The sequence below is a fragment of the Ornithorhynchus anatinus genome, chromosome 11 (assembly GCF_004115215.2).
Source record: "Ornithorhynchus anatinus isolate Pmale09 chromosome 11, mOrnAna1.pri.v4, whole genome shotgun sequence".
NCBI classification, from domain to species: Eukaryota; Metazoa; Chordata; class Mammalia; order Monotremata; family Ornithorhynchidae; genus Ornithorhynchus; species Ornithorhynchus anatinus.
In genome coordinates, this window is record NC_041738.1 from 51164533 (window position 1) to 51218400 (window position 53868).

The following is a 53868-nucleotide window of genomic DNA, read 5'->3' on the forward strand; positions in this document are numbered from 1 at the left end:
TGCCACGATCACGATCCCCAAAGTGATTGTAGCAGAGGTACCAATTGCCCATGCAGTGAGTTCCAAGCCAGCTTTACTCATGGTCTGAATAGAGAGAAACTGGACTAAGGTGAGAGTAGCGGATGGACAGGCAGCCCCGATCCAGAGGTCCTGGTGGGAAAGTCATTCTGCCAGCCCAACCAGAGCGCAGGAACTAGAACCGTTCTGTGGAGAAATATCGGGCTGAGAGCTGCCTTTGCATCACAGAAAAAGCAACTGAGGAAATGGGGATCCTGGTTGGAGAAATCCTGAATGAACTGCTCGACGAAAAAGTGTTCACTGGAAGCCTGGAGACTGCTAAGAAATGCCAGTTTAGAGGTCCCTGGACTTACTGAGCCAGGAACCAAACTGAAGCCCCAAAGAAAGAGGCACCAACCTCTTTGGCCGGGCATAGCCCTGTATGGGTACCTGTGTTGTAGATTGGAAGGTCATGTGATCAGAACCACGTTAAGACTCCCAAGGGCTTTGGGGCTATTTTATTTTGAGGGGTGACACGCATGACATATGACAGTATTATGTCACGCTGCACCCAGTGCAATGAAATGACATCATTGCTCCATGCCCCGCCTCTCTAATCCAAAACTGGAGCCTGAGTCCCTCAAGTCCCTATTCGGTACCACACTCATCCCTGCCATGAAATGTGAGGGGGCATCCGGCTCCAGCACTAGGGAGGTTACCCTGTCCAACAGGATCACTAATCTGCCGATCCTCGCTTGGGCCCCAGAAAGATGCCTCCCCTTCCCCCGGGGAGCAAGGTGAGCTCTCCCACTGCCCCCATCATCAAAATAATAACCACTGAGGTACGTGTGGCCATTGCAGGGAGAAAACCACCAGAGCAGAAATGCAAGAGCCTTTATGCACGATGCAGGATGTGAGTAGGAGTGTCTGTCAGATAAGTGATGGCCTGGCCGGATGCTGTGAGTAGCTCGAGGACTAAGCCCAGGGCCAAGATTTACCATATCTCAGAGCCTGTCCATAGAGCTCTACCCACCCATCTACGACTTACCCGCTAAATAGTCATTTCCAACAGTAAACAGAAAACATCTGGGAAACACCAAGGGGCGGCGATATTCCTAGGGCGTCTGGTGACAAAATGATCAATCTGCTGAAGGTGAAGGGAGCCTGGGAATGGCCCTTGAGCAAGTCAGAAAGAGCCACTCACCATTTTGGCTCCCAGATAAGATGTTCCCGCTGCCACAGAAACTGGAGCTACCATTTCCCCGTTCTACTCCTCTTTGTCACTCTGGGAGAAGAAGTGCAAAGTTATTCCTTCACGGACAGAAGCCAGGCCTTCTCCACTCACCCTGTTCTCAGAACGCCTGTATTCAAGTCATCCCCAGACGCGGCCTTTAGGTCCCAGCTCTCCATCTCGCCCCCAAACATCTGGACCGCTTGCTCCCCAATCCAGGCCCCTCTGCTCTGTGGTTGTTCCCAACCTGAGACCCAGGCATTTCCTCTCCCAGCTTTGCTACTTCCTCCTTCTGTTACCCACTCCCCTCCCTTCTCCCCTTGCCCTAGACTTGTTCTCTCCAGGGGCCAACTTTTCATTTTGGGTAAGGGGAGAAACAAGACTTTTAGGGGAGCTGGCAGGTTGGAGAAGAGGGGTTTTATTTTTGGCACTAGAGAGTGGGAAGGGCAGAGCTATCATTTTTAGACTGTGAGCTCCCTGAGGGAGAGGAACCATCTCCAATTCCTACCTGTGCATTCTTTCCTAGCACTTAGTACAGTGCTCTGCCCAAAGTAAGTGCTTAATAAATACCACTACTTCTATTTTGAATCTTTTTTGCCCTGACTGGAAACTCACTTCCTGCAGGGAGCCTCGGAGTGCACTTCAGAAAACTGGGGGTGATTGCCCCCTCTCCCCCTTAGACTGGACCCCAAGGATTCTCTCCTTGCTCCTCCCTGGGTTATTCTCCTCCCCGGTCCCCCGCAGACCCCACAAACCGAACACTTGGCGGTGGCGGGCCGGTCCGTTCCTTGGCTTGGGTGCTGATGAAATGGGGAAGCAGGACAGGCAGGAAATAGTTTTTTCACTTTTGATATAAGGGCAACTGCCAAACAAACACTGCTGCTTTTTTTTAAAGGGCCCACATCCTCTGAGTACTGACTGAACCTGAGTAGAGGCAAACAGCAGTCAGGTTTTGTGAGGGCCGCCCATCTTCTAGCCCCCGACTTCCTCTCCCGGGCGGATGCTATTGGCTTGTGGTTGGGAAGCAGCAGCTGCAGAAATTGTCCCGGACACAAGGGGATCAACCTGTCAGCCTGCTCCCTCACTCTGCCCACCTCTCCTTTCCCCTCCCCCAACCCCGGTAGCCCTACAAATCAAGAGGACCCTCCCAACCCCCCAAAAAGCAGACTGGCCCCATGGAAAGAGCAGGGGCCTGGGAGTCAGAGGGCTTGGTTTCTAATCCGGGATCCACCATTTGCCTGCTCTGTGACCTTTCATGCATTCAGTCGTATTTACTAAGCACTTGTGTGCAAAGCACTATACTAAGGACTTGGAAAGTACAATTCGGCAACAAATAGAGACAATCCCTACCCAACAACGACTTTGGGCAAGTCACTTCACTTCTTGAGCCTCAGTTTCCTCCTCTGTCCGATGGGGATTCGATCTGCGTTTTCCCTCCTCCTTAGACCGTGAGCCCCTTGTGGTAGAGGAACTGTGTTCGACCTGATGATCTCTTCTCTACCCCACAGTGCTTAGTGCTGTGCTTGGCACATAGCAAATCGATCAGTAAATCAATGAATCATCTTTATTGAGTGCTTACTGTGTGCAGAGCGCTGCACTAAGTGACTGGTAGAATAACAGACACATTCCCTGGCCCCAACAAGATTACAGTCTAGAAGAGGAGACAGACATTCATACAGATAAATGTTACATGTATACATGAGTGCTGCGAGGCTGAGGGGCAGGGTGGTGAATAACGGGAGCAAGTCGGGGTGATGTAGAAGGGGGTGGGAAAAGAGAAAATGAAGCATTAGTCAAGGAAGACCTCTTGGAAGTGATGTGCCTTCAATAAAGCTTTGGAGGTGGGGAGATTAATTGTCTGTCAGATATGGAAAGGGAGGGCATTCCAGGGCAGAGGCAAGAAGTTGCCATTGTTTTTACGAAATGTTCTTCCCCTTGACTCTATTTATTGCCATTGTTCTCGTCTGTCCGTCTCCCCCGATTAGACTGTAAGCCTGTCAAACGGCAGGGACTGTCTCTATCTGTTGCCGACTTGTTCATTCCAAGCGCTTAGTACAGTGCTCTGCACATAGTAAGTGCTCAATAAATACTATTGAATGTTGATGAGAGATTGGCTTTGAGGTAGATGAGATCAAGGTACAGTGAATAGATTGGTATGAAAAGAGCGAAGTGTGAGGTCTGGGTTGCAGTAGGAGAGTAGTGAGGTGAAGTAGGAGGGGACAAGGTGATTGAGGGCTTTAAAACCGACGCTAAGGAGTTTCTGTTGATGCGGAGGGCAACCACTGGTGGTTCTCGAGGATTAGGGAAATGTGGACTGAACGTCTTTGTAGAAAAATGATCCGGGCAGCAGAGTAATGTATGGACTAGAGTGGGGAGAGACAGGAGGCTGGGAGGTCAGCAAGAAGGTTGATACAGTAATTAAGGTGGGGTAGAATAAGTCCTTGGATTAATGTAGTAGCGGTTTGGATGGAGAGGAGAGGGCAGATTTTAGCGATGTTGTGAAGGTGGAACCGACAAGATTTAGTGACATATTGAATATGTGGATTGAATGAGAGAGTGGAGTCAAGGATAACACCATGCCACAGTTATTATTGTGATCCAGCTGGAATGTCTCCCATGTCCTTCAGAGCCCACTTCCTCTCGTTCAGCCTCGGAGAACATGGAGAACACCTGAGCCTTCTCCTCCCCAGAGAAGCCTTTTCCCAGATGAAACAAGGGTGCTGAGTTCCGTTCCAGCCTTTCCATCTCCAGACTGAATGGCTCCAGGGCTTCCAACCTGTTCCATTTCCCCCAGGCCCTTTAATCCCTTTGGTTGCTCTCTTCTGGACTCTCTCCAGGGTAAATACCTGTAATCTGTAATTTTATTTATTTGTACCATTGTCTGTCTCCCCTACTAGATTTTAAACTTGTTTTGGGCAGGGAATGTGACTGTTATTGTTGAATTCTCTCGAGCACTAGGCTTCAAGGCTCTCCATCACCTTGCCCCCTCCTACCTCTCCTCCCTTATCTCTTTCCTCTGCCCACCCCGCACGCTCTGCTCCTCTGCCACCCACCTCCTCACCGTCCCCCGTTCTCGCCTATCTCGCCGTCGACCCCTGGGCCACGTCCTCCCGCGGTCCTGGAATGCCCTCCCTCCTCACCTCTGCCAAACTAATTCTCTTCCCCTCTTCAAAACCCCACTTAGAGCTCACCTCCTCCAAGAAACCTTCCCAGACTGAGCTCCCCTTTTCCCTCTGCTCCCTCTACCCCCCCTTCACCTCTCCGTAGCTAAACCCTCTTTTCCCCTCATTTCCCTCTGCTCCTCCCCCTCTCCCTTCCCATCCCCTCAGCACTGTACTTGTCCTCTCAACTGTATATATTTTCATTACCCTATTTATTTTGTTAATGAGATGTACTTCCCCTTGATTCTATTTATTTGCTGTTGTTTTAATGAGATGTTCATCCCCTTGATTCTATTTATTGCTATTGTTCTTGTCTGTCCATCTCCCCCGATTAGACTGTAAACCCGTCAAAGGGCAGGGACTGTCTTTATCTGTTACCGATTTGTACATTCCAAGGGCTTAGTACAGTGCTCTGCACATAATAATAATAATGTTGGTATTTGTTAAGCGCTTACTATGTGCCGAGCACTGTTCTAAGCGCTGGGGTAGACACAGGGGAATCAGGTTGTCCCACGTGGGGCTCACAGTCTTAATCCCCATTTTACAGATGAGGGAACTGAGGCACCGAGAAGTTAAGTGACTTGCCCAAAGTCACACAGCTGACAAGTGGCAGAGCTGGGGTTCAAACCCATGACCTCTGACGCCAAAGCCCGTGTTCTTTCCAGTGAGCCACGCTGCTTCTTATTAAGGGCTCAATAAATACTATTGAATGAATGAATTGAATGAACACAGTGCTCTGCACACAGTAAGCACTCAATAAATACGATTGAGTGAATGAATGAATGAATGAATGAATGAATGAATGAATGATCTCTTCTCCCTTCTTAAAGGATGGTGATCCAGGCTGAGTGCTGAACGCTGAGGAGGGGGTGCCCAGCGTGAGATATGGCGATGGCTTCTGGATCCTGCAAATTACTGTGATAATAATAGTGATAATGATAGTAAGATGAAGAAGACTAGTTTTTGTTAAGCTCTTTCTAGGTCTCAAGCACTGTACTTAAACACTTGGGTAAATATCAGATAATGATGTCAGCACAGTTCCCATCCCACATGGAATCTCACAGTCTAAAGGGTGAAAGTGAACAGGAATTTCATCCACTACATACAGATGAGGAAGTTGCGGCCCAGAGAGAGTAAGGGACTGCCCAAGGTCATGCAGCAGGCAAGTGGCAGAGTCAGGATTAGGACTCAGGTTCCCCGACTATTAGGCCTGGACTCTTTCCACTAGGCCACTCTGCTTCTCAGTGCTGCATCCCAGTGCCCCATTGACATGGGCAGAGCAGAATCAGTCGATCAATCATTCAAGCATATTTATTGAGTGTTTACTGTGTGCAGAGCACTGTTCTTAGCGCTTGGGAGAGTAAATAGTAATAATAATAATAATGTTGGTATTTGTTCAGTGCTTACTATGTGCCGAGCACTGTTCTAAGCGCTGGGGTAGATACAGGGTAATCAGGTTGTCCCATGTGAGGCTCACAGTCTTAATCCCCATTTTACAGATGGGGTAACTGAGGCACCGAGAAGTTAAGTGACTTGCCCAAAGTCACACAGCTGACAGCTGGCAGAGCTTTGATTAGAACCCATGACCTTTGACTCCTTAGCCCGTGCTCTTCCCATTGAGCCACGCTGCTTCTCTAAGTACCATATAATAGAGTTGGTAGTCATGTTCCTTGCCCACAACAAGATCACCCCACAGTCTGTAATTCTGCTGTGACTCCGGATGGCTTCTGTTCTGTCTGGACCCAGCCTTTCCCCATCCCTAAATGCACCCCCTCACCTTTGTCTCACTGAATTCCTTCCCGTTGCTCTAGTCCCATTTTCCAAAATATCTGAGTCCCTCTGAATGTCTTTCCTGGCCTGCTTATTGACATCGACTTCGTCGTCCCACACAGGCATCCCTGCCCTGGGCCCTGGGAACCCTAGGCCCTGACAGCTGCAGGCAGGACTCTGTTACTGCCCTGGGGCCCGGGCTAAGGACAGAGAAGAGGAGGAGCAAGGGGACTGTGGGTGTGAAGGTTGGGGATCGGGGGCAGGATAAAACTGGCCCCCCGTTTTCCTCCCTCTTCATCACCCTCCTCCCCAGCTGCTCCAATCCAACTGTCTGAGGTGTTTCAGCCCCCAGGTTCTCAACTGCCCCAGAGCAAATCCTGGCCGCTCTGAGACTTTCACCACTGAATGAGTTGGAGCAGTTGCTGGAAGCTCAGAACTTGCGGGCTCCCTTCCTATGGAGCAAAGCCAGGTCTATTGTTTCATATTATTGCCAACCCAGGGGAAGGCAGGAAGAGAACATCCATCTCAGCCCTTCTGAATCCTGTTCCTTACAAAAGCTTGAAGGGAACATAAATCCACCCTTTCCTCTCCAACCAAACTGCTACTACACTGATCCAAGCAATTTTCCTCTCCTCACCTTGACTACTGCACCTGCATCCTCACTGGTCTCCTTGCCTCTTGTCTCTCCCCACTTCGGTCCATATTTCCCTCTGCTGCCTGGGTAATTTTTCTAAAAAAAAGTTAAGACCACATCTTCCTACTCCTCAAGAGCCTCCAGTGATTGTTCACCCACCTTCTCATTCAACAGAAACTCCTTGCCAATGGCACTGAAGCACTCAATCAGCTCACTCCTTCCTACCTTATCTCACTGATCTCCTCCTCCAGCCCAAACGCTCCCCTCCTCTAGTTCCAGCTTGCTCACTTTGCCTCAGTTTTGTCTCTCTCCCTGCCAACCCCTTTCCCATGTCCTCCCTCTGGCCTGGAACTTCCTACCTCCCTTACCAGTTCACCACTACGCCCACCTTCAAAGCCTCTACCACGTTAGTACAATCGCTCATCCTATCCCAGCTGAATTACTGCATCAGCCTCCTTTCTGACCTCCTAACTTCCTGTCTCCAACTTCAGTCCATACTTCACTCTGCTCTCTGGATTATCTTTCTAAAGAAACATTCTGGGCATGTCACCCCCCTCCTCAAAAATCTCCAGTTCTTGCTTATCCACCTCCATATCAAGCAAAAACTCCTCACTATTGGCTTCAGAGCTCTCGATCACCTTGCCCCCTCTTACCCCACCTCCCTTCTCTTCTTCTACATCCCAGGCCACACACTCCGCTCCTCTGGTGCTAACCTTCTCACTGTACCTCGTTTTCACCTGTCCCGCCGTCGACCCCTGGCCCATGTCCTATCTCTGATCTGGAATGCCCTAATCTCCTCAAATCTGCCAATCACACTTCCCCCTTTCAAGCCCTGCTGAAGGCTGACCTCTTCCAAGAGGCCTTCCCAAACTAAGCCCCCCTTTCCCTCAGCTCCCCTTCCCCTCCCCATCACTCCGACTCATTCTCTTTGCTCTTCCCCCCGGCCCCACAGCACTTATGTGTATATGTACATATCTATAATTCTATTTATTTATATTGATGCCTGTTTACTTGTTTTGTTGTGTATATATCTATAATTCTATATATCTAAATTGATGCCTGTTTACTTGATTTGATGTCTGTTTCCCCCCTTCTAGACTATAAGCCCGGTGTGGGCAGGAATTGTCTCTATTGCTGAACTGTACTTTTCCAGTGCTTAGTACAGTGCTCTGCACAAAGTAAGTGCTCAATAATTACAATTGAATGAATGAATGAAAGTGACATCTCCTCCAAGAGACCTTCCCTAGTTAAATCCTCTTTTGCCCAAATCCCTCTCCTTTCCGCGTTATACTTGCCCTCGGATCTGTACCCTTTAGGCACTTGATATTCACAGCACTCTCCGCTCCACAGCACGTATTTTGTTTACTTCTAGCGATGTCTGTCTCCCCCTCTAGACTGTAATCTCACTGGACAGGGAACATGTCTACTAATTCTATTGTGTTGTACTCTTCCCAAGCTCTTCCTATAGTGCTCCGCATACACAGCATGGCCTAGTGGATAAGGCACGGGTCTTGGAGTCAGAAGGACCTGGATTCTAATCCCAGCTCTGCCACCTGTCTGCTGTGTGACCTCGGGCAAGTCACTTAACTTCTCTGTGCCACAGTTACCTCATCTGTAAAATGGGGATTAAAACCGTGAGACCCATGATGGACATGGACTGTGGACCCATTTGATTAGTTTGTATCTATTCCAGCAATTAGAATAGTGCTTCACACATAGTAAAAACTTAACAAATACCCCCAGTACTATTATTATTAAATGCCACTGACTGGTTGACTGAAGTAAAGGGCCCAGTGCATCTGAACCAATCTATTCCTTACACTTTCTGGGTAGTCTTGGAGCCAGTAGCTGGGGGCTGTCACAGACTCCATTAAGCTCAGGGGTCCAGGAAGCGGGAGAGGCCAGGGACCCTGATTTACAAAAACCTCAATTTGGGTGTCTGGGGAGGTTTTTAGATGGATGGGAGAAAAACAGACCTGACTAGGTGAGGTCAGCTGGGGCTTCCAGCCCCTCTGGAAGGGGTGAGAGTGTCCCACTGCTGATTTCTCAGGGCCAGGAGGCTTCATGTTCAATGCTGCCTAAGGTCCGGGCCAGACGAACACAGGAAGACTTTCCACCCAGCGATAAACCCCAACACAAATCCAGGAGGCGATAGTCAGAGATGGAGTTCTTTATTTGCCTCCTAGTAAGGTCCCAGGTTCCAGGGAGCTGCAGGCTTCACCATCAGTGAGGCCTGCCAAGACAGCAAGGTCCATACTTGCTGAGAGGATGGATACCTGAGATGTGTAGTCAGTTCATATTCTCAGGAGCACTTTGGACAATCAGTCTTGGATTTCTGGAAGAGAATAGACATATATGAGGGTTACCTAATGGGGGAAGAGAGGCTGGGGTCTGGGACTGTGCAAGCTGGGTGGTGAAAGAGAGGGGTTGGGTGAAGGGAGTGGGGCAGAACTAAGGAAACAGGGCTGGGGGGTAGGATTAGGGTAACAGAGCGGCAGTGGGAATTGCTTGGAGAGCAGGAACTGGGGTTCTAGGGAGGATGGGGGAGTGGGGGCAGAGCCACTGAGGGGAGCAGAAATGGGGAAGGCAATGGCCAGAGGTTCAGGGGGGGATCTTTGCCTCACTTTGTTATTATAGTGGTGATAGATCAAATATCCAGCCAAGGCTATGACTGCGAATGAGACAACGATGATCCCCAAAGTGAATATGGCGTGGTTACCAACTGCCAGTCCAATGAGTCCCAAGCCAGCTTGATCCACAGTCTGAATGGAGAGAAACTGGATTAAGTTGTGAGCAGTAGATGGACAGGCAGCCCCGCTGCCGGAGGTGTATGTGGGAAAGTTATTCTGTCAGTCTGGCCACAATGCAGGAACTTGAATTGTTCTGTGCAGAGTGGACAACCACAATAATATCAAGCACAGGGAGGATGTAGAAAAACAACTGAAAAAATGGGGATCCTGGTTGGAGAAATCCTGAATGAGCTGCTTGACAAAGAAGTGAGCTGCTAGAAGCCTGGAGGCTGCTAAGAAATGCCAATTTAGGGGTCCCCAGACTTATCAAGCTGGGGACCAAACTGAAGCCTCAAAAATAGAGGCCCCAACATCCATGTTCCCAGCCATGGCCCAGGTTGGGCTTCCATGTTCTAGATTCAAAGGCCATGTGATTAGAACCAGATTCAGACTCTCATAGGCTTTGGGGCTGGGAAGCAGCGTGGTTTAGTGGAAAGAGCACGGGCTTGGGAGTTAGAGTTTGTGGGTTCTAATCCCGGCTCTGCCACTTGTCAGCTCTGTGACTTTGGGCAAGTCACTTAACTTCCCTGTCCCTCAGTTCCCTCATCTGTAAAATGGGGATTAAGATTGTGAGCCTTACATGGGACAACCTGGGAATCATGTATCTACCCCAGCGCTTAGAACAGTGCTTGGCATATAGTAAGCACTTAACAAATACCATCATCATCATCATCATCATCATCATCATCATAATAATGTTGGTATTTGTTAAGCGCTTACTATGTGCAGAGCACTGTTCTAAGTGCTGGGGTAGATACAGGATAATCAGGTTATCCCACGTGAGGCTCACAGTCTTAATCCCCATTTTACAGATGAGAGAACTGAGACCCAGAGAAGTGAAGTGACTTGCCCACAGTCACACAGCTGAGAAGTGGCAGAGCTGGGATTCGAACCCATGACTTCTGACTCCCAAGCCAGTGCTCTTTCCACTGAGCCACGCTGTCGTGATCATCACTTAATTTTGAGGGCAGAGCCATGTGACATATGGCGTTATTATGTCATGCTGCACCCAGAGCAATGAAATGGCATTTCTCCATGCCCCTTCTCTCTAATCCAAAACCCGAGCTGGAGCCCCTCATAGACCTAGTCCATGCTACAATCGCCCCTTCCATGAAATGGCGGGGGGAGTGAGGTTTCCGGCCTCAGTGCCAGGGAGGGGGCTGGGCACCAGGTGGCCAACCCCATCCAACAGACTAAGCAATCTGCTGACCTCCGTCCTGATCCCAGTAAGACCCCTCCCTTCCCCAAGGGGCGAGGGGAGCTCTCCCACTCCCCATCATCTAAATAATAATAACTGTGGCATATGTGGCCATTATGGAGAGAAGCCTCAACCCGCAGGGGCAGAGCTGCAGGAGTCTGTAAACACCTTGCAGGATGGGGGTTGGGGTTGTCTGCCAGACGGGGGATGGCTCGGCTGGACGTGGTGAGAAGCTCGAGGACTAAGCCCAGGGCTGGGATGAATCATTTCTCAAAGCCAGTCCACAGAGCCCTACCCACCCATTCACCACTTAGCTGTTAAATAGTCATTTTCAACAGTAAGCAGAAAACATCTGGGAAACACCAAGGGGCGGCGATATTCCTAGGCCATCTGGTGACAAAATGATCAATCCGCTGAAGGTGAAGGGAGCCTGGGAATGGCCCGTGAGCAAGTTAGAAAGAGTCACTCACCATTTTGATTCCCAGATATGATGCTGCCCCTGCCACAGAAGCTGGACCTAACATTTCCTCGTTCTACTCCTCTTTGTCACTCTGGGAGAGAGAAGTGCAAAGTTATTCCTTCGCGGACAGGGGCCAGGCCTCCTCCACTCACCCTGTACTCAAAACGCCTGTATTCAAGTCATCCCCAGAGCCGGGCTTTAGGTCCCAGTTCTTCGTTTTTATGCCAAAGAGATTGGGAGGGGGCAGAGCTACCATTTTTTAGACTGTGAGCCTCCTGAGGGACAAGAACCATCTCTAATTCAATCAATCAATCAATCAATCAATCAACCAATCGTATTTATTGAGCACTTACTGAGTATTTGGGAAAGTACAGTATAACAGAGTTGGTCAACATGTTCCTTGACCACAAGTTTCTTTTCTAGGATTCAGTAGAGTGCTCTGCACACAGTAAGTGCTTAATAATTACCATTATGACTACTCTGAATCCTTTTCGCCCTGATTGGAAACTCTTAATTCCAGCATGGGACCTCAGAGTGCAGCTCAGAAAGCTGGGGGTGATCGCCCCCTCACTCCTTTAGACTGGGCCCCTATGGTTCTCTCCTTGCTCCTCCCTCGGTTTGCTCCCTTGTCACCTCTAGTCCCCACAAACCCGACACTTGGAAGCGTCTGGCCGATCCGTCTGTTCCTTGGCTTAGGCTCCGATGAAATGGCGGATCAGGGAGCGCAGGAAAAGTTTTTTTTCACTTTCGATATTGTCTAAGGGACTCAGACAAACACTGCTTCTATTAGATTTTTTTAAAGGGCTCAGATCCGCTAAGTAGTGATGGACCCTGAGGTTGAACGAACAGCAGCCAAGTATTGTGAGGCCCCCGCCCATGCCCCCCCTCCCTTTCCAGCCTCCACTTCCCTTCTCAGACAGATGCTACTGGCTCAGTGTGGGAAACAGCAACTACAGAAATGAGGGACTAAACTGCCTTGGACACAAGGGGGTCTGTTCTCCCCTCCTCCAGGCTGGGGCTCCACGGCCCTCTCTGGGTACCCTCCAAGTCAAGAGGTCCCTCTCAACTCCCAGGGAAGTAGAGTGACCTCGTGGAAAGAACATGGGCCTGGGATTCAGATGTTTTGGGTACTAATACCGGCTCTGCCATTTATTTGCTGTGTTACCTTGGGCAAGGCACTTCACTTCTCTGGGCCTCAGTTTCTTCATATGAGGGTTAAATGCCCATTCTCCCTCCTACTTAGATGGTGATCCCCATGTAGGACAGGAACTATGTCCAACCTGATGATCTTATCTCTACCCCAGGGTTTAGTACAGTGCTTGAGAAGGGAAGCAGCGCGGCTTAGTGGAAGAGCACAGGCTTGGGAGTCAGTGGTCGTAGGTTCTAATCCCACACCCACCACTTGTCTGCTGTGTGTCTCTGGGCAAGTCACTTCATTTCTCCAGGCCTCAGTTACCTCATCTGTAAAATGGGGATTGAGACTGTGGGCCCCACGTGGGACAGGAACTATGTCGAACCTAATATGCTTGTATCTACCCCAGTGCTTAGTACAGTGCTGGCACATAGTAAGCACTTAACAAATACCACAATTATTATTATTATTATTAATAATAATTACAAATGCCTCTAGACTTGAACTCATTGCTGGCAGGAAATATGTCTGTTTGTTGTTATACTCTCCCAGGCTCTTAGTACAATGCTTTTCCCACAGTAAGTCCTCAATAAATATGATTGAATGAATGAATGAAACATCATAATTATCATCGTTGTCCAGTTGGAATGTCTTCAATTCCCTTCTGAACCCACTTCCTCTCATTCAGACTCGGTGGACGTGGAGAACACCCAACCCTGCTCCTCCCCAGATGGAACAAGGGTCCTGAGTTCTATTCCAGCTTTTCCATCTCCATACCGAATGGCTCCAGGGCCTCCAACCTACCCCCTCCCCAAATCCAGTTGCTACCCCTTTAATCTCTCTGGTCGCTCTCCTCTGGACTCTGTCCAGGACCTCCTCTCCCTTCTTAAAGTGTGTGACCCAGGCTGGCTGTAGAACGCTGAGGAGGGGGTGCCCAGAATGGGCTGTAGCGATAGCTTCTGGCTTCTGCACGTTACTGAAGACTAGTATTTGTTAAGTTCATTTATTCATTCAGTTGTATTTATTAAGTGCTTACTGTATTCAAAACACTGCACTAAGCACTTGGGAGAATACAATATAACAACAGACACATTCCTGCCCACAACAAGCTCACAGAATAGAGGGGGACTGGGTAGGTAGAACCGGCTCCCCTATTCTACTCCCTCTTCACCTCCCTCCCCAACAGCTGCTCTAGTCCGGGCTGCCTCAGACATCTTGGCCTTCAGGTTCCCAACTGTCCATAGCTTATCCTGGCCCCTGTGTGACTTTTATTGCTGAGCGAGTAGGGTGGTTGCTCGGAGGTCAGAATTTGTGGGCTCCTTTCTGGCTCCCGAAGCCTCTGGCCTCACCAGGGCACTCGGTGGGGGACCTCTCGACCTCTACTTGGTCTCTGGCGAGAGGCAGTGGGTCTAAAAGCCCCCCCATTAGGCCAGGGAGGTGATGGGGCAGCCATTGCCCAGTGGAGGAGGGGAAAAGGCATTGGGACCTCTGAAAGGGGCTGGACTTGGATCTAGGAGTCCCTTGCTTCTCCCTTCCCGAGACCCTTCAGGACACAAAACACACGCTGCCTGTCACTCCTATCCCAGCCCCTATTCCCTTCTCAGGCCAAGGCAATCAGCACTTGCAGAAATGGGAATCTAAACCAACCCTGACAGAAGTGGGCCTGCTCTCCCCTCCTCCAGGGAAGTTGTAGGAGCTTCCAGCCTAAAGCCCATCTGGAAGGGGCGAGCTTGTCCCACAGCTGATCGCTAAGGAGTCGGGAGGCCCCGAGTTCGCTGGCTGCCCAAATCCTGGCCAAGACAAGTCCAGGATGACTGTGGGCATGAATTTCCTGCCCCAACATTGCAAGGATAGGCCCCACTCAAGTATCCACCATGATGGTGAGAGAGAAAAGGGACTTCTGGGAAGGCCACAGTGAGTGAGGGGAAGCAGAGAAAGGAGAAGCCTTCCTCAAAACCTTTGGAGCAGCCCCTTTAGTCATGGCGAAAACAGTATTTGGGCTGAGACCAAAAAGTCTCTGGAGAACTGAGCTGTGGCTACCAGGACTTCTAAATGGATGGTAGGGCATGAGCTCTGTCACTGGGAAGGTGAGGTGGACAGGCTTGATAATCTACTGAGTGTTGGCTGAAACTTGGCTCTGAAATGTTTGCCATTGGCTCTTTGGAGCCCTGGTGGGAATTGGACGGAGGGCAGAAGAGAAAGCAGTGTGGTCTAGTGACTTGAGCATGGTCCAGGGAGTAAGAAAGACTTGGGTTCTAATCCAGGCTCCACCGTTTATCTGCTATGTGACCTTGAGCAAGTCATTTAACTTATCAGCCCCCAGGACTTACGTACAAACCTGTAATTCATTTATTTTAATGTCTGCCCCTTTAGACTGTAAGCTCGTGGTGGGCAGGGAATGTGTCTACCAACTCTGTTCTATTGTATTCTCCCAAGTGATTAGTACAGTGCTCTGCAGCCAGTAAGCACTCAATAAATATGATTGATTGATTGATTGATTCTCTATGCCTTAATTACCTTACCTATGAAACGGGGATTAAGACTGTGAGCCCCATGTAGAATATGGACTGTGTCCAACCTGAATAGCTTGTATCTACCCCAGCACTTAGTACAGTGCCTGGCAAATAATAAGTGGTCAACAAATACCATAAAAAAAAAGAAAAGAAAAGAAAGGGGGGAATAATGTCCATCTTCTGTGGCCAGGGGTGGGGTGGGGTAGGAAGCAGGCTTGGGGAGAGGATTCAGTGTGCCTGAAGGGGTTTTGGAGGAACCAGAATTGGCTGGGGTAGACTTTGATGGGTTGTGGAGGGCATATGATCTAGAATAATAATGACAATATTTGTTAAGTGTTTACTAAGCAGCAAGCATTGTTCTAAGTGTTGGAGTAGAGAGAACTTAATCAGATTGGTCACAGTCCCTGTGCCACATGGGACATACCTTCTAAATAGGAGGGAGAACAAGTATTGAGTCCCCATTTTACAGATGAGGAAATTGAGGCAAAGAGAATTCAAGTGATTTTTTTTTGTTGGTATTTGTTAAGCGCTTACTATGTGCAGAACACTGTTCTAAGCACTGGGGTAGATACAGGGTAATCAGGTTGTCCCACGTGAGGTTCACAATCTTAATCCCCATTTTACAGATGAGGTAACTGAGTCACAGAGAAATTAAGTGACTTGCTCACAGTCAGCTGACAAGTGGTAGAGCTGGGATTCAAACCCATGACCTCTGACTCCCAAGCCCGGGCTCTTTCCACTGAGCCACGCTGATTTGTCCAAGTACACACAGCAGGTAAGTGGTGCAGTGCAGCTTAGTGAATAGAACACGACTTGGAAGTCAGAAAGGCCTGGGTTCTAATCTGCCTCTGCCACATGTCTGCTGTGTGACCTTGGGCAAGTTACTTAACTTCTCCTTGCTTCAGCTATCTCATCTGTTAAAATGAGATTGAGATTGTGAACTCCATGTTACTTGATTACCTGCATCTACCCCAATGTTTAGAATAGTGCTTGGCACATAGTAAGTGCTAGACCAATACTATTATTATTATTATTGTTATTAGAACCCAGGTCATGTGATTCCCAGGCCCATGCTCTATCCATTAGACTACACTGCTTCTCATCATAACTGTGGTATTTTTTATTGTTGTTGTTGTTGCTGTTTTTAAAATGGTGTTTGTTAAGTGCTTACTATGTGCCAAGTACTGTATTAAGCACAGGGAAGCAGTATGGCCTAGTGGATAGAGCATGGGCCTGGATGTCAGAAGGATCTGGTTTCCCATCCTGGCTCCACTACGTGTCTACCGTATAACGTTGGGCAAGGTACTTAATTTCTCTACCATTAGGTCACACTATTTAGATTCAAAGGGACTGCTTCCTCTAGTGTGTCTGTTTGACACTGGGCATGGCCTAGTGGTAAGAGCACAGGCTTGGGAGTCAAAGGATGTGGGTTCTAATCCTGGCTCCACCACTTATCTGCTACGTCACCTTGGGCAAGTCACTCTCTTCTCTGTGCCTCAGTTAACTTATCTGTAAAATGTGGATTACGATTTTGAGCCCCACAAGGGACAACCTGCTTACCTTGTATCTACTCCAGTAGGATGACAGGCAAATTTTTGAAGTGTTCCATATTTTTATCTTGATGGTACTGATGCCTGACTACTCGCTTTGTTTCGTTGTCCGTCTCCCCCTTTTAGACTGTGAGCCTGTTGTTGGGCTGGGATTGGCTCTATCCGTTGCCGAAATGTACATTCCAAACGCTTAGTACAGTGTTCTGCACACAGTGAGCGCTCAATAAATATGATGAATAAATGCTTAGAACAGTGCTTGGCACATAGTAAGTGCTTAACAAATACCACTGTTATAATTATTCTGACAAGGCGTGAACAGCAATTGAGTATTCTGAGAGCCTAAATCAGACTCTGCTTCATAGTCCTCCCTTCCCCTAATCTCTTCCCAGAAAAATTTATTTGGCTCCAGGGCAAGGAGTAGCAACTACTGAACAGAAAAGAAAGCAGGGAGGCAATGGACTCTTGGGAGGGAGAGCAACAACCAAATAGTCATTTATGCTATAGTGAGTGTTTTCATTAGACAATTTATATAGCAGGGAATTGAAGAACAGGGAAATATAGTTATCATATTGCAACTGTGAATCAGTTGTGAATTGTTAAGAGAAGTTGAGACCCAGAGAAGTTAAATGCTTGCCTAAGGTCACGCAGTAGGCAATTAATGTTGGTATTTGTTAAGCGCTTACTATGTGCAGAGCACTGTTCTAAGCGCTGGGGTAAACACAGGGGAATCAGGTTGTCCCATGTGGGGCTCACAGTCTTAATCCCCATTTTACAGATGAGGGAACTGAGGCACAAAGAAGTTAAGTGACTTGCCCACAGTCACACAGCTGACAAGTGGCAGAGCTGGGATTTGAACTCATGAGCCCTGACTCCAAAGCCCGTGCTCTTTCCACTGCGCCACGCTGCTTCTCTACCAGGCAATTGGTAGAGCCTGGTTTTGAACCCAAGTCCCATGGCTCCCAGGCCCCTGCTCTTTCCACTGGTCCCCCTCCTACCTCGCCTCACTTCGCTCCTTCTACAACCCAGCTTGCATATTTCACTCCTCTGTTGCTAACCTTCTCGCTGTGTCTCGATCTCACCTGTCTTCACTGCCAACCTCTGGTCCATGCTCTAGCTTTGGCCTGGAACGCCCTCCCTCCTCGAATCCGCCGGACAATTACCTTCCCCCCTTCAAAACCTTACTGAAGGCACATCTCCTCCTCCAAGAAGCCTTCCCAGACTAAGTCCAACTTTTTCTCATCTCCCGCTCCCTTCTCGGTTGCCCTGACTTTCTCCCTTTGCTCTTTCCCCCTCTCCCAGCCCCATAGGACTTCATTCATTCATTCAATAGTATTTATTGACCACTTACTATGTGTAGAGCACTATACTAAGCACTTGGAATGTACAAATCGGTAACAGATAGAGACAGTCCCTGCCCTTTGACGGGCTTGCAGTCTAATCGGGGGAGAATGTATGTATCTGGACTTATGTATGTATCTGTAATTTTATTTTTATTTGTATTGATGTCTGCCTAGTTGTATTGATGTCTATCTCCCCCGCTCTAGAATGTGAGCTTGTTGTGGGCAAGGACTGTCACTCTTTACTGTTGTATTATACTTTCCCAAGTGCTCAGTATAATGCTTAATACAGTAAATGCTCAGTAAATACGATTAAATGAATGGTTGTATGAATTGTTGCTTTCTCAAATGTATAGGATTGATTGATAGGGCTCTGCCAGGAATGTTGTTTCAAGTACTTGACAGGATCACAGTGAAGCCTTGCTATCACCCTTTGATAAGTATTATCACTCAATCAATCAATCAATCATTCATATTTATTGAGCACTTACTAAACACAGAGCACTGTACTAAGAGTTTGGGAAAATACAATGCAATAGAATTAGCAGACACATTCCCTGCCCATGATGAGCTTACAATCTGGATGGGGAGACAGACATTAATATGAATAAATAATTTATAGTATACAATTTAAAGTTATGCAAAAGTATTGCAAAATAACTAATTGTAAATACACTCAATCCTTCCATAATGCATCCTTTCACTAAGCACTTGAGAGAGAATGCCATAGCAGAATTAGGGATTGTTCTTCTGACACTGAATGTGATTCTGGAGACTGTATGTCTCCGCTCCTCCTACCTCGCCTTGCTGATCTACAATCCAGCCCACTCATTCCAGTCCTCTAATGCCAACCTAAACTCTGTAGCTCGATCTCGTGTGTCCTGCTACTCACCCTTTGCCCACATCCTACTTCTGGCCTGGAACCCCCTCCCTATTCATACAATAATAATAATAATAATAATGGTCATTGTTAAGCACTTACTATGTGCCAAGCCCTGTTCTAAGCACTGGGAGAGATATCAGGTAATCAGGTTGTCCCCCATGGGGCTCACAGTCTTAATCCCCATTTTACAGATGAGGTAACTGAGGCACAGAGAAGTTAAGTGACTTGCCCAAAGTCACACAGCTGACAAGTGGTGGAGTCATGATTAGAACCCATGACCTCTGACTCCAAAGCCCGGGCTTTTTCCACTGAGCCATGCATCCCACTCCCCACCCTCAAACCCTCTTAAAATCACATCTCTTCCAAGAGTCCTTCCCTGACCAAGCCCTCATTCCCTCTACAGGACCTCCCCTCTAAATTGCCTAGGCACATGGATGATAATAATAATAATAATAATAATAATGTTGGTATTTGTTAAGCACTTACTATGTGCAGAGCACTGTTCTAAGCTCTAGGGGAGATACAGGGTAATCAGGTTGTCCCACATGAGGCTCACAGTCTTAATCCCCATTTTACAGATGAGGTAACTGAGGCCCAGAGAAGTGAATTGACTTGCCCACAGTCACACAGCTGACAAGTGGCAGAGCTGGGATTTGAACCCATGACCTGTGACTCCCAAGCCCAGGCTCTTTCCACTGAGCCACTCTGCTTCTCTAAGGGGGATCGATACCCTTTAAGCACTTGATATTCACCCCAGCCCCAGCCCCATTTCACTTCTGTACATACCCTTATGCTCTGCTGTGAGATTCTAACCAAATAAGAAAGGCATCAGAAAACAACCGATGTGACGAGGCATCCTTTCCACACAGTGGAAGCAGCCTGGCCTAGTTGAAAGAGCCCAGGCCTGAGAATTAGAGGCCCGAGGTTCTGATCTCAGCTGTGCCACTTACCTGCTGTGTGACCATGGGCACTTCATTTCTCTGTTCCTCAGTTTCTTCATCTATAAAAAGGGGATTAAATAAGCGCTCTTCTTCCCACTTAGCCCGTGTGCCCCATGTGGGACAGGAACTGCGTCCAACCTGATTTCCTTGTATCTACCCCAACACTTAGCCCATAGTAAGTGCTTAGCAAATTATTTATTTTTAAAATGATTATTAATTTTTATTCATTTATTTGCTATTTGTTTTGGCCATAACGGTCCTTTGATGTAATATTGTCTTTATTACTTCCCGACTCTTTTCAATTCTGCTTCTTGATCTCAGAATCTTCCCAGAGGACTTGAAGAGTGTCATTGCATTCCTGACTGAGGCGCTCCAAGCTGGTCTGTCGTCATCTGTCGTCACTTCACAGTTTACAGTCTTTAGTCACGTGCCCCCTTTACTCTGCCTTTAAAAATGTTTAATCTGCCCTCCGTATCTGCTGACATCCCTTCCAACTGCTCCTATAATGTACTGTCTGAAATGGGAGAAAATGGAAGACTACATTCCGGACACTTCCTGTTGGCGATTCAATCAATTGTTTGTATTTATTGAGCGCTTACTATGTTCAGACCACTTTACTAAGTGCTTGGGAGAGAACAATATAACAGAGTAGGAGGACCTGTTCCCCACCCACAACGAGCTTACAGTCTAGAGGGGGAGACATACATTAATAAAAGTAAATAAATTGTGGATATGGACTTTAGTGCTGTGAGGATGAGGGAGGGATGAATAAAGGGTGCAAATCCAAGTGTGATTCTGCCTTGCCATCTGGCATTAAATAAGGCAAATTGCAGGGTGGGGATCACAGCTGAAACTACTTAAGGAGTTGGATGATATACACAGTTCCAGATGTACATTCTCTGTCACAGATGAAATACGAGCCCACTGATTCACCAGGCGCTTAGTACAGTGCTCTGCACCCAATAAGGCCTCAATAAATACCACTGACTGATTGATACACCTATATCAGCAGACATAGAAATAAATGTAGGCAGAAACACATGAACAAACAATGACCAGGGTGGCTATTTATTCATTCATCAGTTGGTCTGAATAATAATCATAATAATGACATTTGTTAAGCACTTACTATGTGCCAGGCATCATTCTAAGTGCTGGAGTGGATAAAAGCCAATCGGGCAGACCCAGTCCCTGTCCCACATGGGGCTCTCAGTCTCAATCACCATTTTTCAGATGAAGTAACTGAGACACAGAGAAGTGAAGTGACTTGATCAAGGTCACACAGCAGACAAGTGGTAGAGCCAGGATTAGAACCCTTGACTTTCTGACCCTCGGGCCTGTTCTCTATCCACTATGCCTTGTTGCTTCTCTAACCTTATCTGAACCCTGTCTGGTACCATTACAGAACTCAATGATTTTATTGTTTCCTTTTAAATTTTTATTGCTGAGTTCCCCTTTGCCATCGCTCTTGCTGTTGAGTTCTGCAGCTGAGACCCGTCGCCAGAGTTCACATGGACGTGAGAGATGAATGCAAAGGCCCTGGCACAAGTGGGGGTTTCTGGCCCCTCCCCTCCCTCCCAGAGACATGCTATGAATCACACAAAATTGGGATATGGGATGGTGCACGTGGCATTATCGCATCACGTTCAGTGCCGGCACAACACGCGTGATCTCAAGCGATCCCACATATTCGGTATTTGCGAGGGATATCAGTGGCCACCCTAGTAATTACACACGGAGACTAAAATACTGCACTCACAAGTTCACATATATGCAGGCAGCGTGGCTCAGTGGAAGGAGCATGGGCTTTGGAGTCAGGGCTCATGAGTTCGAATCCCAGCTCTGCCACTTGTCGGCTGTGTGACTGTGGGCAAGTCACTTAACTTCTCTGTGCCTCAGTTCCCTCATCTGTAAAATGGGGATTAAGACTGTGAGCCCCATGTGGGACAACCTGATTCCCTATGTCTACCCCAGCGCTTAGAACAGTGCTCGGCACATAGTAAGCGCTTAACAAATACCAACATTATTATTATTATTGAGAAGCAGCGTGGCTCACTGGAAAGAGCACGGGCTTTGGAGTCAGAGGTCATGGGTTCAAACCCCGGCTCTGCCACTTGCCAGCTGTGTGACTTTGGGCAAGTCACTTAACTTCTCGGTGCCTCAGTTCCCTCATCTGTAAAATGGGGATTAAGACTGTGAGCCCCACGTGGGACAACCTGATTCCCCTGTGTCTACCCCAGTGCTTAGAACAGTGCTCGGCACATAGTAAGCGCTTAACAAATACCAACATTATTATTATTAAAAATCAGGGCTCTAAACCGATTGCATTCAAGCATTCATCGCCATGTTTCCTCTAAATGCAGAATTCAAACATTGTGTCATATTACCTGGGATAACGGTTACTATGGTGGGAAAACAGCATAGCCTAGTGGATAGAGTTTGGGCATGGGTTCTAACCCCGGCTCCGCCACTTTTCTTCTGTGTGATGTTGGGCAAGTCACTTAACTTCTCTGTGCCTCAGTTACCTCACCTCTAAAATGGGGTTTGAGACAGAGAACTTTATGTGGGACAGGGACCGTGTTCAACCTGATTATTTTTTATCTACCCCATCACTTACTACAGTGCCTGGTACATGGTAAGCACTTAACAAATACCACAGAATATTATTATTATTATTAAAACACCAACCAAATAGAGAGGAAACATCAGGCAGTGAACCTTGATAGAAAAATCAAGAGACAAGGAGTCAGGAGATGCCCGTTCTAATTTCAGATTCCATCACTTGCCTACTGCAAGTCACTTAACCTTTCTTGGCCTGAGTTTCCTCATCTGTAAAATGAAGACAACTCCTGCTTTTCCTTCCTCTTAGACTGTGAGCCTTGTATGGAACAAGGACTGTCTCCTCTTTGATTATGTTGTATCAGTCAATCAATCCATCAGTCGTATTTATTGAGTGCTTACTCTGTGCAGAGCAGGAGAGTAAATGTCTGTTGAGATGAGGAGGGAGGGCGTACCAGGCCAGAAACAGGACATGGGCGAGAGGTCAGCTTTGAGATAGATGGGATTGAGGTGCTTCGGGGTGGTGGGGGGAGTAGCATAACTAGTTAGCATGGTCTCATAATAACGATGCATATAATCATAGTAATAGCAGTAGTTAATATATTTATTAAGTCCTTACTGTGTGCAAGGCACTGTACTAAGCACTGGGAGAGAATACACAATTGGGAATTAGACATGGACCCTATCCCTCTGGGGACTCGCAGTCTAAAATTATAAATGGAGAGAAAGGACTGGAGATAGACACATCAGGAATGATGAAACATTTAAATACGGCATAGAAAAGTGCACAAAATAAAAGCAAAATCAGTAGGATGCTGTGCCGAGAGGACAGATTTTCAGATTCTTAGGGTTCAAAGTTCAGGACATGCTGGCAGCGGTCTTCCCAGAGTTTTGTGGAGCCTCATGCTGTGGGTGTTTGTGGGTCAGTTTTTATCTTCAGCACACAAAGCTCGGAGCAAGATGGGTGCAAGCACGCTCAGTGGTGGGAGGGAAGGTAGTGGTTTTCGCTGATCCTTCTTTTCTCGGTGGCAACGGAGGGGTCCAAGAGTGGGTCGGAGTAGATTTTATCCCTGCCCCAGCAGTCACGGAACAAGCCTAGAGCAGAGGCCTTCGGTGGTGGCGGGGAAGGCATCAGTTACCATGAAGGTTTTCCTCTTTTTTTTTGTATGGTATTTGTTAAGCACTTACTGGGTGTCAAGCATTAAGCACCACAGTAGATACAAGTCGATCAAGAGGGACCCAATCCCTGGCCCACATGGGACTCACAGTCCACGTAGGAGGGAGAACAGGCATTAAATCCCCAGTTTACTGATGAGGCAATGGAGGCACTGAGAAAGTAAGTGACTTGCCCAAAGTCACACAGCAGGGAATTAAGGGAGCCAGGATTAGAACCCAGGTCCTTCTGACTCCCAGGCCTGTGCTTTTTCCACTAGGCCTCACTTCTTGTTTGGTGGTGATGGGAAGGTCCAAGAGCACACGGATCAGCTTTTATCTCCGACTGGACCAGCTCAGAGCATGATGAGAGCAGGGATAATTAGCAGGGAGCAGTGGTTGGAGATTGTATTTTGATTGGTTCATTCAATCCTATTTATTGAGCGCTTACCATGTACAGAACACTGTACTAAGCGTTTGGAATTTACAATTCGGCAACAGATAAGAGATAATCCCTGCTCAACAACGAGCTCGAAGTCTAAAAGGGGGGGGGATTGTTTTGATCTGATTATTTTATATCTATGCCAGCCTTTAATAGAAGGCTTGTCACGCACTAAGCACATACTACCACAGTTATTTCCCATTAAAAATACTCCAGGAACCACAGCCTGATTTCCTTCAGGCCTTGGTTTTATGAGCCTGCAGCAATTTTGTCCTTTTCAACAATGCTTATCTGGATTTATGAGAAATAGTGTTGGTATTTGTTAAGCACTTATTATGTGCAGACCACTGTCCTAAGCGCTGGGGTAGATACAAGGTCATCATGTTGTCCCAAGTGAGGCTCACGGTCTTAATCCCCATTTTACAGATGAGGTAACTGCGGCACAGAGAAAACCACCTACAATGTCATAATGCCTGCTTACGGTTGTAATACTTAATAATAATAATAATGTTGGTATTTGTTAAGCGCTTACTATGTGCCGAGCACTGTTCTAAGCGCCGGGGGAGACACAGGGGAATCAGGTTGTCCCACGTGGGGCTCACAGTCTTAATCCCCGTTTTACAGATGAGGTAACTGAGGCACCGAGAAGTTAAGTGACTTGCCCAAAGTCACACAGCCGACAAGTGGCCGAGCCGGGATTCGAACCCATGACCTCTGACTCCAAAGCCCGTGCTCTTGCCACTGAGCCACGCTACTTCGACTCTGGAGGTGTAATAACTCGCGCGGGGGGACTCGAGTTGTGTGACAAAAACCCCTGAGATGATAAAAATCGGATCCCCACGGGTGAGAACACTCCCCTGCGCCATGTGGGATTGGAAATGGGAGAGGGTTTGTTTCATGTAGCTACCGCCTCCCAAGATGGCGGAAGACAAAATGGCGGCTCCGCCCCCACCTTCTCCCCCCCCGGGACGACACTGACACAGGGTTCCGGTCCCTGCGGGGACTACAACTCCCAGAATTCACCGAGACACGCAGTATGGCGCCCGATGGGAACGCGGTGCCTGATGGGAGTTATATTTGGCGCGGGGCTTTTACCCCACCCCGTCCTCCTCAACGGACGGACGTTAGAATACATTTTCGGTCCCCCCCACCCCCGCAACCCTCGAGGTTCCCTCCGCCAGCCGCAGTTCAGCTGCGTTGGGTAAAACCGCCCAGATCTACTCTTTCCGGCCCGCCCCGGGAGGGCGGAGGGGAGAAAAGGGGACGTCGCCAGCGCGCAGGCGCCGTGTAGTCCGCGCGGGCGGAAGGCGTAACGCCGACTACGCCTCCCGGCGGCCCCCGCGGTTTACGTGTGGGCGGGCTGACGTGCTCGCTCCGTCGTGCTGACGTGCGGCGCGGCCCAGGCGGGGTGCGAGTGGCGCAGTCGGAGCCCGCTGCGGCCCCCGAGGAAACGAGGAGGCGGCGGCGGCGGCGGCGGCGATAGAAGGCAGGAAGGGAGGCAAGGCTAGGCGGCAGTTCCAGGCCCCGGGCGTTCGGGATTCCAAGAAGCGGTAGCGCAGATTCCCCCTCCCCCCATCCCACCCCGGATTCGGCGGGCTTCGTTGGGTGAGCGAGCAGGGTGGGGGGAGGGGCGGCCGCGCGGGGGCCCCCGGCGCGAGGCCAGGCGCGCGGGCAACGGTCGAGGCCGCAGGCGCGCACGCGCGCTCGCTCACCCTGCGCTCGCGCACATGCCCCCCCCCCCCCCCCAGCAGGCCTTGGCACGCGGGCGTCTTTCCACCCCGCGCGCGCGCGCGCGTCCTCCGCCCCTCCCCCCCTTCTCTGCGGCGCCAACCGTCCGCACGCACGGAGAAGGAGGCGGGGGGGGGGGGAGCGGAAGGGGAAGAAGGGCGCGCGCCTTTCCAGCCAAGCCCGTCCACGTGCCCGCCGACGGCCTCCCTTCCCCCTCCCGACCCGAGCCCGTTCCCCGAGCCCAACCACCGCCCTCCCCCTTTCTTTGCGGGCCCCCAATTCATCCCCTTCCCGCGGCCTTCCCCATTTCCCAGCCGTTTCCCCCCGGGGCAACGAATCCTTCCGCCCTGCCCTTTCCCCTCGACGGACGCTCCCCCCCCCCCCATTAGTCTTTCCCGATATCTTCGGGGCCATCTTACTTCGCTGCCTCTACCATCCCGCCGCCCGTTAAATCTCCCTCCGGACTCCCTAAATACCGAGGGTCCCCAGCGGGCCGGGCAGAGCCGTTCAAACTTCCCAAAAGAAAGTTGTTCCCCCAGGCTGTTGGAAAATATCGGCCGGGTGGGGGGGGGGGGGGAGGGCCGGAACGCAGATGTAAAGAGGAGAATTGGAACGGGTTTTTATAGATTATCTGCAGCTGATCCTCTGATCTCTATCGAAGTGGGGGGAGGGAGGGTTAGTGTTAATTGGGGCCCGGAGGGGATCTTCCCACCGAAGGTTAACTCGTCCGGTTTCAGGAGTTTCTCCGGGATCCTCCATTTTGGGCGAAGCCCGTCGTAGGTATTTTGGGGGTCTGTCAGGGCCTAGGTTGTGCCCCCTTTAGGGTCCTTTCGTTTAGCACCTTTTCTGGGGGTAGTGGGGTGCATGACAAAAAAGGGTGGGGGCGATTTGCAACACGTTTCGTTTTTTTTTTTTCTTTTAAACCTTGTACTCGAGGAGAGTCGTGGTGGAACCCGAGGCATCAAATGCCCGTCTCCAGCACGTTCCCCCTCTCCCCTTTCTTCCCCCTTCTCACCTCCTTGGCGGTATGGGGCCCGGGGAGGTGGAAAGGTTTCCATCTCCCCACGGGTGGCGAACTCTTCTGGGTCGCTCTGGGTCAGGGCGCCCTTCCCAGCAGTTCCCTGTCGTGAGTCTTCCCCAGGGTGTTCCTCGGAAAGTGTTGTATTCATTAGCCTGTAAGGAACTTTTTCAGAAGCGAGTTGGAAAGCACCCGTGCCTTTTGGAATTGCTGCCACCAGCTGCAACTCAGCAACCACATCAGACCTTGATTTGCAAGAGAGAAGGGGGTTATTATTAATGGTCTTTAGGTGCCTACTTTGCGCTTGGCACTCTGCTAAATAATGGGGAAGACTCATGTTAATCAGGCTGGACATAGTCCATGCCCCTCCCGGGTCTCAGAGGCTTAAACCTTAAACCCCATTTTACAGATGAGGTAACCGAGGCACAGAGAACTGAAGTGATTTGCCCAAAGTCACACGGCAGACAAGTGGCAGAGCCGGGATTAGAATACAGGTCCTCCTGACTCCCAGGCTCGTGATTTATCCACTAGCCCGTGCTGCCTCCGAGGGAAGAAATTTGTTAATCTATGGCTTTGGTAAAGGGCAGAGGGAAGACGGGGCAAAAAATATAACTGGGGATATAATATTATTATTCAAAAGCAGTCATGGTCTTTACAAAGCCAGGCCTTGAAAGGAAAACTACAAGTAAACATTTTTTCCCCCGGTTTTTCCTTTCACTACTTCACCTCCTCTCTCCCCGTCATAATTCCCATTGCTACCCTTTTGAACTATTTTACTAGTACTCTTATCTTCTCACTTGGGGGTTTTCCACATTCCCCCCCTCCCCAAGTATCTCTGGCCTCTTCTGGTCCTCACTGCTGTTTACCCCCCTTCTCTGCCCACCTTCACCCTTTAGCTCTGCTTTCTTGAGTTCCCCATCCCCAGATGTATTCCTTTGCTAGTACTTTAAAACAGCTCCATCAATTTTGTCGCCGCCCTCCCCATCCCAGCCAGGTCTTGGTATACTTCCCTATCTATCTCATCTGAGGTCCCTGTGGCACTTTCCTTCTGTCTCCTGCCACCTTAATCTTTGGGTGCCCAGTGCACTCCTTTGGTCTTTCTGTGGCTACACCTCGGAGGCAGCTCTTGACTAGTCTGGATGCCCTGGAACAAATTATTGGTGAAGACATCTTGGCTCTTCTTCCCAATTGTCTATCCTCCTTCTACCTTGACTCACCCCGAAGACTCCTTCCCCCCTTGCATGCACCTCTCTGAAGGGTTCCTCTTCTTTCCCCCTCATCCCTTCAGAGTCCCTTATATTCCTTCCTCTACAGCCCCTGGGTTATTTCTTCCCCTGCCACACACTCTCACGCCTTGGTTGGGGAATGGATTTGGGTGAGGGGTATGAAAGTGTGGGTGAGTGGATAATGCAAGAAGTTGTAGGATTTGGCAAGAGAGTACCTTGCGATACAAAAATAGGAAACTTGTGGTGCAGGATGACAGGCTTTTCAGGGGTTAAATAAAATGTGAGTGGAAGGGCTAGTAGAGAACCTATGGGTTTGGACCACGGGGGAAGTTTGGCAAGTTTAAATTGGTCTTCGTTTCCCATTCCTTGTCATATGTTCCCCAAGCACTTACTATAGGTGCTCAGTAAATACTGCTGATGATGTTTTCTGGTTCCCTTCCTCTGGCTCACTTTCCAGCATGGATGGTTTTCCAGACATTTCCCTATGTTTTGTTTTTCTCTCTTCCTTCAGTGGCCATGGCCTCTCCCTCTCCTGTATCCAGCATTATGAAATCTCTTTCACTTTCGGCTCCTTTCCCAGGCTCTGGGGTGCCAGGGAAACCCAGGCCGGAGAAACCCCCTAGAAATCTCCCTTCCCAGGACTTAACTTCTGAGTCAGAATGGTCCTTCTCTTTGGAATCTCCTCGCTATTCCTCCTCTGTTCTTCCCCCTTCCCTCGAGCATTCTCTGTAGTGGTCTGTTCTTTTTTCTCCTTGGGGGTCAGTGATTATTTCTGATCCACTCCCCTTTGAGTCTTAAGGCAGCAGTTAGTTGGAGGGGGTCTAAAGAGATGTGGAGGAAAGGAAATAAATGTGTTGGGGGTAGGGAAATTGGAAGTTCAGGCAGGGCAAGATGACAGGGGTAGGAGATACTTGGGGAGAGATAGTTGGTCAGAGCAGTTGGAGGGGAGAACTTGAGTGGAGGCGTTGGCAAGTTGGGTGAAAGGGAGCCTGGCCGTGAAAGGGAGCCTGGCCTAGGATGTAGGAATTGGAAGTTTTGAGGGGGGTGAGAGATTTGCGGTTGAGCAGCTGAGGTCGGTTTGAGACGGGGACTCGGAGAAGGGATAGGTCAGGAAGGTGCTGGGGAGGGGGTTGTGTGGAGGGGGGAGGTAGGGCTTTGGGAGGAGGCTGTCGGGGCTTAGGGAAAGTGAGTGGCTTAGGGGAGGGCAAACTGCTGAGGGGAGAGTTAAAGGAACAAGGAAAATAGATTAGTTGGTGGAAGAGCTAAGACCAGTGGGAGAGTCAGTTTAAGGGAGGAGAAGCCCCTGGAATGGCGTGTTTACCCACTCCAGGTGTAGGTCTCTGAGGTGTTTTGTGGGTGTCTTGGTTTGGGCTGGAGCATCTTCAGGGATGGTAGTCCGGTTTGCTCTTTTGGGCGCTCTCCCCCAGGGACAATTCAGACCGGCCCCTGAAATAGAGCCTGAATTTTCTCCAGGGCCTACCAGGGTGTGCCTCAAGGATCCATCCGTGGTGGTGATTCCCGCCCGAAGCCCCACTGTCAGTCTTGCAGGGCATTAGAGCAGCCTATGGCATGGATTATGGGGTTTAGGACCCAAGAAGGTTAGAGGGGCAGAATGACTCTTGAGTGGACTGGAGGAGAGCAGCTAGAGGAAGGTCATCGCCCGGGGATAGGGTCTAGGCGAAAAGGGTGATGGGGCAGTTCAGGCAGGGTAAGGAGGCTGAGAGGTTAGAGGCCGGGGGCAGTGTAGGGGGTAGAGATAGTCTGGAGGGGAGAAGGGGGACAGGGTTTTTTTGAGGTGGGGCGAATCAGGCGCCTGACCCGTGTCTCCCCGCTCGCCCCCAGGAGCGGCAGTGCCCCCCCGGGCACGGGGCCATGTACAACGGGATCGGGCTGCCGACGCCCCGGGGCAGCGGCACCAACGGCTACGTCCAGCGCAACCTGTCCCTGGTGCGGGGTCGGCGGGGCGAGCGGCCCGACTACAAGGGCGAGGAAGAGCTGCGGCGCCTGGAGGCTGCCCTGGTGAAGCGGCCTAACCCCGACATCCTGGACCACGAGCGCAAGCGGCGCGTCGAGCTGCGATGCCTCGAGCTGGAGGAGATGATGGAAGAGCAGGGGTGAGGGGAGGGCTGAGGGCTGGTCGATGGAGGAGCAGGAGGGAGCTGTGGGAAGATGACAGAGAAGGACAGGCGGTTGGTGACCAGTCGAAAGAGAAGCTGGGCAGATTGGAGAGCTGAGCCAGGGAAAGCTAAGAGCTAGGACAGGGAGGAGATGAAGGGTTAGTTGCTGGGGACGCAGTGGTTTGCTGGGGAGGTTATTGGAGAGCATTAGAGGTGATGGAGCGTTGGGCAAGTTGAGAAAAATGGAGAGGCGAGGACGAGCTGGGAACCTGGAGGAGAGGATGGGATCGTTGGGCACTGGAGGACATGGCAGGCTGGTGGATTGGTCTGGGAGGACTATGAAGACTAAGGAAGGCCTGGAGGAGGTGGGGTGGGGGAAGGAGAGAAGGCTGGAGGAGAAATTGGGGAAAGGATAAAAAATAGACTAGGGGAATGTGTTGAAGCAGCCAAAGGAAAGTGGGGAGGAAGTGCAGGATACAGGAGGAGCAGCTCAACTATTGGAGGACCTGAAAGATGAGGGCCATGAAGGGGAGGTCTAGGCTGTGGGGCCAGAGACTGGGCTCGTTGGTCAGAGGAAAAGGAGAGAGCATGATTCTTCTGGGATGTGATGGAGGGGAGGTCCTGACAAAGGATTAGAAAGATCATGGCCGTAGGGGCCTTGAGTGGTTGGTAGAGAGGAAGGCTCTATGTGGGGAGGGCGAGAAGACTCTGTGTGAATGTTGGTGAGCTGACTGTGATTAGCCCTGGGGGATGAAGAGTGAGAGGGTGACTTACAGGGATAAGAGGACAGTCCCCACTAGGGGCTAATTGCGGTGATCTTTACTGCAGGTACGAAGAGCAGCAGATTCAAGAGAAAGTGGCGACCTTCCGACTCATGTTGCTGGAGAAGGACGTGAACCCTGGGGGCAAGGAGGAGACCCCAGGGCAGCGGCCGGCGTGAGTCTCCGACCCTTTTTTTGGCTCCTTCTGGCCTCAAGACTAGCGAAGGCTGCTCCCCTCTCCTCCCTGAACATGGGTCTTGGCCTTCCTGCCCCGTTCTCGACCGTGGCTTTCCCTCAGGGTCCTGGTAGCCCGCGCTTCACGTCCTTGCAGATTCAATCCATACTTTCTCTCCAGACTTCCTGGAGCCCTTCGTAGGGGTGGTTAGTCCCTGCTTTTGTGTCTTGTATTATGGTCTGCCTCGGGGGCCCTTCCACTGACACTGTTGTTCCTGACTCCCTTCCTCCCTCGTTTCCTCCCTCTCTGCAGTGTGACCGAGACCCACCAGCTGGCCGAGCTGAACGAGAAGAAGAATGAGCGCCTTCGGGCTGCTTTTGGCATCAGTGATTCCTATGTGGATGGCAGCTCTTTTGACCCTCAGCGCCGTGCACGGGAGGCTAAGCAACCACCTCCAGAGCCTCCCAAACCCTACAGGTATCTCTCCCTCCTTCCTCTCACTCGCCACACAACTGTCTTCCACTCTCGGAGTCCAGAAGCCCTGGCTATTTGGGTCCTTAGGAATTTTGGTTGTCTCCCAGAATACTTGAATTATGTGCTAAATGTTGTTCTTCTTCTAGAACCCAAGGGCCCCAGGCAGTCTTAGGGAGCAGCAACCTCAGCTTCTTTCTGTTTCTTTCCCCTAGTCTTGTCCGGGAGTCCAGCAGCTCTCGCTCCCCCACCCCAAAGCAGAAGAAGAAGAAAAAGAAGAAAGATCGTGGCCGGTGAGTTTCCCCCAGAGGTGCTCTAGAGCAGAAAGGTTTTCCTGGGCTCTTTCTCTGAGGTGGACTGGGGGAGTCAGGGTTGGGGGGAGTCCTGAGCCAGCAAGGGGAAGTGGGTCGGTCAGGGGCTGTGGACCTCTGCCCAGCTAAGGTTGTTGGGCTCTGGGGTTGACTGTCGGAGCATGGTCCCGAGGAGCTGGGTTATTTCTTGGGTGTCTTTCCCCTCCGGCCACGAAAGGGGAACTGGTCCTGCTCAGAGAAAGAGCGCTGGAGTGGATTGCATCAGAAACTTCTATTGATTGATCAGGAGTAGGGCCCTCGGGTGTAGTCATTGACTCTGCTTTGTAATTGACATCTTTTTAGCAGGTCTGAGAGCAGTTCCCCACGCCGGGAGAGAAAGAAGAGTTCAAAGAAGAAGAAGCACAGGTATTTAGGGGCCACCGGGCACTGGAGGAGGGGAAGAGATGGAGGGCCCCTTTGGAGCCTGACATCTGTTCTCATTTTCCATTTGCAGGTCAGAGTCTGAGTCCAAGAAACGCAAGCATAGGTGAGAACTCTCCTAGGTTTTCTGGGCCGGGGAGGGGAGGAGGAGGAGGAGGGTTCTTTATCTGAACCTCGTGATTTTACCGGCCTGCATTTGTAAAGTTTCCTTCATTAACCGAGTGTCTCTTCTAATCTCTCTGCCTTTGAAGGCTTTTTCAGTAACTTTGGTCTCTACCCCTCTCACTCCCCCACATCCCAAGCCTGTTAACATTCATTACGCAGCTCTCTACTTGCATTAACTTCCCCATCTGTCTCCCCAGGTCTCCTTCCCCAAAGAGCAAACGTAAATCCAAGGACAAGAAGCGCAAACGGTGAGTGGAGAGTTAGGGCTAAATGGCTAGAGGAGAAATATTTGGCTGCCTTTAGGGGGTCTGGTTACTGGAAAGGGAAGCAGAGACTAGGGTAGGTGGACATGGTTCTGGACGGGAACTGCAGGCGGAGTAATGTGGAAGGAGAGTGAGATTAGGGGAGGTGACAGGGTGGGACAACATGGGTAACAGTCACCGTTAACTGTTTCTCTTCTTTCAGATCTCGGAGCACATCACCAGCTCCCAAGAGCCGTCGGGGCCATCGCTCGACATCGGCTGATTCCGCCTCATCTTCTGACACCTCCCGTAGTCGGTAAGGGATTGTTCAAGAGGAAGGGAGGGAGTGGGATGGATGGGTTAATTGATTTAATATTTATTGAGCGCCTACAATGTGCTAGGCGCTGCACAGACCATTCGGAAGACACGGTCCCTGCCCTCTAGGAGCTGACAGGCTAAAGCGACAGGATGGACAGACATAAACATACCCCCTTCTCTTTTCTTTTTGTTTTTCTTCTTTTTTTTTTGTTTTTTGTTTTTTGTTGTTCTGATGTATATGGACTGCCAGGGTAGGGGAGGGCCGGGGAGGGAATGGCTTGTCAGCAATGGCTGGGGGAAGGAAGGCATCCTTGCCCTGCCACACTTAATCGGGGAAGGCTTCCTGGTGGAGGTGGGCTCCCAGGTGAGTTGTGAATGAGGAGGGTGGGGAGATGGCCGGGTGGATGGTAACAGTGCGGGTGGAGGCTAAAGGGAGAAGAGAAAATTCCCGGGATGGATTCTGGGGGCCAAGAAAGGGACCAAAGATCAAGGTGAACTGTTGAAGGCCTTGAATCCTGGCATGAGTAGTCGGATTCTAAAGTGTAGAGTGATAATGGGAGTCAAGCGTAAATGGCTGCTGATGTTGCAGAGGTGGGTGGAAGGAAACCAGGTCAAGGGGAGCCAGGGGGCGGGGGTGTTTCCGTCTCCCTCTGTCTGACGCTTCCTCTCCAACCCCATACCCAGGTCTCGCAGTGCAGCAGCCAAGACCCGGGCAACTGCTGTAGCCCATCAAAGCCCTACCCCTGCTGCTCAGCGCCACGGAGAAGCTGAGGCTCCGCCCCGGGAGGCCCCCGTTACTACCACTGAGCAGCCTCAAAGTCCTCAGCCTAGCAGCCCCCAAGACAAGGACAAGGAGAAGGACAAGCGAGAGGTGAGTTCTAGACAAAGGGATTTTGGGAGGGGAGTCAGTGCAGAGGAGTCAGTGCAAGGGAGCGACGGGGGGCCGAGCTCAAGTGCTGAACAGTGAGACGGGGAGGAGCGTAGCAAACGAGGGAGGGGGCGTGCGGAGTAGAGAGAGTGGAAGGTTGGCGGACGTCTTGGGGTGATGGTTCTGGTTCCGAGTGCTGGTTCACATGGCTTCGTCTTGGTTTTCTGCTCCCAGAAATCTGCAACCCGGCCCAGCCCCTCCCCGGAGAGGAGCAGCACGGCCCCCGAGCGACCTGCTCCTACCCAGCTGCCCCCTGATGAGCGGCGCTGCAGCTCCCCGGATCCCCCTCCATTGGCTCCCCCGAGCCAGGAGCCAGCAAAGGCCCCGGCTGAGCCCTCCCCTCCTAGGGGTCGCTCACCCTCAAAATCTCCTGAAAAGGCCCCCCGGTCATCCTCCTCAGAGAGCTCCCCGGCCCCTCAGTCTACCAAGGCCCCTCGGCGAGCCAGTTCCAGCCCAGACAGCCCCCCTAAGCCCGCCCCTCCCCCTGTTACCCGCCGGGAGATCTCTCCCTCCCCCACAACTAAGAGTAGCCGCTCCCGTGGCCGAGCAAAGCGGGACAAGTCCCGCTCCCGCTCTCCTTCTCGCAGGGTGGGGAGGTCCCGTAGTCCTGCCACCACTCGGAGGGGGCGGTCTCGGTCCCGGACCCCTGCCAGGAAAGGGCGCTCTCGGTCTCGGACCCCTCAGTGGCGCCGATCCCGGTCCCCACAGAGATGGGGGCGGTCCAGGAGCCCCCAGCGGCGTGGCCGTTCCCGGTCTCCCCAGAGGCCGGGATGGTCCAGGAGCCGGAATGCCCAGCGGAGAGGCCGGTCTAGGTCCACGGCAAGACGAGGCAGGTCACGCTCGAAAACCCCGGCTACCAGGGGCCGATCCCGGTCCAGAACCCCAGCCAGGCGGGGTCGGTCTCGCTCCAGAACCCCCACCCGGCGGAGGTCTCGCTCCAGAACATCCACACGGCGGCGGTCCCGGTCTAGGACCCCCACCCGACGGGGTCGGTCTCGCTCCAGGACCCCAGCTCGGCGTAGGTCTCGTACCAGGTCGCCAGTACGTCGGAGGTCGCGCACCAGATCGCCAGTTAGACGAGGAAGGTCCCGCTCTAGGACCCCGGCTCGGCGAGGGGGCAGATCCCGTTCCAGGACCCCGGCCCGGCGGGGGGGCAGATCCCGCTCCAGGACCCCGGCCCGGCGAGGGGGTAGGTCTCGCTCCAGGACCCCGGCCCGGCGGGGGGGCAGGTCCCGCTCCAGGACCCCAGCCCGGCGAGGAGCCAGATCTCGCACCAGAAGTCCAGTGCGCCGGGGAAGGTCCCACTCGAGGACACCGCCCAGGAGGGGTAGGTCTGGCTCCTCTTCAGAGAGGAAGAACAAGTCAAGGGCTTCTCAGCGGAGCCGGTCCAATTCCAGCCCGGAAGTGAAGAAGTCTCGCACGTCCCTGAGACGCAGCCGATCTCTCTCTTCTCCACGGCCAAAAGCAAAATCTCGACCATCTCTAAGGCGTAGCCGCTCTGGATCATCTCCTCGCCCCAAAGCAAAATCTCGAACTCCACCTAGGCGAAGCAGGTCGAGCTCCTCCCCTCGTCCTAAACTGAAATCTAGAACCCCACCAAGGCGAAGCCGCTCTGGGTCCTCACCACGCCCCAAGGTGAAATCTAGAACCCCCCAGCCACGGAGCCGTTCTGGTTCGTCTCCCAGAGCCGCTGTGAAGTCTCGGACCCCACCAAGGAGCCGTTCTGGATCCTCTCCCAGCTCAGCTGTGAAAACCAGAACGCCGCCGAGGCGAAGTCGTTCCGGTTCTTCCCCACGCCCTACAGAGGCATCTAGAACGCCACCGAGGCCAAGTGCTGGGTCGAGCCCCTGCCCCAAAGCTAAGTCTAGAACGCCTCCGAGGCGAAGCAGCTCGGGGTCCCCTCGTCCCAAAGCGAAATCAGGAACCCCCGTAAGACGCAGCCGTTCCGGTTCTTCTCCACGCCCGAAAATGTCACCTAGAACGCCCCCCAGAGCAAAGTCTGGGTCACCACCAAGAAGCGGTTCTGGCTCTTCTTCTCCAAGCCCTGACAGAGCAGCGCCCGGAACACCACCCAAGAATGGTTCCGGGCCATCCTCTCCGTGTACCAAAGCAAAATCCAGAACCCCTTCTAGACGAAGTCACTCAGGGTCCCCTTCGCCTCATCCCAAAGCAAAATCTACCACCCCACCAAGACGAAGCCGTTCTGGATCAGGCTCACCGTGCCCCCTGGTTAAAGCTTCACCAAATCAAAGTCGTTCGCCATCCTCCTCCCCACCACATCCCAAAGTGAAACCTGGTACACCGCCACCACCTAGGCAGAATCAGTCCAGATCTCCTTCTCCACAGCCAGAAGCAAAATCTCAGTCGCCGCCAAGCCGTAGCGGATCTGGTGGTTCTTCTCCAAGCCCCGATGGGACGTCTACAACTCTGGCGAGAAGCGGCCACTCTGGGTCCTCTCCTCTCCCTAAAGCAGCATCTCAATCACCGCCCAGCCAATCCAGGTCATCTTCTCCATGTCCTGATGGGTTGCCCGGGATACCAGAAAGACAGAGCAGGTCACCGGTGAGGCAAAGTGCATCAGAGTCTTCCATGAGTCCGAAGAACAAATCCAAAACACCCTTGAAGCGGAGCCGGTCCAGGTCCGGATCTTCCCCGCGACCCAGTGTGGCTTCCAGGTCTCCCCCAAGATGTCATAGTTCTGGATCCTCCCCAGAGACAAAAGAAAAAAGGAGTTCATCACCCAAGCAGAATTTCTCCGGATCGTCACCAGGTCCAAATGAGAAGTCTGTGCCTCCTTCAGGAGGGAGTAGCTCTGGGTCCTCACCTGTACTCAAGGACCCGCCCAAGACTCCCCCAAGAGGAAGAGTTGGCTCCAGTTCGTCTCCAGACGTCAAAGCTGGAGAAACTGTGCTGCCTGGGCCCAGCCAGCCTGACTTGGCTGAAGCGATAGAAAAGCCAGAGGTATCTTCAACCCTGACCGTGCCCCTCTCGTCTCCGGAGAGCCAAGAGGCAGCTAGGCTGTCCCAGAGGGAAGGCAGCTCTGAGTTCTCCCCGGAAGTGGAAGAGAGCCCTGCTGGGCTTCTTAGGCCAACTCAAACTCAGACCGTCGTGGAAGTGACAGAGAAGTCGGAAATGCCTTCAGGCTGGAGTGGGCCTTGTTCGGCCCTGGAACACAAAGATGTACCCAGGAGCCCTCCCGGGCAGAGCGCCGCGGGGTCGCCGGCAGAGTTGAGAAATGAAGTTGGCGCCCCGATGATGGAAGGTCTAACTGGCCCAGTCCCTGAACAACTCCAAGAGGACTTGGAACTTCCCACGCAACAAGGATCTGCCATGCCTCTGGAAACTGCAGATCAGCCTAAAGTTCTCACCGGGCCTGGGAGTTGTGAGGAATCTGCTGAAGTGATGGAAACGATGGAAGTGCCCTCCAGCCAGGGTGGAGCTCTTTCTCCTAGTGCTGACGACCCTGCACCAGGATCTCCCCCGAAGGAAAGGAGGGCCTCTGGGTCATCTCCAGAGCTCAGAGATGCCCCAAGAACACCATCGAGGCGAAGCCGTTCTGGGTCCTCTCCGGGCCTCAAAGATGGATCCAGAACCCCCTCGAGGCGAAGCCGTTCGGGTTCCTCTCCGGGGCTCAAAGAGGCTCCCGGAACACCCTCAAGAAGAAGAAGCGGATCAGAGTCCTCCCCAGAACCAAAAGCTCAGACACCCTCAAGGCAAAGAGCTAATTCTGAATCCTCCCCAGAACTCAACAACAAATCGCAATCTCCCCAGAGAGAGAGGAGTGCGTCGGAGTCCTCGGTAGAGCAGAAAGCGGTGACCAGACCCTCCCCCGGGCAAAGAAGTCATTCTGGGTCCTCCCCAGAGGTCGATGGCAAGGCCAGAACTCCGCCTCAAGGAAGAAGCGAGTCGGAATCCTCACCGGAACATAAAGCAGCAACTCGGCCAAGGAGCCGCTCTGGATCTTCTCCAGAAGGAGACAACCAGGGCCGACCTTCTCCCAGACGCAGCAGGTCTGGCTCTTCCCCAGAAGTCAATGACAAGCTGAGAACGTCGCCCAGGGGCCGGAGCGGCTCAGATTCCTCTCCTGAGCCCCAGACCTCCGGGCCCCGAGCACTTCTTAGACGAAGCCGATCCGGTTCATCTCCGGCCAGTAAAGGCCGGGGGACCTCACTCCCGGGGAGCAGCAGTTCGGAGTCCTCTCCAGAACCGCCACCCAAATCCAGGACCCCCCGCCGGAGCTCCAGGTCCTCTCCAGAGCCGAAGACAAAGTCCAGAACCCCGCCTCGGCGCCGCAGCTCTCGGTCTTCACCGGAGTTAAACAGGAAGGGCCGCCTCTCTCGTCGAAGCCGATCGGCCTCGTCCTCTCCGGCGGCTCACTCTAGAACCCCACCCCGGCGCCGGCGTAGCCCGTCGGTCTCGTCCCCAGAGCCGGCAGAGAAGTCTCGGTCCTCCCGGCGCCGGCGGTCGGGCTCCTCCCCACGGGCTAAGGCCACATCGAGGAGAGGCCGCTCTCCATCTCCGAAAGCCCGGGGGCTCCAGAGATCCCGCTCTCGCTCAAGGCGGGAGAAGACCAGAGCAAACCGCCGCAGGGACAGGTCAGGTTCATCTCAGTCAACCTCCCGAAGGCGACAGCGTAGCCGATCCCGGTCCCGGGTAACCCGGCGGCGGCGGGGAGGCTCCGGCTACCACTCCCGGTCTCCGACCCGGCAGGAGAGTTCCCGGACGTCCTCCCGTCGCCGCCGGGGCCGCTCACGCACGCCCCCCGCGAGCCGGAAGCGTTCTCGCTCCCGGACATCGCCGGCTCCCTGGAACCGCTCTAGGTCCCGGGCCTCCCCGGCTACCCACCGGCGCTCCAGGTCAAGAACACCTCTGGTCACCCGCCGGAGGTCCAGGTCGAGGACGTCACCGGTGAGCCGCAGGCGCTCCCGCTCCCGCACGTCGCCAGTGAGTCGCCGCAGGTCCCGGTCGAGAGCCTCGCCGGTGAATCGGAGGAGGTCCCGGTCCCGAACACCCCCGGTGACCCGCCGCAGGTCCCGGTCCAGGACGCCGGTGACCCGCCGCCGATCCAGGTCCCGGACACCCCCGGTGACCCGCCGGCGGTCCCGGTCGAGGACCCCTCCAGTTACCCGTCGACGGTCCCGGAGCCGGACCTCGCCCATCACGCGCCGGAGGTCGCGGTCCAGGACGTCACCCATCACCCGCAGGCGGTCCCGCTCGCGCACCTCCCCGGCCACCCGCAGGCGGTCCCGCTCGCGCACCTCCCCGGCCGCCCGCCGCCGCTCTCGGTCTCGGACGCCCCTGGTGATCCGGCGCCGTTCCAGATCTCGGACCCCGCTGCTGACCCGCAAACGATCACGGTCTCGCTCGCCGCCGGCTATCCGCCGGCGCTCCAGGTCCCGCACGCCGCGCGCAACACGGGGTAAGCGATCCCTCTCCCGCTCGCCTCCAGCCATCCGGCGCCGCTCGGCTTCGGGGAGTTCCTCCGACCGCTCTCGCTCGGCGACCCCGCCGGCCACCCGGAATCACTCTGGCTCCAGGACCCCCCCCATGGGCCTCAACAGCTCCAGGATGACCTGTTTCAATCGCCCTAGCATCTCTCCGACCCCCCTGGATCGCTGTAGGTCACCCCCTGGTGTCCTGGAATGCTCGGGCATCTCTCCAGCCCTGAGCAGTAACCGAACGCCGCTTGGGATCCTGCAGACTAGCACTTCCATGCTGGACGGGCCGGGACCCCGGATCCCCGACCATCCCAGGGCCCCTTCGGTGGCCGAGAACCACGCGCAGTCGAGAATCGCCCTGGCTCTGACTGCCATCAGCCTGGGCACTGCCCGCCCGCCCCCGGCTATGACAGCCGCCAGCCTGGCCGCTAGAATGGCACAGGTCCCGGCGCCCGTGCCCCTCATGAGTCTTAGAACGGCCCCGGCTGCAAGCCTCGCCAGCAGGATTCCCACAGCCGCGGCAGCCATGAGCTTGGCTGGCGCCCGCACGCCCGCCCTTCCGACGGGGGTGACCCTCGCCGACTCGAGAACTCCCGCGACCGCCACGGCCGTGAACCTGGCCAGTCCCAGAACCCCGGTGGCCCCTTCGGCCGTGAGCCTCGCGGACCCGAGAGCGTCCGCCGCTCCGGCCGCCGTGAATCTCCCCGGAGCGAGGACGCCCGCCGCCCTGGCGGCCCTGAGCCTCTCGGGCTCCGTAACGCCCCCAGCGGCAGCCGGCTTTGCCAGCCCTCGAACGGCACAGGCGCCGATTCCTGCAAACCTCGTGGGTCCCCGGACCCCTCACGCTCCGGCGGCCGTGAACCTCGCCAGCTCGAGGACCCCTCCGGCTTTGACGCCCTCCAATCTCGCCGGCGCCAGGATGCCTCCGACGCTGACGGCAGCGAACCTCACCAGTTCGAGGATGACCATGGCCGCTTACGACCGAGCCGGGGGCAGAACCTCGCCCCCTGTTCTGGAGCGAGCCCGTTCCAGAACCCCGCCGGGCCTCCCCGGTTCTAGAACCCCACCATCTGCCCCGGGCCAGTCCAGATTAGCTTCTGAGCGGGCTACCTCTCCTCCCGCTCTTGGCTCCCGAATGGTCCCGACTCCCTCTCAGTCGGGGGCTCTCCCCCTGGCTCAGGAGCGGTCCCGGTCCCCCTTGCCCACTGTGGGTCCAGAGCAGCCCCGCTTCTTGCCTGCCCAGCCCTTCCCTCTAGCTGGGGCCCTGACCCCAAGCCCTGTGGGTGGGGCAAAGGGTTTGCCCGCCGGCGGGGACCAGAATGGCACCCTCCCCAGCCCCACTACCGGCTTGCTCCGCCCTGAAGGTGGGGAGTGTGCCCCGGCCCCGGGGTCCCAATTGGCTCCCTCCACACTGACCCCCCTGCTGCCCGGTAAGGAGCGGCGGAGCTCCTCTTCCTCCTCCAGCTCCTCCTCCTCCTCCTCCTCCTCCTCGTCCTCCTCTTCCTCCTCCTCAGGCTCCAGCTCCAGCGACTCTGAAGCTTCTAGCCCCCCTTCCCAGCCTGAGGTGGCTCTGAAGAGGTGAGGTGTCCGGGAATGGGTTGGAGGGAGAGGTGTGAGTGTGTGTGTATGTATATGTATTTGTGTGCGTGTGTGGATGTGGTGGTGGTGGGTGGGAACAGGCGGTGGTTCTGGACAGCATAGGGTAGTGGAAGAGGGTAGGTCCTGGGTGTAGTGTCAGGTATATGTGGAACTGGGGGCGGGGTCAAGAGAACTTTGAGAGAAGTCGATGTTTTTCACTGGGATTGCACATCTTCCATAGAAGAGAAGAAATGCCCCCCATCTTTCAGTCCAAGCCTACTGCTGGCTTTGTTCCCCTACTCCCCCACCCCTTACCGAGCGCAGAGGGCTAGCGGGAATGGGTGAGAGGCGGGGAGTGGCGGGGAACCAGGCAGATGCAGTGAAAAAAAAAAAAAGGGTGCACCCAGACTTGGGACAAATCATTTTGGTCAATGTTCTTTTTTTTTTGTGGGTTTTGTTTTTTTTCTCCTTTGGAAGTCTGTGTTTGCTTATGGTCTGGGACGTCTTCAGTAAGTCCCTGACAGTTTGTTCTCTGAAGGATGATGATAGTTGTTTTCCATCTCCACAGAGGGCAGAACTAGAGGAAATGGACTTAATTTGCAGCAGGAGGGAAGGCAGTTAGACCTCAAGAGGAACTCCTCGGGTTGGAAGGACTTCCAGAGGCCACCCCGCCCCTACCTCTGCTTCCAGGCAGGATGGAGCCTCCACCTTCTCCCCTTCCCCCAGCCCAGATACAAGGGGGGAAGCTCTCCTGGCCCGGAAGATCTCCGGGGAAGGAGAAGTCACGCAACCTTGCTCCCCAGTTTCAGGGTCTCTCCCACCAGAAGGTCTTGAGGTTTACCCGCTCTCCCTCCTGCTGCAGGGCCCACCCCTTCTTTTCTTTGGTCTTCATTGGAAGCGGGGGACAGCTGGCCACTGGTCTTCAGAGTCTATCCCTGGAGAGCCTTAAAGGCCGGTAACCGCCCCCTTCCCTGCCTCCCCGGCCTTGTTCTCTCCAGGCACCGCAAGGGATTGGGAGGGTTACCCCTGCTCTGACTCCCCACCCCTCTTCCTCTCCCGCAGGGTCCCCAGCCCCAGCCCGGCCCCCAAGGAGGTTGTTCGGGAAGGGCGGCCCCTGGAGCCCACCCCAGCCAAACGGAAACGGCGCTCCAGTAGCTCCAGCTCCTCCTCCTCCTCCTCTTCGTCCTCCTCCTCTTCTTCCTCTTCCTCCTCTTCCTCCTCCTCTTCGTCGTCCTCCTCCTCTTCCTCTTCCTCCTCTTCCTCCTCCTCCTCCTCCCCCTCCCCTGCCAAACCAGGCCCTCAGGCCTTACCCAAAGCTGCGAGTCCCAAGAAACCGTCCCCTGGAGAGAGGAGGTGTGTATTCCCCGGGGGAAGAGGGGAGTGGGGCGGAGGCCGAGTGTGTTGGTTGGGGCCGGGTAGGTTCAGCCCCAGACCTCGTCCTTTCGTGCCCGATTAAGCGATGGGGAAATGGGGGACAAGTTAAGGCATCTGGAAGGATGTAGGTCTGACCTGGTTTAGGGGGTGGGAAGTTGGGGTTGGGGGGTGGCGGGGTCGGGGGGAGATCCGTCCAGGGGAGCGTGACAGTGGTAGAAAGATCGGAGGCAAGAGGCGTTGGCGAGCTGAGGGTGGTGGGGTGGTTAATGTCCGGAGGAAGGCTGCGGAGGCGCTACTGTTTTCTGGCACGTTGGATATGCGAGCGAGCGGGGCGAGGACAGGACTCGTAGGGAGTGGGAGGGGACGGAACGGTGGGCGACCCGCTGTCCGGCTTCTGAGCCGGGACTACCGCTGAGTGTGCTGCCGTTTTGACCTAGCGACGCAGAGGAAGGAAGAGGTAGATGAGTACGTATTGAGGGCGGGAGTGCCGGGGGCGGGGCGTGGGGGAGGCCGGGAACTGCGACCGACTCTGGTGGCTGGGCCCAATATCCATCGCGGGGCTGCTGGAGGGACGCAGGGTCCAGCGCTTCCTGTGAGAACAGGACTGTCATGTAAGGTAGTGATCTCACTTCCTCCCAGTATTCAATAGTGCCTCTATCGGAGGTAGAATACGGGGCTTGGTAGATTAGTTCATTGCAGTATAGCATTTCTTAGGGGTGTCCCCCTCTCCACCCCCCACCCCCACCCCCCCCGCCTACTCCCCAGGTCCCGCAGTCCCCGGAAGCCCATAGACTCTCTGCGGGATTCCCGCTCGCTCAGCTATTCACCCGCAGAGCGTCGCCGACCCTCACCCCAGCCCTCCCCGCGGGACCAGCACAGGTAGGGGGGGCTTTCCAGTCCTCCATGGGGAAATGGGGCCCTTCTGTTGTTTCCCATACCCACACTCACAGGAAGAAGGGATCTCTCCTTTCCTCTTGTTCCCTCCTCCGCTCTCCCTCACCCCCACCCCATGCTCAGTGGACTGAGTAAATCCCCCCCCCCCCCCCCAATAGGTCAGGGAAGGCCTGATTCTGAATGCCGTGTACTGTTCTGTCTTGTGTTGCAGCAGTGGCGAGCGGGGGTCCCGACGGGGCCCTGGAGGAGGGGACAATCGGTCCCCGGGCCACAAACGCAGGCGGGAGACACCCAGCCCTCATCCCATCCGCCACCGCTCCTCCAGGTAGGTGTCCTGTTCCCCTCCCGGCTCGGGTCTCCAAGTCGCTCTCTCCCCGGGACCCTCTCAGCACCTCCCCAGGCTGTGGGTCCTTTCTCTGCTCTCCTCCCTGGCAAAGGGAGGGGTGAGGGAAATTAATTGTGTCCCAGCCCCTTGGCCCTTTTCACCTTCTCATCCCTCTCTCTTTCTCTTTTGCAGGTCTCCATAGTTTGTTTTCAGCAGATCCTACCATCCTCCCTCATCTCCCCCCTACCCCCCCCATCCCCCCCCCCATCCCACCCTGGAGCTGCAGGAAGTGCCCTCCTTTCCCCACAGAGCCACAGGGTAGGGGGGCCCCGGTTTGCCTCCCTCCCCCTTAAACCCTGGCAGCATCTTGAGGGGAGGTCCCCCTATTTCCCTATTCCTCCTTGTTTCTTTTGTTTTGTTTTATTTTTTTTGTTCTGTGAAATGTTGATCTCTGTGAGTTTTTCCTGGTTAACGTGTTTTGGGGGGTTTGGGGTGGGAGGGAACGAGTAGGAAGAGGGGTTGTGGGGGAGCAGCGGTTTTGGGGTCCCAGAGTTCAAGGTGACTGCGGGGAGCTGCTCTCCTCCCCTTCTCAGACCCCTGAGTGCCTCGGGGCTGACAGTGTGGAGCCTGGGGGCCCCGGGGGTGGGCTCTTGGGAGAGAAGGGGTCACAATGGAGTGGGTTGGTTGGCCCCTGGAGTGGGGGTGGGGGGAGGTGGGCGGGGAGTCCCTTAATTTGGCTGTGGGGCCCCTCCCCCCAACTTTTCTTCTTCACGTTTCTTAAAGGCATTTTTGGTTTTTTTTTAATCTGTACAGCGAGAGCGACTTTTTCTGTCGAATAAAAATGAGAAATGCACGAGCCGGATCTGGACTGTGTTTATTTGGTGAGGAGTGGGGAAAATTAGGGTTTTGTCAGGGGAGGGGGAGCGGAGGGCCAGCCAGGCTCTTTCCTGCCCCGGGCAGCTCCTTCCCTCATTGCTGGCTGACAGGATTCTCACCTGCTGACATCTTGAGAAAAATGAAAGTCACTCCTATAGGCTGATCGATCATTTTAGCCAACATCGAGTTAACTCCCAGCGGCTCACGCTCCTTCTTTAGGATTTTGGGTCATCTTGTACACATGCTGTGTTCTGTGGCACTTGAGTCCCATAATTCCTCCCTAGAATCCACAGTTACTTAGAGAAGGGATGGTAGGTCAGCTGTCGACAGTGCCCCGCTTCTCATCAGGAGCAAGTTCCAGCTCTGCATCCTATACCGGTGTAGGGTCTGTCTTCCCTAGCCCGGGAGGTGGGCCGCTGCCTGCCAAAACACGAAAGGCCCATGGGCAGGGACGGAGGGAGGTGACTACTGTGCTCTTGGGGTCTGGGGTGCTGGCTGGACTGGTTTGGGTGTGGGATAGGGTGGGAATATCGCAGCTTCATGTTGCTCAGAGGGTTTAGTTTCCAAGTGATGCCCCCAGTACCTCCACTCAGATCTTTGTCCTACCCCTTACCGCTTCCTCAGAGCAGCTCCTTTCTCTCCCCCAGGGTGTATCATCAGGGAAATATGGCCTTCCTTTCTGTTGTGAGGTTCCCAGGGGATGGGAGTTACCACCCCCACTCTGCCACTTGTCAGCTGTGTGACTGTGGGCAAGTCACAACTTCTCTGTCCCTGTCATCTGTAAAATGGGGATGAAGACTGTGAGCCTCACGTGGGACAACCTGATTAGCCTGTATCTACCCCAGTGCTTAGAACAGTGCTGTGCACATAGCGCTTAACAAATACCAACATTATTATTATTATCATCCAAACCCTGTGCTCACCTTGACTTTCCTTCCCATCACCAATATCACCATCCACCCTCTCACAAGCTTGTTACTTTGGTGTAATCGACTCATCCCTCTCATTCAACCCACATTTTCAATTTACCATCAAAGCCTGCCACTTCTATCTTCACAACCTCTCTAGAATCCTCGCCGTCCAAAATGCTACCACGTTGATCGAAGCACTCAGTCTTGCCTTGACTACGGCGTCAGCCCTCCTTACTGACGGCCCTGCTTCCTGTCTTTTCCCCTCTGCTGCCTCGTTCACTTTTCTTAAAAAAAAAACAAACAACAAAAACATTCATTTTTCATGTCTTCCCCAGTTCTCCCATGGATGCCCATCCACCTTACATCCAATTGAAACTGCTTGCCATTAGCTCTAAGGCACTGTCCGTTTGCCCCCTCCTACTTTACCTTGCTGAATTCCTGCTGCAACACAGCCCGCACACTTAGCCAACCTACTCGCTGTACCTCAGTCTCATACTTTATTGTGAGCTCTAATTCCCACCAGTGTAATTCTTTCCCCAGTGTTTAGTATAGTGCTGCACCCAGTAAGTGGTATTATCACTATTTCTAATTGGTAGGATTATCTTTGGACAAGGCATTTGTTTCAATCACATCCTGATTCATTCAATTCCAAGTCCGTTAGATTTTGAAACCAGAAATCACCCCTCAACACTTCTTGTCATCTATCTCTACTCTTGCCTCTAGATTGTAAGCTCATTATGGGCAGAGAACATGTCTGCTAGCTGTTGTATTTAACTCTCCCCTAATGTTTAGTTCAGCGTTCTGCACATAGCTGTCAATAAATACCATTGATTGAATCATAGATTGCTTCCGGCCCCTTGCCCACGTCCTCCCTCTAGCCTGGAACGAACTCCCTTAGTTCTGGTAGACCACTGCTCTCCCAACCTTTGAAGTCCTAACCCTCCAGAAGCCTTCCCTGACTATTCCCCATTTCCCCTCCTGCATCACCTGAATAAGGCCTTGGATCTGGGCCTTTTAAACCCTTGCTAATCACCCCACCCTCAGCTCCTTGATTTCTCCTATTTGGTCATCTGCCTTCCCCTCTAGACATGTGGGCAGGGAGCATGTCTGCTAACTCTGTTGTATCCAGCACTTAGTACAGTGCCTGGCATATAGTTAAGCACTTAATACCATAATCATTATTATTGAACTCTCCCAGCTGCTTAGCACATTGCTCGGTCCATGGCAAGCAATCAAATGGATTATTAATGATAACGGATGGATTCATTCAAGATCTCGGTGAGTTAGGGGGGTGAGGGCAGCCTGGGCTGATGGCTGTGCGATGCCCTCGAGATTCACACACACTTTTTCCTACCACACAGCTCACTCAGGGTCCTCTACCAATAGTCAAGGTGAGCACAGGTTGACTTTTTCTTCCATCTTTCTGGGGTCTATAAGGGGCAGGAGCCACCACCTCTTCCATGTCTGGGCCCGGACCCTTCCCTGCACTAATGAGCCCTTCCCAAGGTGACGTGGCTTCCTAGAGGTGGTGTGTTAAGCATAAGCAGTCTCTTTCACCTCAGCGAGGTCACCAATGAGCAACCTGCATTTGGATTTTGGTCTGCTACTGCCCCTTGCAGCTGTCTGGGGTACTTGTGGGCCCACCGAGTACAGAGCACAACCGAAAGCCTTGGTGGACAGTACCCATCCCTTCCCAGATGCCCTGGGAGAGACTACAGGACCCACGGAGGAAGTTCCGCCAGGGCTAGAGAGGAGGCACAGGTACCATATCAGAACCCAAACTTGGGAGAGGAATAACCAACGATGGCCAAAGTGGAAGGCAGTGCACCGGGCCTCGTTCGGGAGAACGGCACTTCGGAAGGGGAAAGGGAAGGCCCTGGGTTGTGTTTGTAGGGGAAACCTAAGTCCTCAGGAAGAGGGGTACCATCTTCAAGAAGTATTTGAGGAAGGGGAAGGGCCCTCGGCTGGCCGATGTGATTCTGGAAGTGGCTGGGATCAGTGGCTGCCCTCCTGCAGTGCCCGTTTAGGGCTAGGTGAGAAGCTTGACTAAACGGCCATCCCTCTGGTGCTCCTGGACTCACGAGAGCAGCTGTGGACGGGCAAAGCGGTATCGCAGCTTAGAGCGAGTTCACTCCAGGGTCGGCAGCAGGAGGACCAGGCCTCACTCGTCCCAGCGGGGCCTGACGCATGAAGCTCGCAAAGCGCCACCTGGGGATTTCCAGCTTCTTGAAGTTGCAGAGGTCCGGGGGAGGTGGAGGGGTGAGAGGAGAAGCGGAAGAGCTAGAAGGGGGTGTGAAACTGAGCTGAGAGGCAGCAGAACTCCAGATGGGGAACCCCAAGAAGTGAGACTTGGGGTCCGTCCCAGTTGGCGGTGCGGGGGGAAGGAGGGAGGCGGAGCCAGCAGCCTGACACAAATCTTTTATTGTGGTGGCAAGTGGCTCTGGAGGGACTGAGGTGGAGATGGAACTGGGGCCGGGGGGTCTGAGGGATCGGGGGGCTGGGATCCTCACTGCACGGCTTGCTCGTTGGCGCTGCTCCCGGAGTCCTGGGGCTTCATGACGTCTGGCAGCTCGGGAGGGCTGGAGAAAGGCTCGATGCGGAGGGCTTCAAAAGCGTCGTCTGTGGGCAAAAGCGGGAAGAGCTTTGACTCTACCCCTTGCCCGCCGAACCCTCCCTCTCTCACCTCGGCCGAACCCTGCCCCGAACCCCACTGCAGGGTCAGGGAGAAGAGCGCCGCTCTGGGTACCAGGGAGCTGGGGTTCCAGTCCTGGTTCAGCAGGTCGGGGAGGGCGTGCAGGGGCTGGGTGCTGACCCAAGACCCACCTAGGGAGTTCCATCAGGCGGCAGACCTTGCAGAAATTATGGAAAATAGCTGGCCACTGGTGGGTTGGGGACAGGGCCCACATAGACCGGCGCTCCAACACAGCAGGTGTGCTCTGCAGTGGTTGCCTTAGCCAAAAATGGGTAGGCCCAACCCCAGAATCACTCTCCCGGGCACCTTGAAATAGGCTCCCCTCCTGCCCGCCTACCTATTCGGCCCAGGCCATCCCCAGGTGGGAACATGGCTCACAGGGAGCAGACCGTGCAAACGGCCACCTGCACACACCACTAGTATGATATCATCATTTCCCTCACGCTGGACAGGAGCTCTTCCCCTCCAACGCCTGAGTTGAACACTTCCACCTTTCTGAGCCGGGAAACTTGGCGGCGGGAGGAAACCGAGAGGGTGTACTTCAGACCGGGCAATAGATTTCCGGGGTCCCTGCAGCTTAGGTGACTGGGGGTCTGGGACGGGGAGCCTCCTACCCCGTATTCGATCCCTTTGCACTGGACTTCAGGGACGACCCTTCGGGTGTGGCTCAGCAAGTGTGGAAACAAACCCATTGGGGCTTCCCACCGCTTCTTAGACTTCACTTGCTCTCTAATTCTCCACCTCTTTCATGTCCCCATTTTCCTCCCTCCATCCCCACCCCTGGGGTCTCACCAGCTGCACGGAAAGCCAATCCCACGGTGGCCGGTGCCTGGGGTCGGGCTGTCTGACTCGTGAAGCCACACTCTCCCAAGGTCTTAGTGTCATCCAGAAGCTGATCGTCCTGAGGAGAAAGAAGGCAGGAGGGAGCGGCATGAGCAGCTCGCAGTGGACAGGGGACTAGTTTGGGGGACGGCTGACACCGGCTGACTTTCGATCTGGAAAGGAGGCAATTAAGAGGGACCACTGAAGGCAGAAAGAGTAGACCTTTGCTACCAAAACCATCCATGCCAGGACTGTGGAACACCCAGTGCTGTTCAAAGGAAGCCAGGTACACGACAAAATAGAGTAAACACTTCTTTGCATAGCAGCTAGGAAGCACGGGAAATGCATAACCACAGTTAAGGAGGCCAAAAACATATGCAGGCTCGATTGGGGTTTGGATAAACGTGGGTTACAGTCCTCAATGGGTGACTGAAGGGAAAATTTGTGGTAAAACCATGAGGATAATTGTCAAAGCAGCCACCCATGATTCCCGCCCTGTCCATTCCCGATCCCCACCCCAGCACTTTACATAATCACACACTTACAGCCTCACAACCTCCCAGAAGCCAGCCTGCACATTTTGTTCCTCTAACGCCAACCTCCTCACTGCACCTTGATCTTGTTTCTCTCACCAGCGACCCCCTACCCGCGTCCTCCCTGTGGCCTGGAACTCCTTCCCCTTTCGTATCCATCAGGCCACCACTCTCCCCATCTTCAAAATCCTCCTAAAAATCACTTGTTTTCCTAGAGGCCTTCCCTGACTAACCTCTCATTTCCCCACCCTATTCCTCCACTCTTCTGCATCGTCTATGCACTAACCTTGGGTACCCTTTTAAACACTGACACTCACCCCACCCTCGGGGCACTTGGGTACATATCCTGATACTCCGCTGCTTCCCCTACCTGCAATTTATTTTAATGTCTGGCTCTCTGACTTGAGTGCCAACTCCTTGAGGTCAAGCATCCTTTTAACCAACTCGATTATACGCTTCTCTCCCAAGCACTTAATCAACGCTCTGCACATAGTTAGTGCTCGATAAATACCCCTGATTGGTTCTGTGGAAACATTTATGACAAACTCACACTCAACTAAATATCCACTTTTACCTATCTGTAAATTATTTTAGTGCCTGCCTCCCAAAACGTACCGAAAGATCCTTAAGGGCAGGGGGGGTATCTACCTCATCTGTAAAATGGGGATTAAGACCGTGAGCCTCACGTGGGACAACCTGATTACCCTGTATCTACCCCAGCGCTTAGAACAGTGCTCTGCACATAGTAAGTGCTTCACAAATACCAACATTATTATTATTATTACTAACCACTGCAGTCTCCCATGAGCTTAGTAAAGTGCTTTGCATGGACTGGGTTTTCAAGAAACCCGAGTGATTTGGTACCACTGCTGAAGTCAGAATATTGGCGAAACAGACCCCTGGTCTGATCTTCTGGTCTGAAAACACAACCCCAGCTAGCTCTGGGGAAATTTGACACAATCAAGACTAGCGGCATGGCCCAGAGGAAAGAGCAGGGAATCTGAAGACCTGGGTTTTAATCCCAGCTCTGCCACTTGTCTACTGTGTGACCCTGAGTGAGTTAATCGCTCATACTATTGAGTATCTATTGAGTGCTTACTGTGTGTAAAGCACTGTACTAAGTGCTTGGGAGAATACAACAACAGTTTCCCGCCCACAACGAACTTAACGGTCCAGACGAGTTCACAGTCTAGACGAGCTCACAACTTCCCTGCGCCTCAGTTTCTTCATCTGTAAAACGGAGATTAAATCCTACTCCCTCCTACTTAGACTGTGAGCCCCAAGTGGGATAGGGACTGTCTTCAACCTGAGTATCTTGTATCTATCCCAGTGCTTAGTAAAGTGCTTGGCACATTGTAAGCACTTAAACACCATTACGAAAAAAAGACATACGGAAGATAATAATAATAATGTTGGTATTTGTTAAGTGCTTACTATGTGCTGAGCACTGTTCTAAGCGCTGGGTAGATACAGAGTAATCAGGTTGTCCCACGTAAGGCTCACAGTCTTAATCCCCATTTTACAGATGAGGTAACTGAGGCACAGAGAAGTTAAGTGGCTTGCCCAAAGTCACACAGCTGACAAGCGGCGGAGCCAGGATTCGAACCCATGACCTCCGACTCCAAAACCCATGCTCTTTCCACTGAGCCATGCTGCTTCTCTTTTAGCAGGAGGAGGCAACCGGCTCTGGGGTGGACAGTAAGTTCAATTTTTGTATTTACCCCGGCCTTGTCTTTTACATAGTTTCTGTATTGTTTTTATCTTTCCTTATGTGTCTGTCGCCAGCCTCCTTCCACTTATACTGAGCCCCTCGAGGGATGGGATCCGTGGTCTAATTCGCACCTGTATACTCTTTCCCAGTGCTTGGTACAGTGCTTGGCACATAGCAAGCCCTTAATAAACACTATTAATGCTTAATACCAAAGGGGGAAATGCCACTTGCTCTGGGGAGGGCCAGGCCGGTCTGGCTTTGAGAAGAGGGGAGCGCCACCTGAGATTAATAATAACAATAATAATGGTGGTATTTGTTAAGCGCTTACTATGTGCAAAGCACTGTTCTAAGTGCTGGGGGGGGGGGGGCGTACAAGGAGATCAGGTTGCCCCGTGTGGGGCTCAGTCTTTTAATCCCCACTTTACAGACGAGGGAACTGAGACACAGAGAAGTGACCTGCCCAAAGTCACACGGCTGGCAAGCGGCGGAACGGGGACTCGAACCCATGGCCTCGGCCTCCCAAGCCCGGGCTCTTTCCACTGAGCTGCTTCTCTAAAGGTCTCTGGCCTGTCTCTGGGACGGCCGCTCCTCCCGGGGCCAAGAACTGAGAGGCTGGGAGCCCCCCCCATTTCCCCTTCCGAGCCAACCGTGGAGGTGTTTGGGTTCTGGGGCGGGGTCTCTGGGCTCGAGGGCCGGTTTGGCAGCTCCGACGGTTGCCGTGGAGACTGCCGTTGTGGCCGTCCCAACAGCAGTTACATCAACTCTTCCCGACACCCTGGGCCCCGCTCTCCTCCAAACCATCTCTCCTCTTATCGTTCGGCCCCCTCCACCCAACATCTCCAGTCCCGCCCTGCCAGTGACCCCTTCTCCCAACGTCCTCCAATCAACCTGCCGGGGATCCGTCATAAGCGTGGCTCAGTGGACAGAGCCCGGCTGGGGAGTCGGAGGTCATGGGTTCTAATCCCGGCTCCGCCACCTGTCAGCTGTGTGACCGTGGGCCGGTCACTTCACTGGGCCTCCGTGCCATCTGGAAAATGGAGAGGACGACTGTGAGCCCCACGAGGGTCCACCTGATCCCCCAGCGCTCAGAACGGTGCTTTGCACAGAGTAAACGCTTAACAAACGGCAACATTATTATTATTATGATGCGGTCCCCCCCCGGCCCCTTTACCTTGTAGAGCCGTTGCTCCTCGGGGGGCCGCTTGAGGATGCCCTCCACGATGCGCTTCAACTCGTACACTGTGCTTGACTCCTTGGCATCGGTGAAGATGGTCGTCTTGTGGCGTCGGATCATAAGAAAGACATCCTGGGGGGGTGGGGGGCAACGGCGGTCAGGCTCGCCGGCGGGAGAGGCTTCTCCTGCGGCCTCCCGACCCCCAGCGGCCTATTCACTCGTTCGACAGCACGGACCGAGCGCTTACTACGTGCACAGCACTGGACTGAGCGCTTGGACTGGGCAATCGGGGGACAGAAGGACCATCCCCGGCCAGTCTAATGGGCCTCAATGGCGGGCGGCCTCGACCTCGGGGGAGGCCTCCGCACCTTCTGTGCCTGCCCCCCGACGCCCCCCGCCCCCCGGGGGTCCGGCAGACCACGCCCCCTGGGTGGAGCCCCCCACCCTCTGCCGGCTTCTTCATCGCCCCTCCCCCCAGGACCCCCCCAAGTGCCCCCCAACCCGCTCCCCGGCGGCTCCCGCCCCGTCGGGGCCCCCGCCCGCTCCCCTCTCCCCGTCTCACCATCTCGGCGGCTAAGACCTCTCAACGCCCAGGCGCAGGCTCAGTCCGCCCCCGTCCCGACGGCCTCCGCGCGCGCGCCCCAGAATTCCCCCAGCGGGCTCCGCGCTACCCCACTCCTCCCTCTCCGCCCCACGTGCCGCCGCCATCTTGGTAGAGGCGGCGGCGGCGGCGAGGGGAGGACGCGCCATCTTGGTCGGGGCCGGGGGGCAGGAGGAGGACGGGAGCGTAGAACCCCAGGGGGGAGGCCGACGTCTTACGGAGAGGATGGAGCGGTGGGGAAGAGGGAGTCGACCTCAGCCGTCCGTCCGGGCGCCATCTCGAGAGGGCCGAGGGCGCCGCCATCTTGGTAGGGTGACGGCCGAGGGGGAGGGCGGCCCGCCGGACGGACGAGGACAATGCGGCGCCGCCATCTTGGGAAGGGCCCCGCAGGAGGAGGCGTCCGCCCCGCCAACGTCCGCATCCCCCGGGCCGAGGGGAGATGGGGGTGAGGGACGGTTTGGACAAGAAGGGAGCCTTTCAACGTCTTCGCCGTGGAAAAGTTCCATGAGTGGGAAGGGGGGGGGGGGTCCAGGCGGTCATGTTGGGGAGGTCACACCGGCCTCCCCGGCCGCTGGACGCAGCCATGTTGAGAAGGTCAGGCTGTGAGGGGAGGCCGCCCGCCCGCCCGGCCGCCATGTTAGGTGGAGGACGGAGTCTCCCAGCCCGGGAAGCGGTTGCCCGGGCACCGTTGGGCTCGCAGTTGACAGTTTCCGAACGGAAAAGCAACGCGGCTCAGTGGCAAGAGCCCGGGCTTGGGAGTCAGAGGCCGTGGTTCTAATCCCGCCTCCGCCACCTGTCAGCTGGGTGACTTTGGGCCAGTCACTGCACTTCTCTGCGCCTCAGTGACCTCATCTGTCAAATGGGGATCAAGACGGGGGGCCCCCAGGTGGGACAACCTGACTACCCTGTATCTCCCCCAGCACTTAGAACAGTGCTTGGCACATAGTAAGCGCTTAACAAATACCATTATTATTATTATGAGTGGCAAGAGCCTGGGGAGTCAGAGGTCGTGGGTTCTAATCCCGCCTCCGCCACCTGTCAGCTGGGTGACTTTGGACCAGTCACTCGACTTCACTGAACCTCAGTGACCTCATCTGTCAAATGGGCATGAAGACTGTGCGCCCCACGTGGGACAACCTGATCACTTTCTGTTCCCCCAGTGCTTGGCACATAGTAAGCGCTTAAGTGCCATTATTATTATTAAGGCAAGAGCCTGGGCTTGGGAGTCAGAGGATAGGGGTTCTAATCCCACCTCCACCACCTGTCAGCTGGGTGACTTTGGACAAGTCGCCTCACTTCTCTGGGCCTCA

The 53868-nt window shown here is 53.5% G+C and overlaps 2 protein-coding genes and 2 long non-coding RNA genes across 10 annotated transcripts in view; 1 reads left to right on the plus strand and 3 right to left on the minus strand.

The window, feature by feature from the left end:
- The window catches only part of LOC114814968, a 2736-nt gene extending 508 nt beyond the window's left edge, over positions 1–2228 (minus strand). Inside the window, exons 1-3 of the long non-coding RNA XR_003762756.2 lie at positions 1984–2228; positions 1202–1282; positions 1–84 (exon numbers count right to left, since the gene is read on the minus strand). The exon at positions 1–84 is cut by the window's left edge and continues 23 nt beyond it. This is a non-coding gene — a long non-coding RNA (uncharacterized LOC114814968). The remainder of the gene's footprint in view (positions 85–1201; positions 1283–1983) is intronic.
- A 6719-nt stretch (positions 2229–8947) lies between these two features.
- On the minus strand, positions 8948–12004 carry LOC103164871. The gene is made up of 4 exons (XR_003762881.2): positions 11891–12004; positions 11251–11331; positions 9418–9555; positions 8948–9128 (listed from the first exon to the last, which is right to left on the minus strand). It is a non-coding gene; the product is annotated as an uncharacterized LOC103164871 (long non-coding RNA).
- A 13209-nt stretch (positions 12005–25213) lies between these two features.
- On the plus strand, positions 25214–44095 carry SRRM2 (serine/arginine repetitive matrix 2). 7 transcript variants are annotated; one of them, XM_029075500.2, is made up of 15 exons: positions 25241–25299; positions 29564–29835; positions 30667–30774; positions 31087–31251; positions 31461–31538; positions 31899–31961; positions 32050–32082; positions 32339–32389; positions 32607–32699; positions 33386–33572; positions 33804–40645; positions 41708–41998; positions 42785–42898; positions 43125–43238; positions 43431–44095. In XM_029075500.2, exons 2-15 carry the CDS (start codon positions 29594–29596, stop codon positions 43438–43440), a joined length of 8391 nt encoding a protein of 2796 aa, XP_028931333.1. In that variant the 5' UTR covers positions 25241–25299; positions 29564–29593; the 3' UTR covers positions 43441–44095. The 7 variants fall into 7 exon arrangements, with proteins under 7 accessions (XP_028931342.1, XP_028931333.1, XP_028931334.1 ...); XM_029075501.1 differs by having other exon boundaries at positions 25294–25354; XM_039913460.1 differs by having other exon boundaries at positions 25294–25354; positions 31902–31961.
- A 3333-nt stretch (positions 44096–47428) lies between these two features.
- ELOB (elongin B) lies at positions 47429–52613 on the minus strand. The gene is made up of 4 exons (XM_001511365.6): positions 52520–52613; positions 51955–52089; positions 48510–48618; positions 47429–47644 (listed from the first exon to the last, which is right to left on the minus strand). Exons 1-4 carry the CDS (start codon positions 52520–52522, stop codon positions 47532–47534), a joined length of 360 nt encoding a protein of 119 aa, XP_001511415.1. The 5' UTR covers positions 52523–52613; the 3' UTR covers positions 47429–47531.
- Between the last annotated feature and the right edge of the window lie 1255 nt (positions 52614–53868).

What these genes read in the sequence shown, in the direction of transcription:
- SRRM2 (XM_029075500.2), top strand. Translation starts at nt 29,594, where the DNA reads ATGTACAACGGGATCGGGCTGCCGACGCCCCGGGGCAGCGGCACCAAC. An exon ending in GAGATGATGGAAGAGCAGGG is followed by an intron (nt 29,836 to 30,666) that starts GTGAGGGGAGGG and finishes TCTTTACTGCAG; the next exon opens with GTACGAAGAGCAGCAGATTC. An exon ending in TCAAAGAAGAAGAAGCACAG is followed by an intron (nt 31,962 to 32,049) that starts GTATTTAGGGGC and finishes TTCCATTTGCAG; the next exon opens with GTCAGAGTCTGAGTCCAAGA.
- ELOB (XM_001511365.6), bottom strand. An exon ending in AGGAGCAACGGCTCTACAAG is followed by an intron (nt 48,619 to 51,954) that starts GTAAAGGGGCCG and finishes CTTTCTCCTCAG; the next exon opens with GACGATCAGCTTCTGGATGA. An exon ending in ATTGGCTTTCCGTGCAGCTG is followed by an intron (nt 47,645 to 48,509) that starts GTGAGACCCCAG and finishes TTTTGCCCACAG; the next exon opens with ACGACGCTTTTGAAGCCCTC.